Source organism: Mustela nigripes, chromosome 2, assembly GCF_022355385.1.
Source record: "Mustela nigripes isolate SB6536 chromosome 2, MUSNIG.SB6536, whole genome shotgun sequence".
NCBI lineage: Eukaryota > Metazoa > Chordata > Mammalia > Carnivora > Mustelidae > Mustela > Mustela nigripes.
The window spans coordinates 107,516,987-107,589,075 of record NC_081558.1 but is presented as its reverse complement, the minus strand read 5'-3'; the positions used below and the strand labels follow the sequence as shown (position 1 = coordinate 107,589,075).

Below are 72,089 nucleotides of genomic sequence, written 5' to 3'. Positions count from 1 at the left end.
GAGGAGCTTCAAGTGAAATTGTATATAGGTCAGATTTTTATAGTAGTTGCTCAGTAAATGGACGCTAGATGCATAAAAGTGCTCTTTAACTGTAGTTCTACATTTCACGAGGAAACATAAAGTAAAAAAATTCTATTATTTGATCATTCTATAATGCTTATTATACAATAAATATTTATTGAAGAGAAATTAGAAAATCTAGATTAGTAAACTACTTTCTCCATTAAAATAATATAAAATGCATCATAGGAAATTCTTGACTATTTAAATTTTGATATAAATTATCCTAGCTTTTTTCTAATAAAAATCACACATACAAAATTAGTCCTTACTACTTAGTAATTAGCTTTTTATCATTTAAAAATTAATTATGAGGGGCAACTGGGTGGCCCAGTGGGTTAAAGCCTCTGCCTTCGGCTTAGGTCATGATCCCAGGGTCCTGGGATCGAGCACCACATGGAACTCTCTGCTCAGCAGGGAGCCTCTTCCCCCTCTCTCTACCTGCTTGTGATCTCTGTCCATCAAATTTAAAAAAATCTTAAAAAATTAATTATGAATGTATCTTCCTATTGATAAAGATAAATATGTTAATTTGTTTATTGAGTTCTATGTTATAATAATCATTCTATCATTTCCTTCTTTCTGCCTGTCTTTTGGGAAAATGGTGACTCAGTCTCGTTATGATAAATAAAATCTTACGAAAGAATGGCTAGATAAATGACTAAGCCATCTTTGGTTTTGTTGAGACTTGTGTGTTCGAAAGAAAAACCAAATGTTATTTTCTGTTGCTCAAATAAATGTAGGTGTGGGTAGGTGAAACCTGTAATGATTCTATGTACTGAGTCAGAATTAGGACAAAGTTTCAAAGCAAATTTTATATCCTGAGAAAACCATGGGCATACAGAGTACATCCCCCTTCACCCTACATAGCTGACATTTCTTCTATATGAAGGAATGACAGTGTGGTGGAAATGGACAGAGCAATAAATGAGCCTTACAGGAAACATGGCTTCCAAATCTAGAGCTGTACTTGTACTTAAATAAGTTTGGAAAGGCTTCTTTCTCTTTTAGAAATCTCTAATGTGATATTCTATCTCTGCTATTTCATAAGTCTTTACAATTAGACTTAAAGATGTGTTTAAAAAAAACCACAGAGAGTCATGTGGAGGTCTTGCTTTGTCTGCTTGAAAGTTCCCCCTTTTAACTAGGAGAAGGGATAATTATGAAATTTTCTCCATGCTCTTTCTTAGCTATTTACTTTTGAACTTGCTAGTTAATTTATATGGGTCATTGTGACTTAGTATTTTGCAAACTTACTTTAATGAATGATTTTAGTGTCAAACATCTTGGTTAACACCACTACCAAGCTAATATCAATCATTAAGGCTCTTGGTAAAAGTTTAGGGTTGCATGGAGGTTCCTCAGAAAGTTGAAAATAGAGCTACCCTATGATCCAGCAATTGCACTACTGGGTATTTACCCTAAAGATACAAATGTAGTGACCCGAAGGGGCATGTGCATCAGAATGTTCATATCAGCAATGTCCACAATAGCTATCCTATGGAAAGAACCTAGATGTCTGTTAACAAATGCTGGATAAAGAAGATGTGGTACAATAGGATAATATGCAGCCATCAAAACAAATGAAATCTTGCCATTTGCGACGACATGGATGAGACTAGAGGATATTATGCTGAGCGAAATAAGTCAATCTGAGAAAGATAATTATCATATGGTCTCCTTGATATGAGGAAGTTGAGAGGCAAAGTGGGGGGTTTAGGGGGTAGGGAAGGAAAAAATGAAACGTGATGGGATCTGGAGGGAGACAAACCATCGGGGAAGGTATGTGCTATGGTGAGTGGTGTGTAAACCCGATGATTCACAGACCTGTACTCCCGGGGCTAATAATAAATTTATGTCAATAAAAAAATTTTTTAAAAGTTTAGGGATGCTAGATATAGCCATTCAAGCTGTACACTATTATTTGCAGGAACATAATTCACAAAGACTGTGATCTGAATGATAAACGAGATTTGTGTAATGTGGAATCTGCATAGATTTCTGTTGTGGACATACGTATTTTCATATAGGCAATCAGGTAGGTATGAATAAGCTATATATGTATCGGGGGGGTTACATTTGTCCGTAATAATTTCTTTAAAATATCCTCTGACACCATCAGTGACTCTTCTGCTATTCTACCCCTCCAAACTAGAAAATTTGTAGGTTCAGCACTACTCCAGGCTTTGAGAACAAGTGTTTCTTCATTAAGAAGAAAGCTTATAAATCATAAGCTAATAGTTCAGGCAGAAAGATTGAGTCAGACTCTTTGATGTTCTCAATTTGCCTACTAATACCTATTCTTAAAATTATAGTCTTGCCTTGTTTTTTGGTACCCGAATTACTAGCTGGTTTCCCTCTTCTAGTAGAAAGTAAATTATGAAGGTAAGCATTTTTTGCCTGCTGTTTTCAGTGATATAATTTTAGGCCATAACAGAGCCTTAAATTCAGTAGGTGCAAAGGATATAATTGTTAATTTATTAATTACTGGATAGAGCACTCTGCAATTCTGTCCAGCAGGGACAGAATTCAATTGGCAGCAGGGATTTTGCCTACTTTTGAACCCTGGTTCCGTGTCAGGCATCTGCCCTCAACCTTCTACCATTCTCCTTTGTTGTTTATGCTGCCAGCTTCCAGACTTTCTGACACTGGAGCCCATAAACCTGCAGCCCCAGAACATCCACCTGGCTGGGTTGCTGCCTATCTGCGGGCACTGGTCTTTCTTTTCTGTGTTCTACCTCCTGAGGTGTTTGCCTCAATATCTCAGAGTATTTTGTTTGGCTATGAACACCTGCTCTAGTGTGAAATGCATCCATTTCATCTCTAGGTCCCAGGCCCTACATCTCAGCCTTCCTCAATTCCCCATAGATCATACCCTGACAGTACTTACTTGAAGCCTGGTTAATGAAAGATCTTTTATTTGGACAGAATTCAGAGATTTTGTTTTTCCTTTTCAACCCAAAGAATTGAAAAGCTTTACCAAAAAAAAGGCAAGGCTCACTGTCAGCCAAATTGCTCATCACCAGACCTTTTCAGGTTGGATATCAAGCTCCTTCATGGTCTCTAAACCTGGAACAACTTACCAACATTCTCTGAACCTGTTTCCTCAAAAGCAAAGTGGCATTAAAGACTTAGCATTTATGGAAGTGCATAATATGGTCGTTGGCATGCAACAATTATCTGCAAATTAGCTTCCCTCCATTGTTTTCCTTAAAGGGAAACATAAAACCTGGGATTGGCAAAGTTCTGCTGTAGGTATCAAAGTCTACCAGATGCAGGTGGCTTTTATCTATTCAGCCTGCCAGGGCCTGCCTCCTGCCTCCTGCTCCATCCTGCCACCTCCTACTTCCTGGTTATTGGCATCAACCTTCTTACCACTGGTGTTTCCACCAGCATCTCAGATCTTACTGTGTGAGCTGATATCTGCAGGAACCTCAAAATTCAACCCTTGGGTTTGTTCTACCCTGTCATCCCTGACATTACCAGCCCAATAACTCCATTTCTCAGTGTCCTCTGCTTGGCATCCGGAGGGTTTAGGAAATCAGGGACTGGGGATTATGCTGAGTGAAATAAGTCAAGCAGAAAAAGCCAATTATCATATGGTTTCACTTACTTGTGGAGCATAAGGAATAACATGGAGGACATTAGGAGAAGGAAAGGAAAAATGAATTGGGGAAATTGGAGTGGGAGGCGAACCATGAAAGACTGTGGATTCTGAGAAACAAACTAAGGGTTTTGGAAGGGAGCGGTTGGGGAGATGAGTGAGCCTGGTGGTGGGTATTAAGGAAGGCACATTTTGCATGGAGCACTGGGTGTGATGCATAAACAATCAATCTTGGAACACTGAAAAAATAAAATAAAATTTTAAAAAATAAAATAAAATAGGACTTTCAGGACGCTGAGAGCTCCCTTCCTTTCCTCCCCATGCTTTGGAAATTAGACTAAAAGTAGTGAAATGTTTTTTCCTAAAATAATGACCTGAGTTGGGGCTAAATGGTCTGAAGTTGGGGCTAAACCCTGGGTCTTTGAGAGACTTTATACATCTTGTTCCTTGTTCCTCATCCATAACCTACCTCCATCTCTAGAATGTCACTGAGCCTATTAACTAGCAAATTCTTACTTCAGAGTTATGATAAAAGAAACAGTTTAAGAATGATTTCATTAAGCATACGGGCATTAGAACATGTTGTTATTTTAGGAGCGACTTATTTAGGAAAAAGAAATGCAGTCCCTGATTTCTAATCTGCTTGACAAGCTTAAGGAAAGAAATGCTGACTGAATTTTGTTTTTTAGTATAAACTTCTAATGGAGACTCTCCTTTTCTGAACTTTTTAGGTAGTAGATGTAAATCCTCAAATGTAGTTGTAATGCCTGGTATTTAACTACTTTACATTGCCCTAAAGCTATTATGCTCCAGATAGATTGTGGACCCCTAGAAAACAGACTCTTAATTGTCTTTGATTGTTCAATATCCAGTACAGTGCTCAGGCAACATGTTTTCTTTATGAATAAATTCTTCAGAATCAAGGAGCAAAATAGAAAATATATTACTGGTTCTTCAGAATCAATCTATGACATAGAACGTACATGACAGATAAAAATGTACCCAAACTTTAAAAACATAAGACAGGCAGAGTATTTCTTTGTTAGTCTGGTATGAGATTTGAGAAATCCTTAAACCCTTCCCCTGCAATTAAAGCCCCACCTTACTTGTTAGGAAAACCTGACTCCCCCTTTTATTTTTTTTGTAAGAAGAAACTTCTCATGGGCTGTCTCAGATACTTATCTTCCCTTATGGGTGATAAAAGTAAGAACAGGGATTTTAGGCAGCAGAATTGGAGCTTGTTATGATATATCTCCTAGAATCATGGAACTCGGGCATAAAATGGTTCTAAAGAGACCAAAAAGCAAGTAAAATACTCCAGACACCAAAAATCTAGTCTGGTCTACCATGTGAGGGGTGGGGCCATGAATCACTGGGAACAGCAATAGGAATTTCTTTCTTTATTTTCCCTCCAACACTGAACACTGACAATAGCCTTTTTTGGGGGGGGGGGGATAGTTTCCACTTTGACAGAGTTGGAGAACTTTAATGTGTACAAGGTTAAATGTATAAGTTATCAATAAGGATTATGAATTGCTTTAGCTTGGAAAAAACTGGCAGCTTATGGAAGATGCCATCTAAAGGAGTGGCAGGCTGACTGTTTACTTGCTTCTCCTCCTGACCTTTCTAACATCCCAAAGCACTCCATTCTTCATCACTCTGCAGGACTGGACGCGTTGTTGGCCATCTGTTTGGAAAACAATTCTCTTGTGGTTGAACCTAATTCATACAGCACATGGAGTTCAGCATGCAAGATCTAAGAATTCGCTCCACTTTCAGATACTGACTCATCTAGCTAGATCCAGGCACATCACTTACTGGACTTAATTTTTCAGCTGACAATCATTTATTAGACAAACAAAGAAACAAATAATAACAGTTGTTAATAAACAAGAAAGAGTATTTTTTGGTTTAAAAGCAATACATAACAGAATTTTTTAAAATTTTACATATACTATAGGATAAGTTCTAATACTATTATTTGCTCTAATTTTAAGGATCATTAATAGGAATATAAGCACAGATCAATTAGGTCTATCTTAGCATTTGGCTTATTCAAAGAGAAGATAGCAAAGTAGGATGTAGTTAAATAAATTTCAATAGCAGGTCTTTGGACTACACATATATTTATTTTTAAAGAGGGACATATGCTTCCAAAACTTTCAAAGATACCTTATGTCTTATTGTGAAGGACTGTATTTCTGTTTCTTTCCTTCCAACACCTAACCACTGTCGTTTTTATATATTCAGAAAGGTTGCTCAAACTCCAGCTAGTGAGATGCACTTTAAGATAAATGATAAGCAGTCCTACCTTTGCCTTTCACACGCAATTTGTGAAGGTCAAATAAATAGTGTTTGCTTAATAACTTACTGACAGCATTTTTGCAAATGTTAACTGACCAAAGGGATTTAGGCTGTTTCATTTTGTTTTACGGACTTGGCATTTAATTTTGCTTCAACTCCTGGGTTCTTTGGAATGTCAGAGCTATGAGTGTAGCCTCATTGTAGATCTGAGTTGGGTCTTACTAGAGAAAACCATTGGCTATTGCAGGAGCTCAGCTGAAAGACCCACATGGCAGGAGGAAGAGGGAATGTTCTAGACATAAACAGGTCTCGTAAAGGAAGAAACCAGGTGTGTGTGTGTGTGTGTGTGTGTGTGTGTGTCTCCAACAGGAAGAGCGATGAGGTTTCAGAAGGTGGGAGTAGGACATAACTAGCACAATGATACAAGATTTGTCATCATAAATAAATCTGTAATTGGTTTCTGAAAAAAAACTTATTCTGAAGTCAGTGATGTATATTTGTTTGCAAATTGTGCCTCAATCACCTAATTCCAATGTCCCTTCAGTTTCAAGATCTCTTCTGTAGGACTTATCAGTAAGTGTGTGTGTGTGTGTCCAGATTTTTGTTTGAGAATCAGAAGTCTTTATATATGAGATCAACTGAAGATTATTAGATGTATTTCTGTGGAATGTTGCATTTTATGTAGGCATAAGGATTTTATTCTGGGAACCTCAGTGATAGGAAAGATTAGAAAATTTAGTCTATTAAAGAAATATAAATTTTGCTTTAATTCAACAAGTATGAATGGGGTATGTTGATAATTACTGAAAGAATCACAAAACTGAAAAGATTTACTCTGACTTCAGAAGTTCAGAACTCAGTGGGAGAGAAGCCCAAATACATAAATATAGTTCAAGCTATAAAGTGTTGCAAAAGAAAAACAAAAATATCTACCATAAGGATACCTGATGTGGTGAGCCCTGGGTGTTATACACAACTGATAAATTATCAAAATTAATGATGTACTATAAGTTGAAATTAATTATGTCCTATAAGTATGTTTGAAATTAATGATGTAGTATAAGTTGGCTAACTGAATTTTAAAAATCTACCATGACAATATACAGTAAGAAGAGATCAGCTTTAACCAAGAGGGTTTGAAAAGCTTATCAGAGAATAAAGGAACAAATATGCTTATATTGCAGGCATAGGCAACATTTTGAGAAAAAAAGCTCAACTTTTTCTCAACTGATTTGCCAACTTCAATTATTCATGCAACCATGATTAACAACCTAATACTAGCTGTTGGTAGAGATCTAGAAGGCACGTCTCTGCCAATAAGGAGCTCCCAACCTCGTTAGGAGAAGAGACACAATTACAGTCTGTTAAAGGATGCCATTGGAAAATATAGGCTCTAAGGAGTCTAAGACAGTGTTTTCCCAAAATCTCCCAGAGATCCTGTAAGAAATTATGATGCTGGAAATCACAATCACTCTGGGTATCTGCTTTTTGATAACAACTCTTCAGGTGATTCTGATGATCAGTTTTAAAAGTCAATCACCTATGAAATAATGAAACCTACATCCAGTTGGAGGGAGACTAGTTAGTAAAGCAGTGAGCAAGGGGAAGGGAAGGGATCTCCTAGACAGAGGAAAAGGCTTTGTCCAGATTCCAGAGAGTCTTATTGGATCAAAGAAACTGCATGTATATTAGGGGGTCGTAGTTGGTGAATCTAGAGAAGAAAAGGGTCATATTGGAAAGATCTTACATGCATGATAAATAATTTGCATTTTCTCTTGATAATAATGAGAACCTTTGGTGGTAGAGGAGTGCAATTAAGTAAAGGAGGTATCAATGAATTGTTGCTAATGCATTTGATCTCCAAGGAAATTTTTTTTCACATTTGAATTTTGTGGTTGGAACATTTCATTAAAATGCAAGGTCACATGATTAGTCTCCCAACCATAAGAATTTTTACTCCTAGGCCCCATTTTTAATCATATCACTTTTAGCTAGTTTCATCCAGGTAAATCAGTTTGGCTTAGTAGAACTTGGTTGATCAATGTAGTTGATTTCTGGCAAAAATAAATAAATAAACAAACAAATAAATAAATAATTAAATAAACAAAACATTGCCCACCAATGTTTTGATCATCTATTTAAATCTCCTTACCTATGCAAGAGCATCACTTAATAGTCTGCATTTGATGTATGCCATTAACAACCATAATCTATTCAGATAACTCTGTGCATTCTAATTAGTGATCTTTGATTACAAAATAATACAATAAAATTTAACTTTTAGGCATTTGCTGTGAGAAGGTGTGTGTGCAGGTGAATCTTACAGGCATGGTCGAAAGTGACAAATGGAAACGATTTGGGTCCTATCTACCATTGTGTCACCTTGGTTAAGATACTTTCCTGGAGTCTTATTTTCTTCATCTGCAAAATGAGATGGCTAAAAAGATTATCTCCAAGATAGTCCTCTGATTTTAATCATGGGTTTCTAGTGATCTAGTAGGAAAGAGTCTGGTGCTAATGTAAGACAGAAGTCTACATTACCCAGGGGTACTAACACCTTGTTCTCTTGGGTCAGTCTGACCCAGGATCCCAGCACCATTATGTACTAGCATAAAAACAGGGATAGTCACCTGTTCCCTCACTCATAACATGTGTGTTTATAATAGCAATGGTCTCTTCTGATCATTGGGAGAATGGAAAGACATGATATTTGAAAAGCAATGAGCTCAGTCTATGTCACGTAATAAGCCCTCAATAAATGTTTGCAATGATAATAATAATTATTATCATGATATATATTATTATATTATTATTATTATTATTATAAGCCAAGAGTTAATATTCATTCAAAGCAGAGAGTACATACAAATGTGGGCCTCACAGTGTACTCATAAGAAGATAACATTTGAGACAGTCCTTAAAGACTGAAGAGGATTGCAGTGAGTAGGTCTATGAGAGAGAGGGGAGAGGCCAGAGTGGCAAGAGAAAGTCTTTCTAAAGGAGGGTAGAACTTTACGATGTTTCTACAAATGTGTACAATAGGACACAAAGTACAATAGAGCCTTCCACCTTGCATGAGTGATGTCACTTGATTTTACTGCCTCCCTGAGGGCAGATTGGTTGGAACTATTTCACTGATAAATTCAAATGAGTAAAGTGACTTGCTTCATAGTTTCAGTAGAGAGTTTTTGTAGTACCAAGATGATAATCCAAATGTTTATGAGTGCCAGGCCCTGTGATTCTACCTATGCAATCTTACATTGATCTTACATCTGAATCCCCCATTAAGATTCTATGGAGTCAGGATTTGGACTCCAGGGACCAGGTGGAGCAGAAGCCTACCGCTGAATATTTGCCAGGTGTGAGTGGGCCTTGATCTTCTCAGAAGGACTTCCATTTCCCTGACTCATCTCTGTTGGCTTTTAGAGTTTCCATTGGACACCTGCCTATGTTCCACTTTGACTGTCTGAAATCCAAACTTGGATTCTGCCACTGTCTAGTTCTATCAGTTTGGTTAAACCACTGGACAAATGGTCCTCATTTTCCTCATCTGCAAAATGGTGATATGATGCCTTTCTAATTATGTCTTAAATACAAAATGAAATAATGTAAGTGAAAATATTCATGAAATACAGTTAAATATAATAACTAAGTTGATAGAAAGTTCTTTCCATTAATTCTTTAAAAACTAGTATATAGGGGTGCCTGGATGGATCAGTGGGTTAAAACCTCTGCCTTCGACTCAGGTCATAATCCTGGGGTCCTGGGATCGAGCCCCATATTGGGCTCTCTGCTCCACAGGGAGCCGGCTTCCTCCTCTCTCTCGCTGCCTGCCTCTCTGACTACTTGTCTGTCAAATAAATAAATAAAGTCTTAAAAAAAAAAAAAAAACTAGTGTATAGAACTTTTATTCATTTGAAGCAGAGGTAAAGAAATTTACTTGAAGTTTTGTTTTGTTTTGTACCTCAGTTACATAAATTGACTATCTACAATGTTTTGTTTTGTACCTCAGTTACATAAATTGACTATCTACAATGGTGAAACTTACTGGGCAATTGTTAAAGCTCCTTCATTATCATACAAGATAAGTGTACTTTGAACTGAGCCAAATATCTGGAATTCTAGCTCAGTATTTTCTACTAAATGTCCTGACTTTTAAATGTAAAATATATTCCAAATAAACTATACTGTTACTGGGCCACTGTAGAAAGATTTATTTAGAATGTACATAGTAAATTTTTATCTTTATCTGCAAGAGAGAAAATATCTATTAAGAGCTAAATATTATTGGGTATCCTTCCCCTACCAGAATATGTTATTCTCTAATGAGTTTCCTGCATGATACCTGACACATGGAACTGATTTATTAATTTATTCATTCACTCAACATATATGTATTGGAATTCAATAAAACTAGGTAGTTTCTATTTCTAGGAAGTTTATATTCTTCAACCAACAAACAGCCCCAATATGTGAGATTTTACAATGATGTAATAATAATCACTGTAGTCAGCATTGTTGAACATTTATTTATTTTTGTTTATTTTTTAAAGATTTTATTTATTTACTTATTTGAGAGGGAGACAGAGAGAGCATGAGCAGGGGGAGGAGCAGAGGGAGAGAAACAGGCAAACTACACTGGGAGCAAAGCCTGATGTGGAACTTAAACTCACAATACTATGATCATGACCCAAGCCAAAACCCAGAGTCTGATGCTTAACCAACTGAGCCATGTGGGTACCCTACATTGAACATTTAAAGCACAGGCAAAATTAAAAAAAAAAAAAATCCCTGCTCCATTTACTTATAGGATGATTGTCACAAACTCATTCCTGAATAATTGATGTGCCCCTGTGCCTTTGTTCCCTTGAAAGCAACACAATTTTTCCAACTTCTGTGTTCAGCAAATTCTTATCATTTAAGTACCTTATTATTTAAGTACCTTAAGTACCTTATCATTAAGTACTTCCATGAAGACTTAATAATATTGCCTAGAGATGTTAATCGCTCCATCGTTTACGTACCTGAAACATTTTTCAGAAACATATATTTCAATACAAGTTCTATCTTTTCCCATTTGACTGCAAACTTCTTGAATGATGTTCTATTGATTTTTGGATATCAAGCCTAATTTTATGCCTAATGCTTTCTACTGGAGAGTTCTTTTTTGTTAAGCATCATCTGGAGGGCTCCTGGGTGGCTCAATTGGTTAAGCGACCGCCTTCAGCTCAGGTCATGATCCCTGAGTCCTGGGATTGAGTTCTGAATTGGGCTTCCAGCTCCACGGGGAGTCTGTGTGTCCCTCTGACCTTCTCCAGTCTTATGCTCTCTCTCTCTCTCTCAAATAAATAAATAAAATCCTTTAAAAAATTCTTAAAAAAATCATCTGGAGACATCAAACTAACACATAGAACATTTGATAATAACATGCTAACCTATGTGGCTATTGATACAAGTCCAGTGGCGAGGAGAGTGAGCTAACCATATCAAGTCAGACTTCACGTAGTTAGGGAAGATTAGGATTATAATAAAAGGCAAATAAATAAATAAAAAGTATCCCAGTCAGGAGAAAGAGCATAAACATGTGTTCGAGACATAAGTAACCAAAGGTTCAGAAACAATTTACATAATGACTAGAATAAGAGTTGCATTGATAAGGACTGAGCGAGCAAAGAGGGGGTAATATATAATTGTCTTTGGAGAGGTATATAATAGTCAGGGTCCCAAAGAAACAGAACTAATGGGAGATATATAGAGATAGATAGATAGATGTAAATATATATTCATCCACATATATAGAGAGAGAGATAAATAGCTAAGATGGAGACCCAGAAGAATTGGTCCAAAGTCTGCAGGTCTGAGAACCAGGAGAACGAATGGTATAGTTCCCCTCTAAGGCTGGAAGTCTCCAGATGAAGGAGGAGCAAATGTTTCAGTTCAAGTCTAAAGGGAAGAGAAAAGCTAATGTCCCAATTTAGAGGCAGTCTTATGGGAAGAATTCTGTCTTGCTGGGAGGGAGCTTAGTTTTGTTCTACTCAGGCCTTCAGAGGATTGGATAAGACCCACTCACATTAGGGAGGACAATCTACATTACTTAGTATATGGCTTTAAATAATGATCTCATCCCACACACCTCACAGAAACATCCAGAGCAATGTTTGAGCAAACATCTGGGTACCCTGTGACCCACTCCTGTTGATAACAAAGTTAACCATCATAAGATGGATAGAGAAAATATCAGGAAGGAAAAATTATGTCCCATGTCATTAATAACAGGCTTTCTATAAAAGGCATCCTGAAAAATAGACAGGTTTGGGATAAGTAGATGCGGGGGTTTCGTGGGGTTCATTCCTGAAGACATAGCAAAAGGAGTGAAGATATAAGTCAGGAAATGTCAGGGTATTTGTGGTTCCAGCAATGGTCATTTACATGGAGCACAGAGTAGGATATGGAGAGGGAATAGCAAAATGTCCCCACTATACTCTTTTGCCCCTGAGCAATCAAGTCCTTTGCATTTCTATTCTCTTTTCACTCCATAGTGCTTCTCCAGCTCAAGACTGACCGTGAAAATAATGCTGGACATATAAAGTGTAGATAGATTATGAAAATTAAAAAAAAATAACTAGGCTGATAAATTTGTTGCTAAATAAGTAGGATTTTAGGTCACGCATCAAAGAAATCAGAGAGCCAATCGAGGCATGGAGTTGTGTCTTCCTGGTGAGTGGAAGAAAACAGGTCTTACAAGCTGACTGATACAAGGCAGGGGCCCTGGAACCAGAGTTGAGCAGGATGGGATGTAGGTTATTCAGACCGGCCAGCAGGGGGAGTACAAGCTGTGTCCTGAGGACAACCGAAGGTAAAATCTAGGGGATCTTGTTAATTGGCAAGTCCAAGGGTCAGTACTGGGATTTTAAATGACAGATAAATTCCAAAGGCTCTGAATCTAGGAAGCCGCTGGAAGACAGAGCACTGGTAAGAGGGGAGGTGGGGCAAAGAGCAAGGGAAAGAGTGAAGGTAATTTCCTAAAAATATAATTAATTGACTAGGCGTTTATATTTGCTTCCCCGGGATACCTGGTTGCTGGAGATCACTCTGGTTAAAGGCTAAGGATTAGGGCAGATAGGAATTAAGTTCACAGGTAGTAATAAAAAGGGATGCCCCTTGGTCTCTCTGCTACTTGATCACTTTTGCTTTCTCGTCTAAAACCTTCACAGACTCGACAAATCGCAAGTTAATCCATGCTCTTCAATCTGGAATTGAATATGTTCCACAATGTGACCATAACCTGCCACTCCAGCTTTACTTTTTCTCTACTGCCCTAAACATATACTGAACCATGGATACACCAGAGCACTCAGTGTTTCTTCATCTTATACTTTCTCCTCCTACCTCTGGGCCCTTAATAACATTGTTTTATCACTGATGTCATTTTAGCACCAGTGTACTGAATGAAACTAGAAGTCAGTACTCCACTCTCTTGATAGGAACTTTCTCTGTGCAGTTGTCATCCCTGAATGCTGACCTAAGAGTACATTAATTGAGCCCACTGGATTGTAAGGGTGGGTCCAGCGGTAGGGACAAGGACGCAGCCTGACAGTTTATAAGAGCATTTCCTACAGCTTCTTGGCAATTTCAGTGTTTCCTTGCCCAGCATGGGTTAAGGATACACTGAACAGCCACCACTCATATGGCCTTTGTCATTTAAAAAGGCGAGCTGAAATGGACTCAGTACGTGGATACTTACGTATGTGGAGAGAAAACAAGGACGAAAGGCAAAATAGTGAAAAAACATTAGTAATGGCAAATTGAATGTGCTGGAGTGAATTGGAAAAAGTTCAGCTTGTGAGATCAAGCCTGATTCTGTTAGATTCACTTAACACCCCTTTAAAACTGAACACAAGGATATATATGCAAGGGCATAGGCCCGTCAAGAGAAAAGTTTCATGTCGGGATGGCTTTTTGAATTACGTGGTAACCTGAAAAGGAGTAAAATATGAACCTTGGATGCCAGGTTTATTCTAGCATGGTTCACCCAAAGCACCCTTGAAGCATGGATTGTACTGTACAGGGATGAAATCTTATTTTTCCAGGTGAAAAAAAAATTACAGAACAAATACTGGTGTATGCATTGAATGATTCACTGGGCCATCTCTGTCTGAGGCTTGGCTTGAGGAAAACCTCACATTCTATGTAAGGTAAGAGATAAATTAAGAGCATAAAATTTTGAGGGCATCACGCTCTCCCAAGCATTCTCCACATTGGAGAGTTCAAATATTCCATCATGAATGGATTCATGAACTCTCTACCAATGGTGATCCTTCTTCTATTTGAATATCTTCAATGTCAAGAAACTCAGCAGAACAGACCATTTCCTTTCAGTCATTTCTAATTTTTGGAAAATTTTCCCTTAATTGAACCCAATTCTACCTTTCTATGCTTTTAAATATTTTTTAGTTACATTCTCTGAAGCCTCCCAGAAAGATCACCATTTCTTTCCCACACAGCAATCGCCTTATTATTTAAAACCCACTACCATGTTTACTGTCTCCTTTATTTAGACTTAAAATGCTGTCTTCACCCTAATGTTATGCAGCCATACCTAATATGAGATACCTATGAATCTCCTCCTTACTAATTTCACTAACTGGAAACTTCTCCTCTATATGGCCTCCAGTTGACCTTAAATGGTGGTACTCAGAATGAAACACAACAAATTCCAGCATGATCTAGCTAGGATGACTACTAGAATTCCATCTAACATCACATAAGCCCATATAATAGGTTTTTCAATTGGATACATTTTAGTCTCAGTTTCAACTGAGGTCACTAGATGATAAGTACCCTATTCCACAATGAGACAAGAGACCCCAGGCAGGGGTTGCAAAAGAGATGTCTTAGAACCCGTGTCACAACTCTTAGTGGCCCAGCTATTTCAGCCCTGCCCATGCATCTCCCAACCCCCACCATCATACGAGGTGAACTTCAAGAAAGTAGATAAATTATTAGGAGATATTTTTGGAGCCTGCTGGTGGTATGTATTGAGTCCCACTTCCCCGTCACTATGAAGAAGGGTGAGACTTCCCAAGTTCACTATATGCCTAGGGAAAGGGGTTTCAACTCATCTGCTCTGATATCATAGTTCATTGGTTGCTTCTTATTTTCCAGACATGGAGATTAAGACCTTGAAAAATGTTACTTATTTCTCACAGCCATCTTAGACAGAATGCATAATTCTCATTTTATTGAGCAGGCAATTAAGTAGCTTGCCCAGGAGCTCACATGTGTTAAGTAGCTTAGCCTGAACTCGAGTTTGCCTGACTCTGAGGTCCAAGCTTTTAACTACTGATTTATTTTGCTATTGGTTATAATCAGCTTGACCCTTTCACCACAGCTACTGATTTTACTGTGTAAGGTTTTCCAGTGGGCTCTGGGAAATTAAAAATGAGTGAGAAGATTATTCACAAGTTGTGGTGTAAATCAACTATTCCTTCTAAGGACTTGTACTATTATAAAGAGCTTAGAAGGGACAGTTTGTGACACTAACCGAAACAACGGAGTTAACCTGAAAGCCACTTGCGGTCTTTCTCAACCGAAAATGCAGAGCTGCTTCCACCTAGAGGCCAACAGGAGAGCTGCAGCCTTTCCTGTCCTACAATGCACTGCTTTCATTAACCAGCAGTCCAGCCGCTAGGCTGAGGACGCCACGCCCCACCTCACCGGATGGCTCTAAAGCTTCAGCCAGGAGTAGGGTGGGTCCCAGGGAACACAGTGTATATGAGCGGATCAAAATGTCTTGGGGAGCTGTAAAGATCATAGCACCCCTTCTGCCAGCCTAGGATTGATCCTGGGGGACCCTGGAGGGTTCAGAAAGACCAACTCCAACCTTACTTCCTCTTCTGTGAAATGTGGGAGCTGGGAAGATTCAATTCAATTCAGCTGGTGTTTGTTAAGACCTACTGCATGCCAGGCAGAATTTTCAGCACTTGGGATGCGCTGGTGAACAAAACAAAGCTGTCTTCGTGAGGCTCAAATGAGATAATGCATTTGAAAATATTTTGTAAACACTGCTGTGCCACATGCACAGTGATAATTGTCCTCTGTGTTTCTACTGCATCAGGAAGCTCTGTCTGTTTCTAACTAATGTGCCCGGGATCCAAGAAGGAAAGTGCTATCCTGACTCAGGGTAGGAAAGACTTCATGGTGGAATGTGTGTGCATTTCTAAGGAAGATTTCAGTGTGCAGACACCTATGAGGATGGCAGGTATAGAAGCAGAACAAGTCGCTCAAAAACCTAAACAGACAATTCCGTGCAGCACACATTTATGGACAGATGACTCTGACTTCAGTCCTAGGCTAGGTTCTGGGGACACAGAAAACATGGACGATGAAAGACTTGGTGCCCTTCTGTGAGAAGCTCACAGAGCCAGGCTCACAGTGTGAAGTGAACAACTCCACTCAGGTGACTCTGGATTCAGACTTACGTTATAAATCCCCTTTCATATTATGGCCTCACCCTAGAAATAACATTGAGAACTGATTCGTCTTGTGTTATTCTCTAAAAGTACCGAGGTTTTTGTTTCTTTGTTTGGTTTGGTTTTGGTAAAGATTTTATTTATTTATTTGACAGAGAGATCACAAGCAGGCAGAGAGGCAGGCAGAGAGTGAGGGAAGCAGGCTCCCTGCTGAGCAGAGAGCCCGATTTGGGACTTGATCCCAAGACCCTGAGATCATGACCTGAGCCGAAGGCAGAGGCTTAACCCACCGAGCCAGCCAGGCACCCCCAAAAGTACCAAGGTTTTGGTTCTGGAACAGTTCTATAGTTGCAGGAATAGTACCACCTCCTTCAACTGTTACGGAGCCTGGACTGGATCCTGGCGGAAGAATGAAGCGGCACTTGGGGACTTTGGAGGATCGTAGGTTTATTTAACACCAGTAGGCTCAGAGGAGGTTGTTCTCCAAAGGTCTGAGTCCCAAGCACAAGCAGGGAAGGGAATTTATACCCTTCTACTTCTGCATGCGTGGTACTTTTGGCGCATGCAGGAAACCGGGTAGGAAAGAAGAACCCAGAAGGTCTGGAACTCCCTTGCTGGTTTGGTCAGCCATCTTAAGAGTACAGTTTTTCCCTATTACAACCATTAACAATGTCCAGTACAACTTGGGGAATTAAACAAATTAAGTTACATTCTGTGTCTTTTCTGTGGAAGAATCTCCCAAGATACATGTGTCCATGTGTGTGTTTACTTGTTGATCATACAACACACTCAGTGTTTTCTCCCTCTCTTCATCTTCTCCATTAAGTCCTGATACCTGGATCTCGGACCTGCTATTGGCTCAGGAGGGAAGTGATGGTACCAAAGATACAATTCCAACATCTCCCTTCCCATACCTTTGTGATCTATAGTATTTGATTCTGAAAAATAGCATGCTGGTTTTAATGCTGATTTTTCTTCTGTTCTTCTTAGTCTCTCAAAGCATGGTCATCTGTTTCAGAATCAGAATTTTATACAAGACATTTGTAATGCATGAACACCTGCCCCCCACCCCGTGCCTGATTTCCTGAATTCAAATCTTTGAGGTTGGAGCCCCCACTTCTGCATTTATAACAAGTGACTTTGGAGATTCTACGGTACACGGAAATTTTAGACCCATTGCCCTGGGTGCACTGTTACAGAAAGAGCTCATTGTGAAAAGTCCCTGGATGGAAAGCTAGCTACTAAGTCCGGGACTTTTCCTGTAATGTGTTATGTGCTTTTGGAATGGGTTTCTTCTCCCAGATCAATAGAGCGCGAACATTTTAGATTTTAGGGCACAGGGAAAGATTTGTGACTCACCAAAGTAGCATGTGTGCACTGTAGCTGCCTTACACCATAGGTAATTCCATTTTTTGAATGAGTACTTTAAAAACCAAAAATTATTTTTCCCAACTGGTAATCAAAATAAGTCAATAAAATTTAAAGTAAAATTGAAGTCATCCCTAATGCAGCTTATAAATTAATGATTACTGTCAACATATATATCCTTGTTTTCGGTGACAATTGGGTTTATAGTCCAACATACGGTTTTGCATCAACTTTTGCATTTTTTACCTTTAAATTTACATTTATATATTTGAATGCAAGTGAATTAAAATGAGAAAATAACAAGTTTTAGTCATGAAAGCTTACTAGTTTAATGCACTCAAAGGATATTGTATCAATACTGATTTTAGGCTCTTACCGTAAATAGTATAACCCAGTCACTTATATGTTGGAGAAAAAAAAAAAAAAAAGAATCCTTCCTTGAGCTGTTCCTGAAATATCTTATTAGCTGATTTTCCCAAAGTAATGACCTATTTGTAATTCTTCTCCTGTTCCTCACCAAGCCCTTCTTTTTCTATGTCCCTCTCTCTCGGATGAAGAACTATGCAAAATAGTTTTTACTATTGTCACTTGAATTTTGTGTTGTAGTTAAGAGAAGTCTCTCTGATGATGATAAAATGGTGTGTGCATGTTCTTTTAAGTATTTTTAAAAGACTACTGGTTATGGAATATTTATACCCAATAAGAACGAACGCCCACACAGGTATAGGTAAAACTGCAGTTGCCTGGGCTGTATCAAACACTTATTTTGAAATCCTTTTTCCTAACATAAACAGGATATTTTTGGACATATATTCAAACAGTGGTCCATGGGAGAAAAGTAATCCTGTAGGAATTCTTGTTCATGTTGATCTTTACCATTTAGCTACTGTTGTCAGATACTCTTCTAAATGATATAGAAACGCAGTATCATTTAATGCACACAATCATCTCATGAAGATGGCATTCATACCTCCAATATTACAGAAACCACAACCCAAGTGCCCTCAGCGTCTGAGCTTCAGAGCCAGGATCTCAGCGCAGAGCCGACTGGATGAAAATGCCCGTGCCCTCCCTCCCACCCTGTGGTGCCCCAAGATTAGGAGCTGTGGCTCCACCTGGGGCCAGGTCCTGGAACCCCTTCAAGGGGCTGTTCTTCCCAGCACTGTGGAATGCAAATTCCCTGGAGCTAACACTTGTTTAGTACAGTTGCACGGGTAACCTAAGGTAGTCAACGCATATTAAAATAGTCCTCATAATAAAATAGCACGCAGTCAACCGTGTAGCCTCCTTACAGGGGGGGAGGAGAATCGCTCACTTTCCCCGGAGGGCCTGAGAAAGATCAGCTTACAGGCGTCAGCATGGGGTGTGACCCTTCTTCCTTCTCTCCGTCTTGGCCCTGGCACGTGCCTCTGGTGACCATCATTTCACATCAGCTCACAGTCTGGGCAGAAAATGTTACCAGGTCTCCTTTTCTCCCCAACCCAAAACACACTCAGCACTTTGACTCACCTGGCTTCTGATTGGAGGCTGGGTGCTTTGGATAATGACCTCCAGGACCCCTCTGTGGGTCACAGCCTGTTCGCATTACTCTGACCACAACTTAAGACGTCTGCAGTGGGGTGTGAGGAAAAGTAAAAGCCTGGTGTTTTCACATTCCCAGGTAGCAGAAGCTCAGAAGCCTGACAACGTTCCAGCCACCTGAGTGGGCCCAGGGCTGGCAGCTGCCCATGTGTCCCTTCCAGATAGGCTGCTCGCTAAAATGAGGGATCTTCTTCAGTACGCCGCCTGCTTCTTTGCCTTTTTCTCTACTGGGTTCTTGGTTGTGGCCACCTGGACAGACTGTTGGATGGTGAATGCTGACGATTCCCTGGAGGTAAGAAGTCAGCACCTTCTTTTTCTGACCCAAGCCTGTCCGAACTTTCTCTCAGTCCCACTGTCTCAGGACACTTCAGGGCTAATGAAAGACATAATAGCCAACATGGATGGACTTTCTCGTTACTGAGTCTTACCTTATAAGCTCATTTAATCATCACAGCTAATGAGGTAGGTAGTGTTGTTATCCCATTTTATAGATGAAGTAACGGAATAATCCCTCTTTTTTTCATCAGGATGAACTCACATAAAGGTAATCACATAACCCCTGTCACTGAACCCTCCAGAAACTCACCTCTTCCACTGCTGCATATACTAAATTGAAAAACATTCCAGTGACACCCTTTCTCACAACCAAACACTTTCTAATCTTGGTGATGGCATTATGAGTAGCATGAGAGCCTCTCTTAAAAAGTGATAATGTAAGAAATTGAGTAATCAAGCTCAAGGTATATAAAACTTACCCAATTACTATGCAAGAGAAGAATGTTATTTCAAGGAGTTTGCAAGTAGGAACAAGTACTCTGAGGGAGAACAAGTCTTTCCTGTGGGTCTCAAAGTACAGCGACAGATATGGATTTATAAAACCCTCTCAAAAACAAGCTGTTCTTGGAAGCCAATTGTTAAGTAAGAAATGAGTGAGTGGTTCACATTTCAAGCATTTTATTTTTCTTACTGGAGAAGCTTGGAAAGAAGCAATTTGGAAGTTTACAATAATTTCCTGTGGCTAGAGGAATCTGAGAGAGGTAGAACTGAGCAAAATCTAATCTTCAAAACCAGCTATGATTCATTAGTAAGGCTTCAAAAAGTGTAGGTAAGAAAAAGAAACAGTATATCAGGAACTCAAAAACTATATAACAACCCAATCTGCTTTCTTATGTACATCCTGAGGGGAACAATTTGTTCTAACAAATGCTATAATGTCACCTCTATGAAGTTTAGGAAAGATACCCAAGAGCTAGTCTCTATATTTTTTCTTCTAATTTTATTTATTAGACTCTCAAGATGAAGTTAGAAATGGAAAAGTAATAATCTTTCTATTTTGATGTGTATTATTTTTGCATTTATTTATTTATTTACTTATTTATTTTGCTTTTAATTTTCTTCTGGCTTCTACGTGGCATTTCAAAACTAACGGGGTTAGTTATAAATACTTTTTTAGAGTCAGAAACTTATGTTTCTGAAAACTATGATAGAATTGAAACACTGCAAAGAATGTCTGCTATATGCGAGTCCAGTGATGTATTTTATCTGGCTGTGCATGTCAGTGGTGAATGAGAAACACAATGCCCTTTGAGCGGTGCTCAGAGAAAAGCGCAGATAAAAATGTCTTCTGCCGTTAGTCCCAGAATCTAGATGGCCAGAAGCAAGAGATTAATTTAGAAATATGCTGACCTAGAGCACATTCAAAAGTAATTTTTTACAAATATGCAAAATCTTATCTAAAAGCACTGTTAAAATATTTTCTAAAACAATTTGAAAATCTTTCTGCTCAAGTTGACAGTATTACTAACTTCACTTGATAAGAAATGGAAGTTTAGAAAGGGTCAGACCTTGCTGAGAGAGATTGAGAGTCCTGGCCTTTAAAGCACCTTCTTGCTCTGATTTCAGTATCCAACCAATTTGCCATCTGCTCTGTGTAAGAACACTGCTAGTTAAAATGAATGGAACGAGCAGCCCAGGTTATGCACCTCAAGTAAATCCTTGCTAATCTTGGAGAAGAGTTAGTATTTTTTAGCTTCTTTCTTTTTCTCATACTTGAGACGTATTACACACACATTTCTCAAAAAGCCTCGACATTAAAACAGAAACAAATGAGGCCTCTTCTCTCCAACAATCTCTTTATTTATCAATATTTTTAAAAGGACATGGCTCTGTGGTAATAATTGCTCCCCCAATTGGCTGGCATATAAAGGCATACAGTTATCCACAGATTTGGGGGTTCCAATCATCGCTGTCTCAATTCTACTGTTCTCTCTCCTTGCTTCCTTTCTTACGGATGTATCATCTTTGGTCCTTATTAACGTCTTACTTTAAGCAACTATTGGACAAAAGTGGACACACAGAAGTGATTAAAAAAAAAAAAAAACCTACCCATGGAGTATTTAAATACAAAGGAGTACTATGAATTTTGAGCTCCGTTAGCTTTGTTAATCTTCGAGAGTGATGTAGGTGTCAGAGTTGGAAAATAGATTTTACAGTTCAATTCAACATAACGAATATGAAATGGATGGCCTATAAAAAGTATTGCGCTGATCCTACCAGGGGAGGCAGAGATAAAGTGAGAGTGGGTCTTGCCTTCCAGGAGTGGACATTTAGTGTGGAAAAAAAGATAAACACGACACTATAATGAAAGGCATAGGCCAGTTCATGTTTGAGAAAGAAATGAATAATATACCATTGGAGGAAAAAAGATAGAATTATTATTTCCCATTGGGGACATTGAAGCAGGCCTCAGGGAGGAAAAGGCATTTGAGCAAAGCCTCCAAAAGATGCAAAGGATTTCAAAAGGTAGAAATGGCAGCAGGGGACTTGCAGACCAGAGGACACATTGCCAAAGTAAAGAATGAGTAAAAGATCAGGGCTCGTTAGAGGATGAAGGTGAATAACCAAGGCCACGAGGCAGAAAAAGCTCAAATATTTTTTTGTCTTACTACAGAATCCTAAAAATAGCATAAAATATTATTCTGCCTTACTCAGGCCTCCCTTGAAGAAGGAAATTCTTTGCATGAAGTAAAAACATTAGGAACAAAAGAAATGGCCCAGGACTGGCACATTTCACAACCCTAAACCAGGGACAGCAGCAGCCCGAGTCCCCAGCCTGGTCCTTCATTACTGATTTCCCTGTGTTTCTCGGAAGACCCACATGCCGGACAGAACTTGGGCTTTAAGATCATTCCAGCCTGTGTTCGCGTCTTGCCTGTGTTCCACTGAACAAGACTGGACTCCGTCTTCAGCCCAGTTTCTTTGATTAGGAAACAAAGTCAACTGCATTGTTTTAAAGTCCTTTCTCTGTCTTCACATTCTGTAATAACTTCAGGACTCCTTAACTTTGGTCTGCAATCCTGGAGATGTAGCCAGTCACTGAAGGACCGACGGTGTTTACAGCCTCCCCCCGAAACTTCTACTAGGAATCTATCGCGAACATTCTCCATTTCTCTGTCACTTCATATGCCCACCCTTCCTCTCTCCCGTGCTCCTTGTCTCCTTATTTATTTCTTCTTCCTGTCCTTCCCTTCATCCTCTTTTTTCCCCTTCTTCCTCCCTCTGTTTTCCTGTTTCCTTCCCTCTCTCTTCTATTCCGTATGCTCTTCCTCTCCTTACTTACACTTTTTCTTTCCAGTCATTTTCCTTCATCTCTGCTTCCTTCCCTTTCTCTCTCCCTTCATCCCACAAATACTGTTTGATATCTCTGTCCATCCAGTGCTGTGATGGGTACAGGTTAGGAAGGAAGATGTAAGCTAGATCTACATTAGGTTGCTCCCAGCACGCTGGCGGGGACAGGCAAGTGAGCTGACAGTTACAGTATGGTGTGACACATGCCATCATAACTCAGAACTTCGAGTGGCCAGCTCGCCCAATCTCAGATAATGGGTAAAGGCAATCCAGAAGAAGAAATACCTAAACTAGGACTTGAAGAATAGGTGGGTGAGGGAGAAGTCGTAGGGTATCCCCAGCCTAGGAAGGAGGATGGGCAGAGATCCAGATACGAGAGCAACATTTGTGACTTTGGACTGCCTCAGCACCGTAAGAATTTCCAATGTAGGGAGGAGAATATAGGAGCTTGATCCCAAAGGCTTTGTGTTCACATAAAATCAATATCTTACTCAGTAGAGAAAGGTGCTTCACTGAAAACAAACAGATGCATGTGTTTCACAAAGATCGATTGTTCTGGCTACTTGTTGGGGAATGGCTGGAATAAGTACATAATGTGTAGGGAGACTAACTAGGAGGTCTTCGCCATAGAACAGAAGGGAAGCTATGGTGGTTGGACTAGTGAGACAGCAAGCATAGGGAGGCATGTGAAAACACGGGAAACTAAAGAATTCCCATCGGCAGGATTGATAATTCCATGTGGGGAAAGGAGCTGATTCAAGGGAGAAGTCAAGGCTGAAATCCACTGAATCGTTTTTAGGCAGCTGGAGGAATAATAGGGTTACCAAGAGATTAAATAGAAGAAAACTAGTCTCTATACAAAAGTCATCAAGCAGCAACGTCCCTGGACCATCCCACTATTCTTTTTTCTTTTTTTTTTTTTTTTTTCATTTAGATTATGATACAGCACCTCAAGGGGACCCAGAATACAATGCTTTATAGTGAGGAAGTTATAGGTCCAACTTGATGTTTGAGGACCTGAGATTAAATCCCACACTGCCGGGAAATACCTGCATGCTTTTAAATTGCAGACATTTAAATTGCTATAAAGCACATTTCCTCTTCTGTAAAAGAGTAATAATATGCACATTATAAGTGTCTTGTGAGGATTAAATGAGCTTGTGAACCTAAAGCATTTACCACAGTACCTGGCAAACACAAATCAGTCGATAAACAAGAGATATATTATTGTCTATTTGCAGTTTATTGTCTTGTTTTTTGTTCTGGAGGAGGAGATGACATTTTGTATGATGTTCACTGAAGGGAGAGATATGAGATTTACGTTCTATTCCTGTTTTCACTATTGATTCTCTTGGAGAAATTTTGTTTACTTCTCTGAGCTGTGATTTGCCCATTTTATACTTATGACTGCTCCTTTTTTGTCTAACCAGGGAATAAGGCAGACAATAGAGACAAAATAGGATATGGTACCCATTGAATATATTTTAAAAAGAAAAATAAATTGTGAATTAATTATATTGTTAGTATGTTAACTCAATTAGAAGATAGGTAGTTCTTCATTATCCACATTGAAATTAAAAAAATAGTTTCTTCCAAAGTTACTGGCCTTTCAATTATCAGAGGGAGAGAATGTTTACACAAGATTTATCCATTTTCAGTTACTCTTGTGTTAATTATTTACTGAGAAATTGCTATATACCCAACATTATTATGATTAAAATTTTATTACCTCAAATGAAACTTTCTTATATTTGTATTTACTTTATCCCCATAACCAGGTTTTCTTTCCTCAGGGGTTTCTGATTACAGGAATAATGCCACAGTTGTTTTAGACATAAAACAAATATTAAAATTATTATACATGGCATATACTTTGATTTTTTTATGTAGTAGTTTTACTTTTCAACTCATTGTGAACTCCTTCAGCAGACACTGGTGTCTACGCATGTTCTCTTGTTCATCTCACGACCTCCTACTGCACCAACTTCCAAATCATGGGAACTTGTGATTCCTGTGAATTAATTGGGCACATATGAAGATGCTTGGCATATTTGTGAAAAGAATAAATAAATGAAGGAAATGTAATGTCAAGTGATCTTTGGAAATCACACACTGAGCCATAAATGAGAAACATCTCTGTAGGGAGACCACCACCTTTTCCTAGGCAAGATTTTTTTTTTTTTAACCTTACTACAATTTAAACTTTTTCAAGACAGGGGCTTGGTTCCTCTTTTTTATAAGATAGGAATAAAAATCAAATTCCCTGGGATGTATAATAAGATTGGTGAAGAGTGTATTCTGGCCCAGAGAATAAAACTTTCCTGCCTGGTGTTTCAAATAAAGACAGAAATGAAGAAAAGGAGAGAGAAAAAAGTAAATGAATATTTTATTATCATTACTCAACGTACATTGTGATCTGTCAGGACTGACGTAGCCATCATCTCAAAGTTGTGAAGGCATGCTCTCATAAACATTCTAAAATGATTAAACATGTGACTTAAACAAATTAAACAATAATTGTTAAAATTGAAATATTTAGTAGTTCAAATATGTAAATTAGGTCATATAATCCGGAAGGCCACAAAAATTATATTTTGCCTACTAAGTATGCATTATCTCATTCTTGCCTTTTACACCTTTGGCTAGTCCTCCACCAATAAGTAGGCAGAACTAAACCAAATGTAGGTTAACAGATAAATCCATGGCACCTAAATGGAGAAGAAAAGAAAAGTAACATTTTATGCTTATTTTCTAAAAAGATTTCATTTATTTTTTTGACAGAGAGGGGGAGTGCAAGCACAGGGAGCGGGAGAGGGAGAAGCAGGCCTCCTGCAGAGCAGGGAGCCTGATGCAGGGCTCTATCTCAGGACTCTGGGATCATGACTCAAGCCGAAGGCCGATGCTTAATGACTGAGCCACCCAGGCACCCCTATTATGCTTATTTTAATCTTGTTTCCTTAACATTATGAATACCTGTTTTGAGTTCTTTAAAACCCAATATAGTAAGAAAAATAATATAAAATATTCAAACAAAAGTTCAGAACCATAGTATAAAAAATTCAAAAGACTTTCATGCTCAGATTGAAATTGTTTCCAGTCTTAGTAGTAACACCTGCTACTTACTGTAGTATTAAAACTTTTGCATCTTAATAAATATATTTAATTAAATACTAGAAACAGGTAAGTTGCATCTTCAGTGTTCAAGTACATTAGCAGAAGAATGCCACAGTGATGTGAAAAGTATAAATTCCTCTAGTATGTGGATGCAAGATAGTTTTTAAAATAATATATTTTCATGACTTATTCTACTGTTCATACTTCCTCTTCTATGTGTTATATTTACACACGCATCCCACTGGATACGCTTTTATAATCTAACATATTAACAAAGAAAAATCTTATTTGATAGTGGTCAGCCCACAATAAATATTTACTAAGCCTATCATGTGTATGTGTGTGTGTGTGTGTGTGTATGTATGTTTGTACATATATATATTTTTTTCTCCCACGAAGCTGGTGAAAAATATATGCCAGTAAATAAAAATACTTTTAAGTTTCTCTAATTTTCAAATGATAGAGAAAATACTTGGAAGCAAGACAAACACATCCAGAACTACAGGAAACATAAGAAAGTAGGCAAAATTGTGTGTTGCTGCTCGTAAATATTTCTGGAGTGATAAAGAAAGAAAAAATTGGCAAAGAGTAGGATAGAGAAGCCTTAATGGAAGGCTGCTAAAGAGAAAAGAATAAGAAATCCCAGGATTAAGGAGCCAATTTAGGATACCATAAATTCAACAGGGAAGAGGCATTGTCGATATAGGTTCCTAAAGCTTTCTCTGAGCGGTACCCGGCTTATCCTGGGTCCTGTGGTAAACACTTCCCAGAGCGAGTTATGGAGATAGGGTCCAGGCTGACAGCAAGTCAGCATAAACTCTGTTGATAAGTACTAGTTCTTTGACTCTCAGATTCAGCTGTTTTGTCTACTCAGTCAAGCCAAAAGCACAGATTAAGCATCGACAATGCATATGGTGTACCAGGCAGAGTTCAAATGTCAGTAATGTGTGTGGATTTGGAAAATTGACTGACTTTTCTTTTCTCAATAGACATCTATTCAGCATGTCTTATGTTTCCAGCAGGCGGGTCTGTATGCTCCCTGCAACAAGGAGCCACACCTGTCTTGGTCCCTGCTGTATCTCCAGCATTTCGTTAATCTGTTCACTGATACATGACAGACTCAATGAATAAGGTCTGAAAGATGACAACAGACAGACACAGGAGATGGATGTACATAAATGCACATAAAAATAATAATGCCGTATTGTAAATACTACAGAAGGTGGACAAATTATGGCATGGTCTAAGAAGAAATTGACTCCTGCTGGAGAAACTGGGAGAACTTCATGGAAGAAGGAATGTCTTTGAAGTGGGACTTGAAGGATAGGTAGAAATTTGAAAATTTGAAGGCGAAGGGAGATGTTCTCCTTATTATACGCCAGGAGCAGGAAAGTTACATGCTGCTGGGACCTGGGTAGCCAACATCCAGGTTTGTGAGCACAAATCCCACCTAACGGCAGCAGCCACTCAGTTGGTGCTAATTGTTGTTATGTGGGACTGAGGAGTCCGGGTGGCCAGAAGGACCAAGTTTCCAACAGAAGCCAGAAATCTGGACTGTTCCATAAGATCTCTGTGTTTTACTATTGCAAGTAATTAATACTAAGAGATTTATACTGGCCTCATGTTTGTACTTTTATTGTTATATCTTAGATAAATTGAGTTCTCCCCATTGAGGAGATAATCTGCTCTTCACTCCAAGATTAATAGATATTCACTGAAAAAATGTAGAAATTCCTCTTGTACCATTATCTATATTTATTAATGTATAAATTGCATGTTAAAAGAGTAGGCTTAAAATTGGAATCTTCTATTTTGAATGACCCTGTAAGATAAGAATTATTAGCTAACATTTTGCATGTTTGCCCTTTAAGAAAGGTTAACCATAATATTTTAAGCCTCAGTCTGCTTTTTAAACAGCATCTTGTCTTAAAACTTTTAAGAAGTTAGATTTACTTGCCTTTTAGGAAATTCTTAATAAGCCGTTGTGAAACACAGGGATAAGTAAGTGAAGATTATATATTACAGACAAGGGGGGGCTTTCCTAAATATGATTAATAATATAAAATCTTTTAACCTTGTCTTTTGTGCACAAAGGCACCTTTAAGGGTGTCTCCAGTAAGTGCTATATTAACACAGAAGTTTAGTTAATTACAGCCCCTATTCTCACGTACCTTAACTGAGTGTGAATACCAAGCAATTGCACAGTGTGCCCCTGAGCATTAATACCTAATGAAATTGGATTCCTTGTTTCCTCTAATGAGCTCATTGCTTTTCTAAATATGGTCATTGCAGGTAAATGATCAATAGCCTTGGAAATGACACTACTGCTGGATTATTTTGCCAAGAGACACTTTTCTAGTGTAAAATGAGAATTGTCACATATCTATCACAGGTTCCTTTCTAAATAAGCTTACTTATAATGATAAATACCACGTTGGATTGGTCGGCTTGTTTTCATGGCTGTTAGACAGCGGGAACTGTGGATAGTCCGATTGTAGAGCAGTGATTTTGAATCCACATAACCTAGCTCAGGTTGGAATCAACTGGATGCAGTATGTTCCTGTTAATCGAGACACTGAAGGGCAATAAGCTACGAGAAGGCCTGTTTTCTCGTATGGTCTAGCAGTTCTCTACCAAGCATCTCTAGTGTATTTGTTTCTTAGGGCTGCCATAACAATTTACCACAACTTGGTGGGTTCACACAAGAGAAATTTATTCTCTTCAAGTTCTGGAGGCCACTTTGAAATCAAGGTGTTGACAGGGTTGTACTCCTTCTGAAGACTCTAGGGGAGAATCCATCCCTTATGACTTCCAGCTGCTGGAAGCTGTTGGCATTCCTTGATTTATGGCAACATCACTTCAATTTCTGCTTCTGTGGTCACATTGCCTCCTGCTCTGTGTGTCCCTCATCAAGACACTTGTCATTCAATTTGGGGCCCATTCTTGTACTTCATTACATATGTAATATCCCTCTTTCCAAAAAAGGTCACATCCACAGGTTCTGGGACTTAGGATGTGGTCATCTTTTGGGGGGCCCTCGTTCAACCCATTATGTCAACCTTTCTTCTTTTCTATCACTGTTAGTGAGTAATGTTGCACACAGTCACTACTCAGGTTGTTATAATGTTTAAGTACTTTACTAAGATCATTTATGAGCAAATCATCTATATTATGTATATGTTATTAATTCTTATAGCTATCTTAACACCATCTCCTTTATACACATAAGAAGACCGAGGCTCAAAAAAAGTAAGAAAGATCTTACCCAAGGATCCAACACACCTTGTTAGTATCAACTTAGATTTAAAGTCTATATGTTTTTTACCCATAGCTTAACTTGCATGCATATCTAACTTGAGATGCTCACATCCTTCTTTAGAAATTGATATGTTAAACTTCACAAGGTGGACCTTCTTTGTTAAATTTGTAGTCCCTGTGTTTCCTTAGGCATATAATATTCCTAAACTCCAAAATAGCCCTTCAGATTTAACCTTAGGAACAGTAAGCCAAAGTGAGGTTTTGTAGAATAGCCATAGGATGATATTAAAGTTTGGGCTTAACACTTCACTCAAAGCTATCTTCCAATTTCCAATGCCTGCCGGAAAGGGATTTGGCATTTTTTAAAAAATGGGTTTTTAAGTATACCGCAGGGTTTAAGAGCAAACACACAGACCTCTGTATTTGAGTCCTATCTCCTCCACTTATTAACTATATTTTCTTGGGGTTATCACTAACCTTTCCTGTGCCTCATTCTCCTTATTTGTGAAATAGCTGGAAATAATTGATATCTCACAGGATCCTTTGACAAATAAATGAAATCGTAAGATACGTAAGTAGTAACTGCTTCATAGTATAGACTCGATGTAAATTTTTAAATTACCAATTAAGAGTATTTTCCATGGAAAGTGATAATAGAAGCACAACACTGAAATTTGTGGTGGTATGGCAAGCAGTGCGGTTTTATTTGGTTCACAACACAGCTCATGGCTTCAAGGCAGAACATGGAGCAGAGAGGTTCAAAGCACAAATACTCCTGATAAGGTTTGCTTTTGCAGATCAAAGTGTTTTATGTTCCCTTCTTCCTTCTTCGCACCAGTTATGATCTCCCTGCTTTTGCATTTCTTTTCCCACTCTATGGTTTATTCTTTCTTTAAGGAAAAATTTATGTTTTGTTTTCCGAGATAATTCTTGGTTAACTTGTACTAAACTATTCCCAGAATTCCCAGGTAATGTGAATCTGTAATTGAATCAAGACAAACAATCATATTAGCTCTGTTCCATATGCATGAGCTGTGTCAGGAATATTTGAAACTATTTTCCTTTGGCATGTTTACCATTTTAAGAAATCTATTGTGAAAAAGAAAAAAAGAAGAAACCTATTGTGACTTGCAGCCAACAGATAAAGTAAGGAAAGGCTGGGGGCACTGATATCTTTTAGCTCTAGGTGGACACTTAGAGTCATCTGCAGAGTTTCTAAGTGAAAGTGGCTTATGGCTGTCAGACGGCATGAAATCAAGGCTCAATTGCTCACATCCATCTCATAGTTTAAACGTTTGTAGTGCATCAGTGGAACAAAGAGGAAGCAGTTGTGGCTCTTCATATTTGATTTATTGTTTTCTTAAGTTGTAACTTTCTTTGGCAATTATTGTCAAATTATGAACTTTGTATATCATAACACCTTTCTTCATGGAACTCAGGGTTTATGGTGAGCAAAATTTAATGTACATTCTTAACAGACTGAGGCTGCCAACAGTTAGCAACCATTGTTTGATTGATTGATTGATTGATTTTTATGTATTTATTTATTTTTTTTGATGAACATGTGTCAGCACAAGAAAGCCAAGAATTGTCTCCCTTTTAAACTACGACTCCATGATGGAACCAGTCATAGACACTTGCATCTATCTAATTGTGATTTTATCTACATTGAGCACCACTCCTCCTGCCCCCCACCTCTGACCCCCCACCCCCATCAGGAAGTGAATTCATTTCCTGGTGGGGAAAGCCTTTAGCTGTTAGTGCTTAATAGAAAATACTCTAAAATACATTGTGCTTGTTGTAAATGAAATTCAGATCACAATTGCAACCACTGTACTGTACTATCAAATGCACAACAGCTAAGGCCTTCCTTTGATGGAGGGGAGCTGAAGGGTGTCTGCGTGAGCTGTTTTGCATGGTGTCTTCTCCAACATTTAGGTGAGCACAAAATGCCGAGGCCTCTGGTGGGAGTGTGTCACTAATGCCTTTGATGGGATCCGCACCTGTGACGAGTATGATTCTATACTTGCTGAACACCCCTGTAAGTATGCCTTAGACAAACCCCTTGCCAGGGAGAGGGTATCAAACACACTGAACTTGGGTTTCCATTGCGTATTTTTGGTTTTTTTACAGTCTATAGTAAAGTTCTAACTTCAGAAGTTTTGATTAAAACATTTATTTTATTTCAGAAATGTGAATTGAAACATTTTGAGCCTATTTTATCTTTTTCCATGTATTTATACATTCCTTTAGGCTAAAAATATTAACTTTTTCATCTCTGCTGCCCCAAAGGGCCTGGCAGAGCATCTTACACACAATAGACTTAAAGTATACACTTTTAAAATTGAAATGGATTCTTCAGGGTGCTGTGATTTGAGGATTAGAATCCACAGATTAGATGAAAAGTGTTTCAGAGATGTCTTTTAGGTGTGACTTAAGTCAAATAGGAAGTTTACAGTAATTCAACAGGAAATTTGCTGAGAAAGAGAGAAGGTGGAAGAAGTGGGCAGAGACAAAGAGGCAGAACAACAGACAGAAATAGATAGGTAAAGAGAAACACACAGGCAGGATCAGGGAATAAAAACATCAGTATACCTGATGATGCACAGTTAGCAGGTAGGGTAAAGTCCTCTCCTTCATCCTCCTGACCCTTAGCTTTAAATTTTGATCAGGTGTTAGCAAGACCCACGTTTCTATGAAATAAAGATTTCAGGGGCGCCTGGGTGGTTCAGTCGGTTAAAGGGCTGCCTTCTGCTCAGGTCATGATCCCAGGATTATGGGATCGAACCCGCACTGAGCTTTCTGCTCAGTGGGGAATCTGCTTTTCCCTCTCCCTCTGCCTGCCGCTCTGCCTACTTGTGCTTTCTCTCTCCATCTCTCTGTCAAATAAATATATAAAATCTTTAAAAAAAAAAAAAAAAAAGAAGAAAGAAAGAAAGAGACTTCATAGATTAAGAGGTGTTACCATTGATTCTCAAAGTTTTTCTCCATAGCATTTATTTACTTATTTAGAACATCCAGTCATGCCAAGAAATACCAGAGCTTTTGTTAATGCTAATTGGTTTCCGTCTCTTTCAAAGCAGAGGATGGGGTATAGCAGGGAATGGCAACTTCCTTTTCAAGTTAAATGAAAAGCAAACCCTTGGAATGTGACTTTTCCCCTGGATGGCTATTTCAGTCCAGGGATAAGCACTTAAAAGGAGCAGTGGTCAAAAATATCTTCTTCTGCTATTTAGGATTTGAGTGTTCTTTAACCGAATTCCTAAGGCCCATATTTCATTTTTTTTTTAAGACCTGTTAATTCTTTCTTTTTTCCTCCTTGAGCTAACCTAATTCTACCTACAAAGAATCATGATTTGATCCATAAGAATGCAAGTTTATGTGGACACTAGACTATTCCAGAAATGTAGTGCTATGGTGAAAGCGATTTAAAAAAAAAAGGTAAAATATTTAAAATTTTGAAATACATTATGTACATTTATGCAAGAATAACAGAAAATATTCATAAGAGTACTGCACAGAGAAAACTGCTGTTTATATTTTAATATTTCTTCTTTTAATCATTTGTCTATACCATCTCACCTTTTTAAATATATTCTTACCTATTAATTTCAAATAATATCTTAAATATTCATCACTTTGATTTTAAAAATTCTATCCTATGCTTAGACACAAGATGAAAATGTATTCTAAGAAAATAACATAACTATACCTTCTAAGTTAGGATATTACCTGAGATATTTTATTTTTAGTCTTTGATATCTTTTATAGAATCATAATTAGATAACCTTTTCCATTTTCCTGTAGACCAAGGGTATACAGACTCAGACAATTTTTTTTCAGGACTCCTGTTGAGTACGCCCTCCCCAAATCAGAATATTTAACATTCTCATTTAACCAGCAAGATCTCAGACAATTCCCAGAAAGAAATTCCTGGCTGGTTAGTATTAGCTATCTGCCTGCAGAACTGCCCTCTTAGAACATGGGCTGACACCATGGGCATAAGCTGGGGCGTTCCACAGAGCATCAGAAATCGTACTTTGGAGGCCCCTGGGTGGTGCAGTCAATTAACAGACGGACTCTTGGTTTTGGCTCAGGTCTTGATCTCAGGGTCTTGGGATCGAGCCTCACGTCAGGCTCTGAGCCCAGCAAGGAATCTGCTAAACTTGTTCTTTCCCTTTCTCTCTGCTCTTCCCCATTCTTTCCCTCCCTCCTTCTCTCTCTCTCTCTCTCTCTCTCTAATAAATAAATACAAAAATCTTTGAAAAGAAAGAATGAAAGGAAGAAAGAAAGAAAAAAAAAAAAGAGAGAGAAAGAAATCATACTCTGTGTGGGATTGAGTGTTAGAGAGGGGAAAACCAGGGCCATGATTTTAGAGCATCCAATCCAGATGGCAATGCTGGCCTTGTTGGACCCAGATTCTAAAAGGAGACTTAAAAATATTTAAGGAAGGCCATCCAAAGTGTGGGACTGCTTGGCTTGGGGTGCTGAATAGGAGACTCACTTGTATATATTATTCAAGATTGTTGAAATATAAAAACTGATACTACCTCGTTAGTTACATCTTTTTCACTTTCCTGAATTTTGAGAAAAATAGACTTTTGATTTGACCTAAATTAGAAATTTAAGTTTAATGTTTTTTTTTTTTTTTAATAATGCCACCTTTTAAGATCTTAAATATTCACCTATTAATCAGGTAGAAGTTGGGGCTCCTGGGTGGTTCAGTCAATTAATCGACTGACTTTTGATCTCAGCTCAGGTCTTGGTCTCAAGAGGTGAGTTCAAGCCCCATGATGGGTTCAACGCTGGTGTGGAGCCTACTTAAAAAAAAAAAAAAAAAATCAAGTAAAATCAAGTAGATGCTGATTTTTTGCATTAATTTCCTTTCTTAGATGGATCATAAAAATATTTTTTTGTTTTAAATAAATTGGCCATATTTTATAAGCAACATATTACTAAATAAGCCCTAAATTTATCTCACCATTGAGCAAAAATTATTTAAAATTCCAGGAAACTGCAATCACTATGAAAATGAAACATAATTATTGTACCATCAAAAGAATAAATTGTATCACTTCTCTAAGAGCTAAAATAGCAGTAGCTTTGACATTGTGTAATTAACCCTCCGTTTGTGATAAAATTTTCCTATTTTTATTTTTAAAATTTTTTTTAAAGATTTTGTTTATTTGAGAGAGAGCATGAGAGAGAGAGAGAGAGATCAGAAGCAGCAGGAAGAGGTAGAGGGAAAAGCAGACTCCCCGCTGAGCAGGGAGACCAATGTGGGACTCAATCCCAGGGTGCTGGGATCATGATCTGAGCTGAATGCTGATGCTTAACTGACTGATCCACCCAGGTGCCCCAAATTCTCCTATTTTAAATCTAGCATAACTATGATTCACAGCTCAACAGTTTTCACAGTTGAGGATGCTTCCATTGCAGATGATGACTACTACTAGTCCATTCTATTTACCTAATATCCTCTTCCCTGGACCTTCTGCCATATATTCTCAAGTGGCTATAGTTTTCAGTTTTGCTCAGTTGACAGTGCAACGTTGACGGCTTCATGTGGAATGTTGGCCAAGAAGGATCACCACCTGAAAATGAAATGAAAAAGAATAAGATCTGGCTTCTAGATATAGTGTTCTACTAAATAACAGAAGCTCCTTCTCCTTCTAAAAACCCACTAATGGCTCTCACCAACCTGAATTGACAAGTTAGTTACATGTTGAAGTATTTTATTCTGCTCCCTATACCGTATTTTAGCCAGTTATTGAGTACATTTTTAAATAAAACTTCAAACAAATGCAGTGATCATTAATTTCTTAAATATTTACTGGGGTAACTTCTGCAGAATAGATACTCTACTTTCAATCCAGCATTCACCTGTAATATTTGTCAACAAGACTCATTCCAAAACAGGAAATAAGCAAGGAAATAGTTATTTAGTCTACATTATATGCCAGGCATTTTTCTAGGGGGCCAGCAGGACTAAGTAATAATCAGTGCTTAAACAAATAATAATATCAATAATCTCATTATATTTTTGCATTTTATGATAGCATTCCATGTTCATGCAGATTTAAAGTCTAATTCTTTCAGTGGGCATGTATCAATGTATGTGATTATCTGTTTTGGATGCACCTGTGTGCCTTAACATGTTTCCTTCCTCTGACCACAATGTAATCACCTGTCCTGATCTTCCAGTGAAGCTGGTGGTAACTCGAGCATTGATGATTACAGCAGATATCCTAGCTGGCTTTGGATTTATCACCCTGCTTCTTGGTCTTGACTGTGTGAAATTTCTCCCTGATGAGCCATACATCAAAGTCCGCATCTGCTTTGTTTCCGGAACCATATTGCTAATAGCAGGTACTCTCTGCACTAGTGGTGGGGGTAGGAATGCTTGTCATTGATCTTGAAATGAAGGAGAAGGGTGCTTGTCGTCAAGCAGTTCGTTTGAGGAACATATATGATCTGCTTTTCTAGATTACAGGTAAAAAGAGCACATCCACCAACCCTACTTCCTTTAGCTGTAGAATTAGATAATTAATTTTTGTTAATGTCCCAAAGCAAAGTTTATTGAAGTCCTTAAACTTTAGTCCTTAACCATTTAAAAAGTTAAAATGGTGAAAAAAAAGTTACATAATGCTTAAAATAATTTATTTTTTATTATTATTTCTGAAATTAAATTCTAAAGTAAGTCTCAAACCATCCCCTCCATACCTGTACTCACTCCCACCAATTTTTTTTTTTGTTGTGAACTAAATTGTGCCAAGTCCTATGTTAGACTTTTCTCATGTGCCAGGCCATTTGATCATAAATGTAACAATAAAGCAGATTATATCTCCACTTAAGAAGCAGATGAATAAATGGAGTCCTGAAGGCTAATAAATCAAGCATGACTAATAAACAGTCAAGAAGCACTTTACATGGTGTTTATTGATGGAAGAGCAACAGTGGTATTTTACTGTCATTAAATTCAGTTTAGTCTTCCTCTGTCACAACATGATGTCTTCTTAGGATCTTAATGCAAGTTGAGAGAAAATACACTGGTGAAATCAAAGTGCAAGAAGATTGAAAACCACTGGGCACAACCCTCAGAGAGATAACCATCATTTTTTTTTTTTAAGGTAGCAGCCAAAAGCTAGCAAAGCAAATAAATGTATGTGGGAATCTCACCAGGCAGTACAAGTTGAATGGATAGGGATTTGGGAACTAAAAATGCTTGGAGAGGCACCTGGCTGGCTCAGTCAATAGAGCATGCGATCTTGATCTTAGAATGGTGAGTTGGAGCCCCATGTGGGTGGCAGAGTTTACTTAAAAAAAAAGAAAGAAAGAAAGAAAGAAAGAAAGATAAATACTTAGAGATATACATGTGTGATGTGTGAGTTTAGCAACTGGTCTCCTTTTCTTGATTTGCAAAATAAGGTGAAGCCTCAGTCATCATACCTACTCTGAACTGCTGTCTTGAAGATCCAGTGTGGATGGAATAAGCACATAGCAGAGAGCCTAACCCAGCACACAGTCAAAACTGTGTGAAGTTTTTCACACACACATTGAGTCAAGGCTGATGATCCTTAGGTTGTATTAAAAAGCCACAAGAACTTAGTAAGTTTTCCTTTTAAAAAACTTTTTTTTAAAGATTTTTATTTATTTATTTGACAGACAGAGATCACAAGTAGGCAGAGAGGCAGGCAGAGAGAGAGAGAGGAGGAAGCAGGCTCTCCGCGGAGCAGACAGCCCGATGCGGGGCTCGATCCCAGGACCCTGGGATCATGACCTGAGCCGAAGGCAGAGGTTTTAACCCACTGAGCCACCCAGGCGCCCAAGTTTTCCTTTTTAAGACATTTATTCCCAGGTCTAGTCTAGTGATAACATGGAGCCTTTGTATGTAAAAATGTGTTTTACTCAACAAATGAAAAAAAAAGATCATTTAATGCTATATAATTTTACTCCAGAATACTTTTTGAAATATCACTAGATATACCATTTTTTATTAAAAAAATAAATGAATAAATGAAAGCAAAGACCAAAACAAAAAAACAATGAATTGATGGGGAAAATCCCTACAGGAATGGCTAAAGGAATGACAAAATTAAATTTTTATAGATGGCCAAAGACTTGGAAGCATGTAGTATGCCATATATATTGTATATAAAATACTAATTTTATGTCTAAACTACTAATGCCATACACATGATATGTTACATATAAGTATTTATGGCATACTATTTTCATATGAAATTAAATATATACATATTTCATATATACATATCTCTTTGTGTGTATATGTATAATTTTTCATAATCTGTAAATTTCATAAAGGAATTTCCATATTAAACTTCTAGATTATAATATTATAGAAAATATGTGGTAATTTAAACTGTTATCTGAAGGTTACATGTTCATGATCTGGTCCTTCTTAAACTTCTTGCGTTAAATTACTGGGAAAAGAATGCAATGAAATGGTGAACACTTTTCACATAGCTTTTTGTCCCGTAGTTCCTCACCTTTTTCCCTTGCATCTAATCAGTGATGTACAATATATACCCTTAAAGTGAAAGGACTCTTGTGACATCATTTCAAGCCAGTCCAATTGTCAGATAGACAATTTTGGGTATTAAATTTTGTTTAAAAGGAACAAAATTTCTTTGTGTAGGGGTGGTAGAAAAGAATTTATTTTAAAATAAAAGCAGTTTTTACTGAAGTTATTTGTTTTTGACCCCAACACACTAAAATTATTGACTTCTAAAACATAGTTTCCTTATGGGTGCTGATTATGTAGTTGACATAGCTTTAATTGTGGGTCTATGTGGTTGGGCAGAGGAGAAATAGAATAGTCTTAAAGATATATACTTTTAATTAAAAATCAATAGACAATGAATATAGGCTATATATTATTTGTCTTTGATTTTGCGTTATTTCTTTTTTTCCATATTTTATTTTATATAACACTTAAGAAAACGTTGGAAAGAAGGAATTAAAGAAAACCACAATGATCATTTTAACTTTACACAGAGGAAGACTGCATTGTTTAAATCTTTGTATTTCTCTTTATGTATAAACTAATATATAGTTGAGAAGAAATGCAAAATAGAAAGCAAAAGGAAGAAATAGAAGAGGTATCCAAACTTTGAGCTGAATCCTTCACATGAATCCTTCACATCATTATTATCTCTCTAAATTATGCCATGCATTTTGGGTAGCAGTCAGATCTCCTTGAATTTAAATTTGGGAAGGCCTGCATTATTCTTAGCAACTTTTCTTTCTTTCAGGTGCCCCAGGAATCATTGGTTCTGTGTGGTATGCTGTTGATGTTTATGTGGAACGTTCTTCTCTGGTTTTGCACAATATATTTCTTGGCATCCAGTATAAATTTGGTTGGTCTTGTTGGCTCGGAATGGCTGGGTCTCTGGGTTGCTTTTTGGCTGGTGCCGTGCTGACATGCTGCTTATACCTCTTCAAAGGTAAGAACAAAATAAAATAACACATTTACATGCCTCCTGTATCAGTCTTACCAGCCAAATGGAAACAGATCTTACCAGCACAAAATAATGAAGTGGTGAACACTTTTCACATAGCCTTTTGCATACTTGATCCCTACTTATTATAAATGATACATGATCCCTACTTATTATAAATGATACTTTAACAATTTCTGTTGTTTAAGGGCAACTTATTTGCAATATTCATGGCTTATTACCTGGTTAGTGGCATAATGGGTGAAAACAAACAAACCCACAGTTATAGCTATATCCGATATCTAAATATAAAATGATGATTTCAGTGTGTCCATAATCCCAAATATCTAACTTCATCTTATCTATTCTATATATATCCAGAGTTAGACTGAGAGCCACGTCAAATAACTGTTGTTAAAAAATGTAAAGTGTTTCTAACGGGTCTCTAAAAATATCACTTTAAAAGTAAGAAAAGTCCATCTCCTCATCAGAAAAAAAGAAAGAGAAAGAAAAGAAAGAGAAAGAGACAGAAAGAAAGAAAGGGGAAAAAAAAAGAAAGAGAGAGAAAGAGAAAGGGGGGGGGGAATTACCCAAGTTTTAAATTTAAAAACAAAACAAAACAAAACAAAAAAACTTTCCAGATGAAAATCTTCAAATTTCTTCTTGGGTTCTTCGTAGATGATTCTGTCTGAGAATATTTGTATTCTTTCCTCTTTATGAGAAGAATGGGTAAAATGACATTTTCTCCCCCAGATTTACTGAGTCTTATTTATATCACGACATTTATCTCTTTCCAACAGATGTTGGACCTGAAAGGCACTATCCGTATTCCATGAGGAAAGCCTATTCAACAGCAGCTGTTTCAATGGCCAAGTCATATGCAGCCCCTCGGACAGAGACTGCCAAAATGTATGCAGTGGACACGAGGGTCTAGAGTGCCACATGTCTATCTGCATGTATGTTACTGAAATAATCAATCAGGATGTTTGGGTTAATCCAGGAACACTTACTTAAACCTCAATATGTTCAACTAAATTAATTGCTCAGCTTAATCAAGCAGTTTGATTCTCCTATCCTGCTCCTTTTCTGTTACTCTCATATTCTCTCTCCCCCTTTCTACCCTCCTCTTTCACAGGCCCTCATACACTTCCCCTGTATTTCCAGGTAAGGTTGCTAGGATATACAAATGTTTGTTTGTGATTTCTATATTGCTATTAAAGATTGTGACATGGTGATATTCAAGTAAAATGACACTCTAAGACTAGAAAGCAACTTTCTAAAGAGGCCAGAGATTCCAATCTTTGAAGGGATTGACAGCCTCTTAGCAAATTTCCTGGCTTTTGGTTCATTCTTTGTGTTCTCATCTGAGTGAGTTATTTGATAACTTGGAAGAAGATGATCCTTTGAAATGTACACTAGTATATCAAACCCTACCATTACTCTGACTGTTAAAATAGAAAAATAAATCAACAGCTTCATATACCAGCCACTGGTGGAATTTAAAGATAAGAAGTTTCCCTTCCAAGCCTGGCATGTCAAATGTAAGTGCTTAATTAATACTAGAGCAGTGACGATTTATTTCTCATTAACGACATAAGAGATCTGTGTATTATTTTATCACACTATAACTTTGCCTATATATTGCCAAACTATTAGACCACAGCAGCGATAGGTAAACCAGAGAGTTCATTCGTTGATTAATTAGACATCCAAAAATGTTTCATGAATACATTATAATAGAATTCACTGATTCAGGTGTCCTCACACCACTGGATCCTCAGCACCCAGGAAAATATCTGACATGTGATAAAATTTAACATAGTTGTTGATTGGAAGAAATAAAGACTCACAGCTCTTTAGTGAAAATAAGATCAATTTTTCTCCTAAATTGTGTACTTATTTGAAAAAATAGAACTATATATTTAATTATACACTTAAAGAAATCAGTGAATGATTGCTAATGGGATTTTATTCATATTCTAATGTAATCATCTTAATTTTTTAAATGGTAGGTTTTTTAAAAAGTTACATAGTTTAATCTCAGGTTTTCTGATTTCTTATAAATTGCATGAATAGCATTAATACTTTTGCTGTACCTTAAAAGGCTATCCACTGAACTAGAAATTAGTTCTTTGGAAAAATGAAGATTTAGTTGTGAATTTCTGAAGGCCCCCCAAAAAGAAGTGTTTTAAATTTAAAAAGCTAAAATTCATGTGAAAATGAGATGATGAAAACCTAATACATCTATTTATGTTGTTGTGAATGGTGTTCATGACTTCTTTTTACCAGTATTCTCAGGAGAAATTCTAAGCGAATCTTAGAACTGAAAGCAACTGATTAACTTTTATTTCATAGATATAACTAACCATGTAACTGACACTTAAGAAATTATTTGTAGATCATGTTTACTTGTTATATTGGTGTTATTTTATGCAGCTTAAAACTTATTTTTTGTTGTTCTCTTTTTCACAACTTTGGCTTTTAAAATTTTTACTTCTACTTTTATTTAATGAGGTATTTTCTATCATGTTTTATATAGTCTAATAAGTCTTTTGAAATTCTTCTTGGGAAAGGCAGGATAAAATTAATTAAATGACTCATCAGATTTTAGAAATATAAATTTTTCCACCCTGAAAGACTTCATTTGTATGAGGAAATATTTCAGAGGATTCTGGTGATAACTGACAATTATGAATGATTTGAAATTTTTCTCAATAAAAATGTTTTGTATATCCTGGGACTTATATATATATATATATTTTTTTTTAATTTCTTTGGGAATTAGCCTTTTGTTATTATAGATGTTGTATATGTGCATTGTAGAAAGTTGTAGAACAAAAATAATCAAAAATGTATCTTCCATATTTTACAATATGGCCCTGTGTTCTCTCCACCGAGAGCATCACTCTTCCTAAAACCTCACTGAGTATCTGCATATCCTTCCAGACATTCTACATTTATACACATATATGCAAAGACAATCCCACATATGCATGTATTTCTTTTTAAGAGATAATTTCATATATGTTGCCTTGTAAGCTACTTTTTTTTCCTGTGTAATACTTCTGCTTTTTTATAGCAATACATTTTCATATTATCTAATTCCCTAGACCTATTGAAATTTCCCCAAGTTTTAAAAAATTCATAAGACAACTGGTTTGTCCAAACCAGAATCTGCATTTCCTTTGGTTGGTATGCCCCTTAAATCTCTTTGATTCAAGCCACATGCTTTTTCACTGACTCTGAAAAAAACAAAACAAAACAAAACAATGGAACCAGTTTTCTTTAATTTTGTCCTATCTTTTGGATTCTGTTTTGATGACAGATTGTTTCTCTATGCCTTCTATTTCTAATAAGTTGAAATTTAAATCTGGAGACTTGATGTAATCAAGTTCAAAAGTTTCTAGAAGACACTAAAAGTGTTGTGATAGCGTATCTGGAGATTTAATGTCTGATTTAGCCTCAGTTATGCTAAAATGACTCACTGGGTTAGGATGATGGCTATCTAATCCATCCGCTCTTCAGTTGTATATATTAGTGACAGAAGCAAGGGATTATTATGAGTTCTTCTGGAAAGTGTAGGAATATTCCATTCTCCATCAACCATAATAATAATTTTAAAATAACACCTTTAATAATTGATAATCCTTATCTGAATCAATAATTGGTTAGGATTTGTAGAAAGGCGATTTTCTAATTTTATTTTATTTACAACTGTAGTAGAAATTCGTTTATAAAATAAGCCTCCTCTCCCCATCTGAGTCTGTGTAGTTACCATAACCAATCATGTTTCTCCTTTTGCTTAAATGTCTTCCTATTGTCTCTAGGATAAAGGGACAAAAATTTTAACATGATTTTGGGCAGCCAGTTCATATCAGCCTTGGTTTTGGCTCGGGTGATGGCTTCCATGTCCTGAGAGCAAGGCCTGTGTGGTTCTGGGCTCAGCGCTCCTCTCCCTCCGCCCTTCCCCTCTGTTCTCTCTCAATCTCAAATAAATCAACAAATCTTTAAAATAGTTCACAAAACTGCAAGCTCCAAAGGAGCAAAACATTTTTTGCTTTGTGTACTGCTCTATTCCCAGCACCCTGCCCCGGGCCTGAAGCATCGCAGGCCCTCGGTACCTCTGTTTGAATAAATGAGTGAATGATGATCATGGTGTGGCCTGCAAAAGCTAAGCAGCCTTTGCATGCAACTGACTTGTTGATTGGATTATTCTTACTTCATTCATGCATATGTTTGTGCAGTTTGATTAAAAGACCATCTGTGTGTTTTCAAGCATCCTCCAGCATAGAGGGGACCGAGACACAAACAACTAAAGTTAGTGTGCAATAAAATAATTGCTATAGTGTGGGTATGTAGGCAATGGCATAAGAAAGCAATTACTTCCTCCAGAGAGTAAGGGGAGGCTTTGCAGAGGAGGGACATACTCAAAGGAGACAACTTGGGAGAAAGAATTTTATACAAAGAACAACATGCACAGAGAAAGAAGCAAGAGAAAGCAACGAATGTGCTAAAAATTACAAGTATTTTCATGTTCCTAGAGCTTAACCGGGAGAAGGAGGTATTTTGTTGTTGTTGTACGATTTTATTTATTATTTATTTGAGAGAGAGAGAGAGAGTGAGCGAGCAGGAGCACAAGTAGGGGGAACTGCAGAGGGAAAGCGAGAAGCAGGCTCCCCGTTGAGCCAGGAGCCAGAGCTGGGGCTCCATCCCATCACCTGAGCTGAAAGCAGACACTCAGCCAACTGAGCCACTGAGGCACATCGGAGAAGTAGGTTTTGATATTCACGAGTTATTTTATTTATTTTTTTATTTTTTAAAATATTTTATTTATTTATTTGACAGAGAGAGATCACAAGTAGGCAAAGAGGCAGGCAGAGAGAGGAAAGCAGGCTCTCTGCTCAGCAGGGCTCCATTCCAGGACCCTGAGATCATGACCTGAGCTGAAGGCAGAGGCTTAACCCACTGAGCCACCCAGGTGCCCCCACAAATTATTTTAAAATGAAAAATATGAGGAGATGGCATTTTCCCTCTTTCCAAGGTAGTAAAATTCAATAGAAGATATTTGTTAAAAACTCACAATGCCATCGTTAGAAATACAACCCAAGTCCCCGGGGTGCTAGTTTTATTTGGCATGGCAACCATCTTAGTGTTCCTAATGCAGACAGCTTCTTTGTGGAATCCTTTATGCAGCAAAGTATTAAGCTAGTTTTCACCATCACAGACATAATTCTGATTCTCAGTTAATCTTCCGGTGACTTCCTCTCCTTTACACTTTAATCTTCTTTCATATCAGTTGCTTTACTTTTTTGGTTTTGAAGAGAACAGTTCGAATCTTATTTTAAGGGGATGAACTGAGAATTAGGTAGAAAAATAGTTCTTGGAGTAGGTTCTGCAGTTTTTGAGCTCAGAAGTAATTGTTCCCAAGTAAATAATGTTAGCCCCTGATATGCAGTAATCAATTGAAAATAATATAATGCACAGTCCAATATTGGTTAACCTCTTTCCATTCAAAAAAAAAAGCTTGCAATTTGTCACTTAAAGATTTATTGAAATAATTTTATTTGTTTAAAATAAAAAGGGATAAGGAAAAAGACACACAAAAACCCCATGATTATTCCAGCACCTAGAAGAAAGTTAACATAGAGAAAATTATATATGCATAATGTTTTTCAGAAATTAACAGTACTGAAAATGAATGTTCCTCTTACCCACCTCCATGGACTTCCCTTACAGTCTCTCTCCCAGGAGATGTACTTCTCCCATATTTCTTGTATCCTTTCAAAGAAACAGAAATTAAAATTTATGGCATACAGAGATCCTTTGACAATGTATATACGGCATTCTGTTACTCGATATTTTCCTTTTAAAAATAAAATCAATACTTAAATATATTTATTGATATTTTTCCATACCACCTCATCCATTTTAATGGCTTCATAGTTCATTGTTTATATGAACCATTGTCTATCTAATTTGTCCCTTTAAACATCTTCAGTTTTGCTATTACAAGCAATGTGACAATGAATACTGTCTTAAAAACCCCTTTGTCCTCTTATAGGATTATAACAAATGTATTACTAACTATGTCTAAAAGTAGAAAAACTGAATCTATGTGAATATATTAAACTTTTGATACCTATAGCCAAGTTGGCCTCCAAAAAAAAGTATCGATTTACACTTCACCAGCAGAATATAAAAGTGCTTGTTTTCCCACACTGTTGGTAATGCAGGATGTTAGCAATCTTTAATACTGTTACTGAAATTATAGTTAGAAAATGATATCATATTTCTGCTTTGATTTGCATTTATTTAACTAAATTGAGCACAGCTGATCAACTTTTTTAATAATCACTAATTGAATATTTCTGCAGATGGAAATTTTAAGGTTTTTTTGGTTTAGTCCCATGTGGGGTAATCCAAATTTCAAAAGATATATTGAGGAGCTTCTCAAAGTGGATCAAACCTACTAACAAGGGTATTTGACATTTTCAGTGGTACATTAAATCTTTCTATTTTATAGCCTTCTATTTATTTTTATATGGATTTGAAAAAGCCCGTTTTCCACTTATGATAAAGTTTCCACTTAACAAACATTTAAGTTTGAAACTGAGTTGATTTAAAATACATTAAATAAAAATAAGTAAAAGCACTTTTCAGGCGATCAAAAATAAGAAAGTTCATATTTAAGAGACTGAATTTTGGTATAGGATGTTTTAGTCAATATATTCTTAAAATAGAATATACTCTAAGCAAAAGGTAAAATAGCTCATTAAATGTTATTGCTCATGCAAAGAAAAGCCACAAACTAGGATTAGAGTTAGCAAATGAAAAATGGACATATGCTCTGTCAAATAACAAAATCCAACCAAATAAATTTGAAGACCTAATTGGCTTTATTGAACAATTCATGAATCGGGATGCACCCTATCCATCAGGTAGAGAGGCAATCTGGGGAGCTATACAAAATAGAAGGTTTTTATTAATGGGGGGTGAGGTGGGTCAAGGAAGTTACTAGCAAAAGGAAAAGATTGTCCCAGAGGAGGCTACCTGCAAGTTGTCTCATCATGCTAATTATCTCCTCTTTCTTTGGGGAGATAAAGAGGACTCAGGTGACAGCCTTACTGGTGTTGAAAAAAAGTTCCTGACTGACCTGTCAAGGCTACATTTCTGGGGAGGTTGAAACTGTAAGAAGATTCAGTATTAAGCCCCAGTTTGGGAACTCTGTCTAAGTAACACCATTTTGGGCTGGCAGTTTTTCAGTATATAGGATATTTCTAGAGCCCAAAGAGTAAGAAAATAATATTTATTCACTTTGGTTATTTGAAACACATCTCAGAAATCACATTATGTCACTCATAAATAATTCATTATATATGCATAACATAAACTTTTTAAACATTGTAACAACAATGCTATTATCAATCAACAACAGTAACAATTAACTCCTCAGTATCAATTTTTCCAATGTCTGTTTTGTTGCAACTGTCTGAAAAATATTTTTTAAATTGGACCCCAAATTCCAAATCAAATATTGTCCACACTTTGCTGTTGATATGATTCAAATCAAATACTGTGATTTCTGTACTGTCCACTTGAACCAAGGTTTAGGAGAAATTTGAAAAATGTAAAGTACTATCAGGTTTCCTCTGCAAAAACTTGACTGGTTCTGATGAGGGACAGAAGGCAGGCTGAAGACAAAGCAAAAGCTGACACCCTGCAACTTTCTCCCACCCTCACTGCTGGGTGGGACATGTGGGATGCTCTTTAGGAATCTCCCAACTATCTTAATGTTAGTACCTTGCTAGAGGAAAAACTTTGTCAATGACAAGGCTTCAAGGCATCAGGTATCTTATAGGTCCTCTATAGTATATGAAAATTCTGTTGAAACCTCCCTTTTTCCTTACCTCCCCCAACCCCATCATAGGTAACCTGCCACCCCTCACAACCCCAGGGCAGCAGCTCTTTCTGCCCATGGGTCCCGTCCCCATGCTTTAATAAGCCACCACTTTGCACCAAAGATATCTCAAGAATTCTTTCTTTGTCATTGGTTCCGGACTCCACCCGAACCTTACCTATACTCTAAAACTTCATCAGTTGCAAAAAACCAACAGCTTAAATGTTTGTTGTTAATACTCAGCAGAGGAAAAAAGAAAATCAGAGTCAAAAAGGAAATTGGATGTTTTAAAGAAGGAAAGAGGATGCTTTTTTGATACAGTCTTCACTTCCTACAGATAAAGGAACATGAAGCCCAGTCGACTGGGCTCTTGAATTGTCTTCCTGACTTTGCCAGAGGAGGGGTTGCATGTGGAAGGAAAACTCTGAGGGTTGCTGAAATCATCAAACTTTTCTGCTGTTTTATTTATTTTTTTATTATTATGTTATTCTAGGTAAAGCTAAGCCTACATCACCCAGAAACTAGGGGAAGGAGCTGAGATATGCTCTAGTTGTAAAACACAGTTTCTCTCTTACTAAATTAAAACAAACATTATACCATGCCTTTTTTTTTTTTTTAGAGTGATTGATGGGAAATATGGATTAGAAGAGGACATCAGAAGGGGCTCTATTTTATTAGAGAAGGGAAAGGCTTTGAGGTAGTAAATAAAAATTTTAAAAGCTAATTGGTTAATATAGCAGAAGCTGAAGCAGTCAGCCAACCATGTCAGAAACAAAGATGAAGGGCACCTGGGTGGCTCAGTGGGTTAAGCCTCTGCCTTCAGCTCAGGTCATGATCTCAGGGTCCTGGAATGGAGCCCTACATAAGGCTCTCTGCTCAGCAGGGAGCCTGCTTCCTGCTCTCTCTCTCTCTCTCTCTCTCTGCTTCTCTGCCTACTTGTGATCTCTGTCAAATAAATAAATAAAATCTTCAAAAAAAAATAAAAAAGAAGAAACAATGATAAGGGATACTCAGGAAAAAAAATATGTTTTTGGAGAATGAAAATCAGGAGCTAGAATTATAGTGGAGACAATCACATGGGGTTAAATTCCATTAATGGCTGTTCTGAGTATATGTCAGTTCTTGTTACTTCCTTTATGGAATCCTTTACTTATGCTAATAAAATCAGAGTAAAAGAAAATGTATTTTTAAAGTAAACAAACTCTCTTCTAAAGCCTTATATAGTTGGGTTCTGAACTGAAACAAATATGTATACGCCCAACAATAGGGTGAAAGCCCTGGGTTTCTCCACCCTTTTTGGTGACCATCTCTTATTATTTGAGTGTGTCCCATGGGTGGCTGTCCCTCACATTTAGCAGCTTATCAGAACATTCCCCAGTAATGCTTTAGAATCGTTAAAAGATTGGGATCCCATCCCTTCATCCAGCTCTCCTCATATAGCTCTGATCTTTGTTTTGTTTTGGCCAAGTCACAGGCGACAAATACTCTCCACGATATCAGGTAAGTATGTAGTCGTTCACTGATTATTTAAAATGTGTCCTTAGACTTTCTTAGTTTGTGTCTCTTGATATTCTTCAAGAAAAAATAATAGCTAAATCTAGAAAGCAATTAGTTAGTGGTAGCTAAGACTCTTTTAACATTATAAATTTACCCAGATTTAGATATATAAAAGAAAAAATAATCTGAATTGACACTTCAGTTATCATATGCAACCGGAAAAACAAAAACTACTTATTAAATAGAAAAGCAAACATAACTGTATTAATTGCTAGGGGGAAAAAAAATTTCTCTTAATTTTGCTTGTGGCATCCCACAAAATAGATTTTTCCAAAACGGAAGCCTTCCCCAATTAAATAATAAAAATAAGAAACCTGTGTTTATTGATAATTTCAGTGCTTCTGAACAATACCATTTTTCATCTTATTAATATAGAAATCTGCCATCTTGATTGATATATGTTATTTGCTTCAGGAATTAGATAGGTAGAGACTGACATAATTTTAGAAGAAAAGAATAACTCTTGTCTAAACGCACAACTTTAAATTACATTTTTATCACCAAAGGATTCCGTTTTGTAAAGGGATATCACTTTTATTTCATTTTCCTAGAAATGCACTTAGTAGAAATAATAAAGCAATTAACTACACTCTTTCCCAGGATCTAGTATTCAATATGAAAGGCAGAAATAGCCTGGATAGGATTATTTTGCACAAAATCACAAAGCAAAATGAATTTAAAAGTGAAAGATTCCTTTGGGATGTATATATTTGTCTTTTTTGTTGTTGTTCTGATTAAAAAGAAACCATTCTTTATCAAAAGTGGGGTTTCACAGACAACATATTTTCATCGTCTCATTTCCTCTCACACGGTCCTGACATATTTCACATTTTGCCCTAGATATAATATTCTGCTGGAGTTTCATTTCATTGTCCACATGAATGCTATTCAGTTCTATCCCAACTCTATTTCATCTTCGTGAAAGATATTGAATTTTAAAGTTGTCTTTTATAAAAGTTGTGCTCCCAACACAAATGAAACAAATCTGGAACTACAAAACTGAAAATGAAAGGGGAACTTGTGGTCAGGTACAAAAGAAATAGGCTAGACCTGTGGGGTTGGTGATGTAGATTCTCCATACCACGTGGACATCCTGTACGGGCATTAGCCTGCCTTTGTGGGCAACTCAAACTCAGAGATCCCCTCCTCAGAAGTGAGAGTGTATATCAGATTTTCTAGACCTTCCCATGGCAAGTATCTCACCTGATGCTCAGCTTCATTGTGAGCAATATGAGGTAAGGTAATAGATTTCCTCTTTGTAAGCTTGAACATCATTATCATTCCATTCTGCTTGGGTTTGTCAAAAATCTGGTATCAGTAGTAACTCAGCTTTATGGTTTCATTAGCCATTAAATCAAATCTAGCATTGGGTTACAATCATAAGTAGGCTTTCATGCCCTCTGCTGGATGCTCAAAGAAAAAGCTACACCTTTACACAATTAGAAAAGCCTCATTTAAAAAATGAACGCTCTTTAACATAAGAAGAAAAAACTCTAGTCTTACTAGAATTAAAACCTGAAACACCAGGTTAAATAAAAGTTTAACAATGTATAGGTGAACTAAGATGCAAGTAAAGATATTCAGAGATGAGATGACAGAAAATGTACAGGTTTATCATTTTAAATTTCCGTTTTAAATGTTATGATAGTCATATAATCCAAATTACTTTTATTATTTTCAGTAGTTTTCCATGGACCATAAGGAACATCTGCTAGAACTTCTAAGTCTCTGTCTGGAGATCTGAGCAAAGTAATGGAAACTCTAATATTATAAACCATACCAATAAGTTTGGTGGAGAAATATATCCAGAATGTTACATGATAATTAACATATAATGGTCATTTAATGGATATTTTTTAGAGTTAAATGAAAATGTAATCTGGGTTATCTGATAAGACATCTTGTCAAAAAAGTTTTTATGGAAACAAACTTTTTCTATCAGCCCTACTTACCTGCCAACACCTCCCACACTTTCTCCCCCCCCCCCCCCGCCAAAACCAACCAACCAACCACATGCCAAGCATGCAATTTGGTTAGGCATGCCCTGACACATAAATGCAAGTCACAAAAATAAATTCCAATCACTTCAACCGTGTTTTCACTAACGTCTTTGGCAAACTCCAGCTGCTGAATCGTTAGCCCTGTTTCCAGATGTGCTTGTACTTTTCTAGGTGTCAATTATATCCACTGCTCGTTCTGTAATGGGAATGAATTTTAACATACATAGCTCATAGGATATCAACAAAAACTCTGTAGCATGACTTATTTGAGGTACACTTACTTATAACCCACATTCTCTGATGTTTGTAGCCACTTTTTAAAAAAGATTTATTTATTTTAGAGAGAGAGAAAGAAAGTGCATGCCCATGCACACATGTCGACAGGGGAGAGGCAGAAGGAGAGGAAGAGAATCTCAAGCAGACTCCCTGCTGAGCACAGAGCCAGACCCTGGCTCTATCTCCCAACGTGGAGCGCATGACCTGAGCCAAAATCAAGAGTCTGACATTCAACCAGCTGAGCCAGCCAGGTGCCGCTTGTAGCCACTTTTGAAGTTAAATGATCATTGTGGGGGAAAATATCTAGAATAGGAACTGAAAGATGAAAATGCCTCCTCTCTAGCTTTGTCCCTCATGCTAGTAAACAATGAATGCTGGGCAAGTCAGTAATTTTTCCAGAACCCACGTTTTCTAATCTGTTAAATGAAGGCAGTGATGGATCATGATAGATAAATAGATAGATAGATAGGGTTATAGAAAGAGGGATTGAGAGAGAATTAAAGTAATACATGCATTTAGTTTTAAAACTCAAATTGTATCATAGGCTCAGATAAAAGCCAATACTTCTCAGCTCTAACCCAACCCCACATAGCATTATCTCCAACTTCTTGAGGCAATAATTTTCAACTGTTTTAGTGTTTTGTTTCAGATACTTAGGACCCAATTTCCAAATGACATACTGAATAATTTTTTTAAAAATTTTCTTTTAATTGAATTGATTTATTTTTAAAAAAGTATTTTATTTATTCACTTGATAGAGAAAGAGAGAGACAGACAGAGAGAGCAAGAGCAGGGGGAGAGGCAGAGGGAGAGGGGGAAGCAGGCCCACAACTGAGCTGGGAGCCAGACGTGGGGCTCATGATTCCAGAACCTGGAGATCATGACCTGAGCCCAAGGCAGACACCCAACCATCTGAGCCACCTAAGCATCCCTTTCTTTTAATTTTAAATATTATTCACTGACTTCCCACAATCTGATTAGGATTTAGTTTTCTTATTAAATCCTGCCACCTTTCCTTAGACACACTTCCCCCTCTGTTTAGCTTATTGATATAACTAATGCCCAATGTAAAACTCAATACTTACCATTAACATTATTCATAGTTTAACCATTTCAGGGTTGGGGGGTTAATCCTGCTTCTGTTTTTCATAGATATAGAATCGTCTTTTCAGTTCCTTCACTTTCCACTTAACAATTGTTAATTTATCACCACATTTTTTATTATTATGTATTTTTATTATGTATTTTTTTTTCTTAATATCCCTCTTATCATTCTACAGCTGTTTGTTGTCATGTCCTGACTGGAACTGGCTCTTAATATGTTCTTAATACTAATTAATTTGCTTAATACTATCTTCCTAGGTGCTCCTGGCTGGCTCGGTGGGTTGAAGCCTTTGCCTTCGGCTCAGGTCATGATCCCAGGGTCCTGGGATCGAGCCCCAAGACGGGCTTTCTGCTCGGTGGGGAGCCTGCTTCCCCCTCTCTCTCTGCCTGCCTCTCTGCCTACTTGTGATCTCTGTCAAATAAATGAATAAAATCTTTTAAAAAAATACTATCTTCCTGTAGATCATGTTCATCATCATTTCCAGAGTTCTCTTCACCTCTCCTACCTCTAATTCTTGGGGAGTCTCTGCATTTCTACAGCATGGATTTGCTTGATTATTTTTAGTTTTGTCCCTGAAGACACTAAAGCCAAGTGGAGAAACTTAAAGCCCCAATGAATTATGATTTATCCATCTGCCTCCATTTCAGATATCTCTCTGTATACCAAAATCTCACTGTTAATGTTCTTTGTCATCTTCTTGCCAATTTTTTTGTTCTTGTGAATTAAAAACATTTTTCCTCTTTTATTGTAATTTTACTACATTTCAGAAGGGAGCAGATATGTTCAATCTACCATGTGTAACTCGAAGTTAGGGGTAGCTAGGTCACAAAATTATCATGAGAATAAAATCTGGAAGCACCTTGTATACACCCTAAACCTTGCCTACCTACCTGAGATTATTAGAGTGTATTAACACAAGTTCTCTGGGCTTCTTTCATCAGTAGATACTAATGAGATTATTTTAGTAGCAATAAGCCATCTTACCCTCATTCACTGTTATAAAGTCTTATCCCTATCAAATCTCATCCATTTACCTTTGGGACTTTCCCAAACTGGGTAAGATGGCTTACAAAATTTGCTAGAATACATACTAAATACCAGACTCCTTTAGACCCTGGGATATAAATTAGTGAATAACACAAAGATCTATCCCCTCATAGATTTACATTCTAGCAAGGGAAGTCCACCAGATTATAAATAGAATTCAATTTTGTAGTAGAGTAGGTGGTTAGTGCTATGAAAAAAAGTGTATCTGAGACAAAGAGGTGGAAGTGCCAGGATGGGGAGAAGTTGCAATTTTTAAAGTAGAATAATCAGCATGGGTCTCATGAAGAAGGTGACATTGGTACAAAGAATTAAAGGAAGTAAAAGAGTGAAACAATGTTGATATTTGGAGGAAGAGTGTTGCAGACAAAAGAAACAGCAAGTGGGGCCCCTGGGTGGCTCAGTGGGTAAAAGCCTCTGTCTTCAGCTCAGGTCATGATCCCAGGGTCCTGGGATGGAGCCCCACATCGGGCTCTCTGCTCAGCGGGGAGCCTGCTTCCCCCTCTCACTCTGACTTCCTCTCTGCCTACTTGTTGTCTATGTCTGTCAAAAAAAAAAAAAAAAAAAAAAAAAAAAGAAGAAGAAGAAGAAGAAAAGAAAAGAAAGGGGAAAAAAGAAACAGCAAGTACTATGGCCCAAACAGACAGATGCAGGAAGGTTAACACCTGATAGGTCTGATAACAGTGTTCCTGGGACAAATAAGTAAGGGCGAAAGTCATGGCAAAGGAGATCCTACAGGGGCCTGGGACAAGGACTTCAGCATTTCCTCTGAGTGAGGTGGAATGTCACTGGAGTTTAGGTAAGGGACATGATTCTCCTTATGTTTTGAAAATATTGCTGTAGCTACTGTGTTGGAAAGAAAATATATAGAAGGACAAAGCTGCAAGCAAAAGGACCAGTCGAGATACTATTACAGTCATCAGGCAATAACTGGTTGTGAGTGGCTCCTACCAGAAATGTAGTAAGAACTGTTTAGAATCTAGGCTTATTCTGAAGTTAAGAGCTGAGCCAAGCCACTTTCTGACAACAGGGATACAGGAAGAAACACAAAGAGAGGACTCAAGAATGACTCCAAGTTCTTTGGTCTAAGCAACTCAAAAGTTGCTGTTACTGTCACTGGAAATGAGGAAAGTTTGGAAAAACAAGTTTGCGAAAAGATTAGGAGATAAATTTGGTCAAACTTTCTTAAGAGGTATTTTAAATAAACAAGTGGAGCTGTCAGTTGTTTTGTTTGACAGATTTGTCAGCTGAACACCACTGGCTGTTCTAGCATGGATTTCATTTTCTGGCCCCCCATTGCTCATGGTCACTGCAAAAATGCTGAAACTGTCCCATCGCTACTTCTGGAGTCAGTGTTCTCAACAAGAACATTGATATCTAAGCCAAAGTTTCTTATCATAGTTCCCCAAGAAATGCCGAGTCTCCAGGTACCAGAGAAAGACTGTGGGCTCTAGAGCCTACATTTACCATCCAAACAGGAGCCTCCTCCTTCTCCACACTGTGTTATTACACATGCTGCACAGCTTTGGGGTCTCCTTCAGCCTCCATCTACACTTTTTCTCTCCTCAGGCTGAGACAGGCACCTTTTCGAACGGGGACTTTTAATCTCCTTCATTCACCCTTCATCCTTCAACTCTGAGTGCCCCTTGTTCCTACTCTCATCTTGTACCCTAATTCAAATATTCTCTTTCTGGTTTGGGTCTGGACATGTCTGAATCTCCGCTTGGACCATCGTTTAATTATGATAACTCTTATTAACTCCATACGAAGGGAGGGGTCGGATGAAAACAGAGAATAAGGCAGAGAGAGCTGTGATGTGTACTGGAGTGGAATCGTACTTAATGGAGACTACTCCATGCGTTAATGGGAGTGTTGATAGAGAGACAATCACTTGGTTGTATAGCATGAAACAGAACACAGCAATGATACATGAAAAGTCCAGTAATTCACTACTGAAACATCTCCCTGACCGAAATTTTTTCTCTACATTCATTCTCTTGTCTTTTTGCAGACTATATTAAATGTCCTTTTTCAGGCTATATTCATTGATTTCTGAAAATTCACACTAAATAAAACAATTGTTCCTACATTTTAAAAAATGTTTCTAATGTTGTCAGTTGATGATCTGGAGCTATCGGCTTGATTTCAGAATTTCTTCATATGGAGGTGGGGGGTCTAAAGTGCCAAAACATGGAGCAGGACACATTTCAGGGTTTGGAGTTTGAAGGTGAATTCCAACAGTTGGTGTCACAGCCACTTCTGTCCCTAGAAAGAGAAAAATGGGGACTTGTAATCTTTCTAGTCAGCATAAAACAGAAGTACATGAACTGCCTAATAAAATCTGGCATTTCTTGGATCACTGGAGCAACAGAAAATTATTTGTGCCCTTGAGAAAAAATTTACAACCATCGTGCTCTCTCTAAAGTGATAGTTTAGTCACTATAGCAAGGAAATTTGCTCTCATGAACAGATGATATCATCACCGACTAACCCATCAAGAAGCATTTACAATTTAGAGGCCGAAAGTAGGGAGAATGCCCTTTTTGGTAGATTGGAAGACAAGATTCCTGTAAATATTAACAGTATTTTAGCTAATGTTTCCATCATGGGAAAGGCAAATTTCAATAGAAATATTTAAGCATAATGTCTGAACTTCATCATTTCATATTTATGCTCTGCAAACTAAACAAATATAATTAATTAAACATTTCTCTATGAGAAATAGTAAAAATGTTAACTTGTGAAAAGTTTGCATCTAAAATACACACGCACAATAATAGAAAAACCTGATCAAATTTTTAAAAATGCCTCGAAATAAAAATTTTTACTTTAAGATTATGCACACTATAAGGTACTAAATATCAAAAACAAGCATTTTCTTCCTCAAACAGATCACTTGGAGAAATGATGTACTTATTCCCATAGCTCTTTTGGAAATCTCCTGTTAGTATTTCCTTGAAAGACTGCTACTGCTTTTGAGTTACAAGAACCAACAGTAACATTTCATAGCCACAATCCATATATTTTCCCCTACCTTGGTCTTTGTTTTGAAATGGTTTGATTTTTTTCTTTTCTTTCAAAGATTTTATTTATTATTTCTCTGACAGAGATCACAAGTAGGCAGAGAGGCAGGCAGAGAGAGGGGGAAGCCGGTTCCCTGCCGAGCAAAGAGGCCAACGCGGGGCTCCATCCCAGGGATCATGACCTGAGCTGAAGGCAGAAGCCCTAATCTACTGAGCAACCCAGGTGCCCCGATTGCTTCTTTTCAAAACAATTACTACCATAAATTCTAGTAACAACTCTAAATTCACCTTTAAAGAGGAGTGCCTGGTGTCTCAGTGGGTTAAGCCTCTGACTCTCGGTTTCAGCTCAGGTCATGATCTCAGGGTCCCCTGAAGGGGCTCCACACTCAGTGCGGAGTCTGCTTGAGATTTTCTTCTTTTCCTCTTGCCCCTCTCCCTGCTCACATGCTCTCTCTCTGTCTCTTTCATCAATCAATCAATCAATCAATCAGTCAGTCTTTTAAAAAAATACACCTTTAAAGAGAAAAAAAAAGGCCTTTGAACTAGAACTAGTTCTGTGACTGCTTTTGTATATTAAATGTAATTGGAACATAACTATGCCATTCATTTACACAATGTCCCTTTTTGCACTACAATGGCAGAGAAGAGGAGCTCCCTCATCTTTGGAGTATAGAATGACAGTGAACCTGTCTTAGCATTGTAGGGAAGAGTAAATGAGCCTAAAGATGTCAGGTGTTAGCACAGAGCATGGCACATGGTAAGTGCTCAATAAATGTGATCTATTACTACTATTATACTCTGAAACGAAAGTAGGGGAATGAAATGCTCCCTCTTTCCTTACCTAAAACGAGTCACAGAGTATTTACCTAAAGAACATAAAGTTCAGAGAGGTAACATTTCAGAAACAATCCTAAAATAAGACAGGATCTGGGAGAGGAGAGGGAGAGAGGAGCTGGCATGTGAAGCCTGCTTCTTCTCTGTCCTTGTCTACTCCTCCTTCCCTTCCCCAATCCAGAGCCCTTACATTTCATCATTGATGAAAGATTAGTATTTCTATTTACCTGGAGGTACAAAAAAGGGAAGATTATCTCTGAAATTGTGGAAAAAATGGGGTTAGGAAGATTGGATCTCTGAAAGGCAGCATTATCCAGGAGATCAGCCCCTAAGATGAGTGGCCTCAGGAGGGGTGTCTCCGTGGGAACTCACCTCGCTGGCTTCTCAGGAATGGCATGGGACCTGTTTGCTGCCTTGCTGGGACTAACAGGGCCCAAGTCTGATCTACATAGGATGGAGATGGAGTCAATGTAGATGTTACAGTAATTTATTATTTTTAATGAGGAATATGGACAGATAATGGTGGGGATCTTTTCTTTATGCTCTCAAATTCTCTCTTTCCTAATGAATACTAGATTGTTTTTTCTGCCTCAAGCCTTTTGTCCTCTCACCTACCAGACCCCAAACTTTTTTCTTTTCGTTACCCTTAAATGTTTTATTTTCTCATAAATAAGGGCTTTTACTCAGCTTCACAACCTTATTTTCAATGAAAACCTGTTTTCAGTAAATTCACAAACAAACAAACAAAACGTTTTGTTTATGGTCAACGTTACAACTCCTTTGCCATTACTTATTTTTTCAAATACAGATTTAACACATAAACAAAACTATGAAACTAAAAAACTCAAAACTTTTTTCAAGTCACTTGTATTGTCTCCCTATTCACCCTGTCTCACAGAACCAGATCCTTTAAAGTGAGAGCATTGATTCGGATTTGCGGTATAGATGGGTGTGGAGAATTTTTATGATGTTCTCTTCTTTTCCCACCTCTACGAAAAATCTGCATACAGTCCTTTAAAACATCACTTTCTGTGGCCCAGTGTGTGTTCTCTCCATTTATTAATTTGAGGGGGGAAATACCCTTCAAATCTCCCATTTTCTGTGGACTTCTCAGATAAAAGGGATTCCAAAAGCATCATTAAAATAGTTAAGGTAAGGTAAGGCCATAAGAAAATGTTAAAACAAGAAATACTTGCCCCTAACACAGGTGCTGAGTTATTCTAGAACTGTTAGGGTCTGATGGCTGAGGGAAAGGGCAAGAGGCTCCAGAGACCACTTCACAGATCACCCCACAGAGGAAGGTGTAGGGCATTGAACAGGTCCTTTCTGGGGGTGCAACAGTGATGCTAAGGGAAAACTGGATCCATGAGAGGAGCTGGGAGGTGGGAGGGATGCTGGGTGATAACGGAAGAAGAGAAACTATCTGGGGGCTGGGTCCAGGAAGAGGAGGTGGGACTGAGGCAGAAAAAAGTAACATGACCTTAGGGCTTGCATAGAACAAATCATTATTCATTTCATTCCTCAAAATATCTCCAACCTCCAACTGTAGATTCCTTCTCCTCTCCTCTTCATACTTCCCCTTTCCCTCCACTTTCCTGGCTTCCTTCTGGTCTCCCTTCTTCTTTCTCTAGCAGTTCTCACTCTTTCTTCTTACCTTCCATGGGGGTATTGGAGGGATTCTTTCCCCCTTTTTGGTGCAGGAGGAACTTCATTGTGACATGCTATGGACATAGAAACATAGATCCCATGAGAGAAGAGGAAAGACTGAGGAATCTGAGTACTAGATCAGCAGAGGACTGTGAAAAGGCCTGCCTACTGGCACACAAGATGCAATGGGAGCCTGGGTATTTGTGTGAGATTCCCAAGGACCTTTCCCAGACAGAAATATCATTGTGCATTGGGAGCGTTGGGCTGGCACACTGTTTATGAGGATCCCAAGCCAAGTGTTTGCCTTTGTCTCTTGAATATTTCTAATCAAGATAATTAACAATCTCAGCCATAATACTGCTGTCTGGTATTGTTAGTGGGAGAAATTTCCCATTTTATATATTTTAACAGCAGTAAATTTTAGTCCATCCCAACTTTCCATATTCCATCAAAATTCTCCTCTTGGCTTGTCACGTGAGGACAGCTTCCATGGGATCCTGAGAGTCAAACCTGGGACCCACCGGTCAAAGAGCAGAGCTATTTCAACTAATATATTCAGCAGATAGTGGCAATAGCATGAGATAATTTTTGAAGAAATAAAGTAAAGGTCTAGGAAGAACCCCAAGGTTAATAAAGAAAATCTAGTCTAGCCATTAAAATGCTTTAAATGAACCATTTCCTACATTCTGTATTCAGGGGGGAATGTCCTATATTCCCCTTCTTCTCAAAGGGTGGCAGGGAGTCCAGAAACCTTATTTCATATTCTAATGTCACTAGTGTCTTTTAAGTGAGTTCTCATTTTCCTCTCCCTTCTGAACTGTGACAATGAGGAAGATCCTGAGGTACCACCCCACAACCATCAGTGTGGATATGTGAATCTGGTAGAGACTGGACTCAACTCAAAGCTACGAGCGCATACTTTGTGCTCGTAGAGTAGCCAAACTCTAAAGAGACTTTGTCTCTTACCTCCTCTGTAGCCATAAAAAGGTCTTGTCGTGATTCCTTCATTTTCCTTTTGGAGAAAACCTCCTTTTACAGAAATATGAGGCAAGAAGAATCATTTGTCAGGAGAAATGAAAGTATAATGGGGATCCAGTGGGGGAAAGAAATCCAGTCAGGGTTTGGGTTTCAGACTGCCTTAAAATATTGACTCCCTGGAATTTACTTTCAGAAATTGCTAGTCAGGAAGATGTCATTAAAGATCACAGAGAAGGGGGCGCCTGGGTGGCTCAGTGGGTTAAACCTCTGCCTTTGGCTTAGGTCATGATCTCAGGGTCCTGAGATGGAGCCCCACATCGGGCTCTCTGCTCAGCAGGGAGCCTGCTTCCTCCTCTCTCTCTCTGCCTACCTCTCTGCCTACTTGTGATCTCTGTCTGTCAAAAAATAAATAAAATCTTTAAGAAAAAAAAAGAAAAGAAAAACTTATATGTAGCTAAGATCTATACATTTAGAAAAAAAAAAAAAAAAGAGAGAGAGAGAGATCACAGAGAATACCACTTCCTCAATTACTCCATTGTATTTTGCTTGGGAGGGGGAAGAACAGGAATGCCAGGAAACACAACTCTGGGAGACTCCTCCACATCTAAAACCATGCAAATGGCTGTTCACTGCCTGTAATGCTCTTCCGAGCATCCCTGAGAAAGGGGGGGAGATGGGTAGTGGGTGGGATAACCTAACACCCAACTCGGCAAGGGAAAAAAAAAAAAAAAAAAAGGAATGGGCAACTGAGCCTCTGGCCCTAGAATGGAAAGTAGCAAACAACAAAAATGAGTTTTGTAATATAACTTGAGCTGGAGGAGAGCTTTACAGTGTCTTGAGCAACATAAGATTCAGAGAGATAGCACTGGCATCAGGAAGGATCCAATGGAAGGAGAAAGGGACTGGGGATTCCAGAGAGCAAAACCTACCTTTGAGGACTCACCTAGTGGAAATGCCTGGAGGTTAGAGGAAAGAGTGAAGTGACCTGCCCCAATTTTCACTGGCTCCTTACCCTTAATAGTTGACAATTTGAAGTGTATTAGTTGACTTGCAGTAAAGATCTATGTGGTATATTCATCCAGCAAAGGGAGAAAAGTATATAACATCTTCTGAGAGGAATAATAGTCACTTTCCCAGGTTGGTATTTAGCAATTAGAAATAATATCTGAGAAGCCCCTAATTTAGTGCCTAATACTTGGTAGATGTGAAATAAATTGTGACTATATTTTTTTAAATAATTCCTTCCCAAGTATATTCTTTTCCTGGCCACAATGACTTCAGGGTGACATAGAGAATGCGATTCTAATGCCGTGCATTTGGTATGATTACATGCAGATTACTGCTGTAATCTATCAGGCTTGACACCTTCTCTCCCAATCATACTTGTTCAGGCACATTCAGGCAAATCAAGATCATATGCGAAAATCATCAAGCAGGAAATATAAAAACATCAGAAAAATGGGGATATAACTGTGGCACATACACTGCCTTAAAAATGATAACACGACAACTGGGTAGCTTGCTTACAATTAAGTAGAGAAGTTTTTAATAATTCAAGACAGTCTAGTAAAAGAGTCTTCTTCAGAGTACATAAAGGGCTAAGAAGACCAGAGTGAATTGTCCTTAAAAATTCAAGTCAAGTTGGAGGTATCATAATTACATTTATTTGTTAAATGCCTCAAGCTAAATAAATAAAAATAGACCAATGTGACCATGTTGACCCCTTTGACTAATACAATTTATTAGAGTGTCGGTGGCCCTATTTCCTCCTACACTCAATAGAAAGTGTTTGATTTTAGGCGAAAGATGATTTTTTCATTGGGGACTCTAATTATCTTTCTGCAAATAACCATTTCTCAAATTGATATGTGTTTCTTTTGTTAAATAATGACTTTTTAGAATAGCCAATAGTTCATATAATCACTAAATCTTGTGTACCAAGTTTTGATATTAAAACATTTAGGTTTATTTTTACTCCACCTTTTATTTAGCTGTTAGTTTTCCCAGGGCTTTCCCTGTTCTATCCATTGAAAATCTTATGCTGGCCCAAGTTCCTGAAGCGCAGCTGTTAATCTCTACGAAGCCCTCTTGAGGCCTCTATGTATGGTGTACAAGACAGCACCTCAGAGGGAGTTTCATGACAGATGGTTTGGTTGAGAACAATGCTTAACACAAAGAAATAATCTATGACCTGTGATCTCTCAGAAACCAGTAAGTGATAATTGTATTACCTACAGCTAAAGCTGCAGTTACAAATAACTCTAAAGTCTGGCTTCCCTATATTGCTTGTTCTCTCATGCAGACTGGAAAATAATAGGATGGGAGTCATTTTGGAGATGGGAGTTGGAAGCAGGCAGGATCAGGGTGCTGCCCCTGTTTCTGAGGAGAAAGGACATGAGCATTGACACCCACCTGCCCAATTCCAAATATTTCAGGCTATCCAGGCTATCCACTGGTAGCAAACAATCTGGAAAGTGTGGTTCAACGTTATTGCAGGTAAGTGAGGCATGGAGAACTTAGTAAATGACACTATAACAACACCAGGGCAGGACAGTTTGATATCAAAGGCTCGAAGAGGTTATTGTGTACCTTACACCTTACCCCTTACTTGGAGTGACCAGTCCTGTGTATCTCTTCTCTTTTGCATGTTGACTGAGCAAAAGGTTGAGGTTCTATTGCCATACTCAACTATGGGTCATTTCCCTAATTCACATTTTTTTTTTTCTTTTGAGGTCTCCTTTCTTCTGAAATTTTCTTACTTAGACTCTCTCCCCATGGCATGCTGGGGTCTCCAATAAACCATGTCTTGTTCTCAGTTCACATATTTGCTTTTCAAGAGGTTAGTTCTTCAATTCACCACAAACAATTAGGTTTCAAACAGGAAGTTTAGAAGTGTACAGACAGCTCACCATAAACGGGGTCCAAGTCTCCAACAGCAAAAACAGCCATGGTGCGACTTGGGGATTCCATTCGGGGTCTCCTCAGCCAGCACTGGAGGCAGAAGAACATGACTCCACAGAGAAGAGTCATCAGGAAAATCAGCAGCAAGAACCTGATGCCAAGAAGGAGCAGAGAAGGAGTGAGGTGGAGCATGCAGGGAGCTTAGGAACTCCTGCTGCTTCCTGGAAAGGGGACAAGAGGTCCAGGAGACAGGGTGCAAGAAATCTGTGAGGCCAAACACTTTAAGCAATCCCCCACCACCACTCATATACTGTCATTAAACTTGGAACATTTATGGTGCTCAGAGTGGGTCAATCTTGCCAGGGGATGATGATCATTTCCTCTGGAAATTGAAGGTTATTCCAAGAAACAGTGTCTTTGTCCCTTAATTCATTCATCCATTATTCCTATCTTTCAGCCATCCATCCATGCATTCAACTAGTAGTTAAGCAAATGAGGCGGTTTTAGATGTTGGGTGGGGTTGGGGATTTAAAGTAGACGTAGAGGAGACAGGATCTAACCAATTAATTGAGAGAACTTATACTGTTTGGTTTAAAAAATACAGAAGTCATGATGCTGAAGGTGTATAACTACTGTCTAACAGTTTCTGAAGGACAGCTTGTAAAAGGTAGAAGTCTTATTTTGAAGGTTATTAAGAATTTTGAAATCAGTACTGGAGTCATTTAGGGAGATTTCAAAAGGAAAAATAATTATTTCATTGTTAAATTTCTTTAATTTAGGAATAAACTATTCCCAAAACAGTTTAAATTCCCTGTCACAGGAAGTACATTAGTAAACACTAACCAAAAATCAGAATGTGATGTTTCCACATATATTTCATGACCTTTAAAATTTCCTTAACTCTATGTTTTTATGTGCCATTTCTATTATTTAGGAAACAGAGTATATATACATCACCAAAGGTATTATAACAAATTGGGGATATCCTTACCAGATATACCAGTCCCTTGTGTATCGATCTTTATAGTTTATGCACCTGGTGGTAAAAGAAGAAGAGTTAATGCCGGACCTCTGGATGGCCAAAACCTATTCTCTTGGACCATAATATTTGTTCTGACTGTACCTATTTTCCCAGAACAATCATGTACTCACTGTGTGCCAAATGAGCACAATGAACCAAATGGTTGCAGTATGCCCAGTTCATCCGGGACACTGAGAATACAGGTGAGTGTGCAACTGTCACACATAGGCACTTTCACGGTCATAAGGTTTGATTCTAGTTATGACGACAGTTGTGTATTGGGAAGATGGAGACTAACTTCAGGGGTAACATGTCATAAATATTAGGTATGAAATTTCTTTAAAATGCAGATTCACCAGGGAAGGTTTATAATTTCTGTTAATCTTTAACATCTTGGTAGAGAATAGCCAGGCTGCAGACTTGGTTAGAGGAAGAAATTGGGAAAAGGGGAAATGACTGAAAGTGGCCACACGTGCCATTTACCAAAGAGTGTGACGTTGATTCTTTCAGTCAGGATGGTCAAACCAATTGAGTGTCTAGGCACAATGCAATCAATCCTGGGATAAGTTTTAAAATGTTTCCTCACATGAAAACAAAGTTCATGGTGTGATTTTCGGGAGGCTTAGCTAACTTAAACCACTTCTGTGCTATTTATCGCAGAGTCCGTCGCTATGCCAGACACCGGGAATGTAGGTGTGCCGATGGACTTTTTTCATACTTTGGTAAATGGGCATTGTCGAAGTATTCTGGGATTAAGCGGTGGAAACCTGTTCATCACAGCCCGGTAAGTCTGTGAGTTGGAGCTGTACTTAATCATGGCTATTTCAGTTTTTGTTAAAATAACACTCAGTTCTTTTCAGCTTGAAAGCACTCATAACTGTCAGCTAATTTATTGCTCCCAGCCTCTCCAAGGAGGCAGTGTGTCATGTTTATCATCGTTCTAGTCGGAAGTGACTTTTTAACATATGTGAAGTGTCAACGTAAAAATTTTACCCCAAACATTTAAGAGGAAAGTTAATCACCCAGGGCATATGCTTTTCGTTTTTTGTGTTGTAGGCTGTGTGTGTGTGTGTGTGTGTGTGTGTGTGTGTGTGTATTCACATAAAGACACAGGTGCAAACGGCTGGGGAAATATGGCAGTTGAAGTATAATTTTAGAAAGCATCCTAAGACAAGCAATCATCGATAAAGGATTTTAAAAATAATTAATGAGACACCTTTATAAAGGAATGTTATCCAGTCATCAAGAAGATTCATACTTATCATCAAAAGCCTTGTGAAGTAAAATAACAAAGAGGGCTCAGTTCTACTTTGTATATTCTATTACATAAATGCGATGTTTTCACTAATTAGGTATTTTGTAGTAGTATACTTCTATACACTGAGTTACTAACAATGCTTTCTTCTCTTCAGTTGGGTATCATGAGATGCTTTATCTTTCCCACATTTCCATATTTTTTAAATGTATATCACTTTTATAGTCATAAAAAATTTAAGTATTATATTAAAAAAATATAAATCTTAATCATACAGTATCCCACTGTAGACACAGGGACATTCTCTAGGTGTTTTAGCCCAACAAAAGAGTAGAAGTTTCCTATTTGGGAAATTGAAATGTAAGCACATAATCAGGAGTGTGGATTGCTTCATCTCCCTCCATTAAAAATCTTTGCTTACTCTCTCAACATTTAAGAATAGACTTCATTCTTATCAAAATGTCAATTTTAAAGATTAATTACCTCAATTTGTTTCTCAGTTCTTTAAATTTTAAGCCACTCAGTATTTTTTTTTTTTTTTTTGCCAGTGATAACAATTATCCAAATTGAATTACTTCTCTTTCTGATCTTGTGCAATCACTGCGGGAGTTTCTGATATGCAATAAATACAATGGTCAAGACGGAGTTAGCTGAACAAATGCAAAGTGATCATGGGATGTCCAAACTGTAGGCACCTTTGGGAGTGTTTAGTTCACTCAGCAATTTACATACTCTACAACTGAAACCCAGAGTAGAGAAGTTGTGGAGATCACTAGCTGGTCAAAGAATTCAAACCTAATTACAAGTCTTCTGACTCTGTGTGCTTCCCTCCTTTCCCCACCATTATTTCCATGTCTTTCGCAAGATCAATTTTTAAAGATTTGTTTTTTAGTTCTTTTTTTTTTTCTTTTAAGTAGACTCCACACCCAACGTGGGGCTTGAATTCAGAACCCTGAGATCAGGAGACGCATGCTCTACCAACTGAGCCAGCCAGTCAGATGCTCCTTAAACAGATTTTTTTTTTTAATTCTTAAAAAAGTTTTAGAACAATAACAATATTCTAATTGTACAAATTTTAAATGGAAGATATTCAGTGTAGGGAAAATTACATTTTTTAAAGTGAAGTAATTACTGAGAGATTTATATATTATTGGTCAAATTGTGATGATGCCAAAAACAAAAAACATTCAGGAGAAAAGAGAACCAGCTATGAAGCTTAAGGAAGACATTTCTGATCATCAGTGTTCTCTCGAAGCGGTTGCTGAAGGATTTTTTTTTTTCTGACCTTAGTGTAAAACTACTGCCCCCGAATATTATGGAGATGATTTTTCCTCTATAGAGATGATTAGCCTAGTTGACCTTTATTATTCTTCTCAGCGCTGAGATTCTGTGGACCTAAGTCTAACTACAAATTCCTCAATTTGAAAAATTCGAGAAGAAAACTACAGAATTGCTCCGGTGGCTCCTTCTCTGGATTTACCCAGAACTTCCTGTGCCAGGCATTCTTCTAAACTAGTTATATAATTTCAGAGGGGATTAATTCACTTTCAGATTCGTGATGCTATGAGGTAAGGTCACAATATTATAATCCTTATTGTACAATTGGGAAAATTCGGGCATGAAGTAACTTGCCCAAGATAACAAAGCTGCAAGTGGCCGAGTTGGGGTTCACACCCAAATGGTCTGGCTGTGGAGAATGAGTCTTACTACCATGCAGCCCCACCACTGGGAAGAGGAAAAGCCAGCTCTGACTTCGAATTATTATGGGGGGTACTGCCTGAATGTATTCAATATTCTGTGTTCCAAAATGCTTTAAAAATATTAGAAATACAAAAATAATAGAAATGAGAGCATGGAGGGTATCACACAAAGAGAATATGCTAAGAGTGAGATCAGTTTTTAAATTGAATATAGTAAACCCCATATGAAGAATTTAACCCAACTCGGGATCTGGCTTAAGCTTTCTAGAGGTTAATAGGATGAGAGAGAGACTTGGTTATATAGTATCCTCTAAAATTAACAAAATCATGCAGCATTACTCACCAGATGCACAACTATTCCTGGAGTAGACACTAGAGAAGAATTCAAACTATTGGGCTTTATGAAGAGAATTCTGTTGGCAACGGGGACAACATTTTTCCTATGCTCTTAGAATAAACGGAATAACAAATATCATGGATCTTTTCTTTTTTAAATCATCCCTTAACGTAGGCAAAAGTGCATTTAGCTATAACAATCTGGGAGAGAGATGGGTGCTGTATCATATCACCTGGAGATTGGTGGCTTGACCTCATTAATCCAAGGTAAATTGTATAGTATCTAGAAGAATAGATGAACCATATATCCTCAGGTATTTCACCCAGTGTATAATTTCATTTAACATTGGACATACAATACGGCTTTATGGTGCAAATTTGTAATATATATATAGTGATATAGTAGTACATATAATATTCATGTATGTATGGTACATATACATACTTCGTAGTGTAAAATTCTGGTTCAGGAGTCGGTCCTGGGTCCAAATCCAAACTCTGCTTTTTACTTGCTTACTCTCAAGCAAAACGTTTAACTTCCTCGAGTCAGGTAAGTTGGTGAGATATCCAGAATCTATTAATGCAATTAATTGGCAAAATCTTGTGGATGTATGATCATATTTATGATTTGTAAGTTACTCTACTTATGAATGTATATGTGTATCAGTGTATCAGTGTACTTGCTTATTTTGGGGAGGGAAAAGGATTAGGCTGTAATGGAGAGGCTCTATCTAGTTTTTTTCATATACTAAATTACCTATAATATTTAAATGTTATACAAAGACAGCCTAGCAATGCACTGTTCATACTAATGAAAAGCCATTATAAAAATAAATTGAGTAGTTCAGATCAGAAAAAATAGTTTGGGTTTGAAAAAAAAAATTAAGAAAACTAATTCTCTCTCAAATACCTTGTAGTGGCAAAAGATTTGGCATCTATCTTCGGTACAAATACTTACCTAATATCACCTCTCTGCAATACCAGCTACTTTCTTGCCCTCTCTTTTTATTTTCTGCTAGGCAGAAAATAAATTTATAATGCTAGGCATTATATTTGAGGTGGTCTCTTCTTTTCACTCAAAAGCAGTGGTATTAATGACAAACACAGTAGACACTTGTATGCAAAGTGAGGTAGCTAAACAAAGAATCGTACTTCAGAACTAGCTGAAGCCCTGTAATACTTTGCTACTGTCTTTGGGTCTCAGTTTCTTCCCCTAAAAGGGAGACCAGTAGCCTCAGTGACTGGAAAGTCTGCTTATCAAGGTCATCTGTAGTGTATTTTCCTGTTCTACTGATCAAAGAATGAGATTCAACATTTATGATCATATTGATTGAATAATGAGATTCAACATTTATGACCTTTTCCAGTTATAAATTTCTGTATTCTATTATGCTGGGTCAAAGATAGGAGATGACTGGGCAAGATGAGACAGCTAGGAGGTCCAGAGTTAGGTAAGTACATCAGGCATGAAAAATTCCATCATGTTATAAACACCAGAAGACAGAAAAAGGGGAGTCCAAAATCAACACAAAGAAAGAGCAATGGAGAGCCAGCCATGCCAGAGCTGGAAGAAGAGCACAGACATAAAGCACAGATGATCAATAATGAGATGATCCACCAAAGCAGGTGAATGGTTCCAGGGCCAAGGAAGGCATTCCACACAGCATGGCCTCTTCATCTGGAGGCAGCGCCCAGGCCATGAGACTTTGGCCTTGAGGGTGACAGGTAGTAATAATTGAAAAGAGCCACCTGGTCATCAGGGCTGCACCGAGAAGGCTGTGCTTGGCAGACATGCTTTTCTGACACTTGCATTAAGTCACAGTGCATTACAGCTCTTATTAATCATCATCAGCATTATTAATGGCACCTTCTCCCCAAGTCCGGAATAGAATTCTGGGAACCATTAAGTTGACGGTCCCAAAAGTGAGAAAATTGAGTCAGTTATTCACATAACGCATATCAAATGCATTTTAAATATAAGCAACTTTGTCAGTTGGCTTATATTTAAAACTGAATACCCAGAAAATGGTGGCCCACCAACACTGTGACTTCCAAGTGGGGCTGCAGATGAAGATGACATCTTTGTGAGCCTGAAGAACCCTTGCTACCACTCTGGTGGAGAATACAGTAAGCAAAAATACCTAGAAATCAATGAGGCTCCTTATATTTGCCAAAGTTAATCATAATGAAAGTGCCTCTTTTCCTGCTTTTAGAAAAATTGGGCCATTTGCATTTAAAAACAATTTGCTCTTACTTTTCTTCCATGATTACAATCATCATTTGAGACTCATTTGGGGCTTCTCAAATGACGTGAGCCTTTTTTTATTCTTTGAATTTTTGAAAATGCTAAATAAAAACATGAAGTTTCTTGCTATTTACTTACATTTCATTTTCTTCACATGGTGGGTCCGAGAGCACCAACTGAAACACATGTTTAGAACAATAAAATCCAAACATCTCATCAGTCTAATCCTTTAATACAAACAGCGCTTAGAGACAATGTGGGTTTATATCATTCCGTTTGTTTTTTTAATTAAAAGCTCCATAGCAGAGTCCATTATTGGTGCACAGAATTTTAATTGAAAAAAAAATCTCCCGGTAGATTCTCTAGCTCAGCGGTGACAGGAAATACATATTATGAGCCAGATTCCTATCCAACAGTAGACGGATGTGAAAATGCCTTTTGTTCTTTCTATAGGCAGATATTGTTTGCTCTAAAGACCTTCCTTGCACCTTGAATTTTTTTGTTTTCACATTTTAGCTGGAGGAAGAAAGTTCATTATTTGCAGAGTATTATTTTCACACAAAGAAATCAAGTTCCCTACGTGAAAACAGAAGTCCATCCCATTAGCATTAATGGGTGTTAAATACATGCATGAAGGAGTGACTTTAACTAGCTCCAAGGGGGGAAGGTCCATTTAAAATTACAGGACAGTCCTGTTGAGATTTACATGTCTGTCTTCACCAAAGAAGGGAGAAAAGATAATAAACTTGATTGCTTTGTTTTAAATGACCCAAACCATCAGCATTTCAACGTAATTATCCTAGTTCTTCGTGTTGAGCCTTACCAGTTAAAATAACATATCACAGAGGAAAGAAAGAAAGTACTCTGTTCTAGAGGTTTGGTTTGCAGGTTTGTTTTTCCCTTAACTGAGACGCTTTCCGGGGACAATGAGAAAATCTTTACATGTCATTCGTATGTGGCTCTTAAACTTGGGTTAATGAGATCAGTGAAGTATTTATTATCCTAGCGTATGCTATGCAAATATGAATACAAGTAAGAAGTTACAAAATTTAAAATGATAAGCCCAGGGATTTTTGTGAAATATATCTCTTTTCCCTCCTTTAATCCCAAATGCATCTTCTTCAGCACCTTATATTTTACTCCACCAAGTTTATCTAGGCAAAGAGATTTGTCGAGTTGCAGATGGAGCCACGAATTGGCCATCAGAGAGCATGGTAATGAACAATTTATAAGCCCAGAAAATGAGTTGCACTCTCTTTTGCTCGAATGCTGCAAATAGATTTGCATACTAACAGAGAGGAAAATGAACATTCAAATTTTGTCCATAAAGAAAGTTTATTTATGAGTAGACGAAATCATTAGGGATCCAGCTTAACAGATAAATAAAGTCCGCATTTCACTTTCAAGTCACTCCCTAGTCTCCTGTGCTGCGCCCCCCCTAGCGAGGAGTCCATAGTCATCCATTATTTTTACCTCACTGCTGATGGTGTTAGCTGATGGACTTCGTGATTATCAGGAAATGACGAGCAGGACTGAAATCTTTCAGATACATTGCATTCAAGTAACACAGATACAGAGATGCAGGTATTAGTCTGAATGAGATGCTCAAAAAAGCAGAGGAACCAAAATAAACTCTAAGATGGGTCTGTCTGTGTTGCTCAGCACTGAGAGATGGGGAAGGCAACAGTAAACATGTCTTCAATTAATCCTGCCACAGCATTTGGACATATCAGCAGCAATTTTTATTAAAAAAAAAAATGCACAGCCTAGCAAAGTTAAGCAAAGATTACATTGTGTCATATTACTTCAATGGCAGTAGAACTAATAAAGAAGAAATAAGACTAATGACATGGACCATTTCGTCTTCTGTATTTCTGACCAATAAATATAAGCTGGTGGTAACACCATCTTAGAGGAAATCTTTTAAATGTGAGAGTAGTTAAGTTACCCAACAATCAAATCTAGAACAAATCAGGTTCTTAGAGTACCCCTGAAAATCTTTTCCCAGAAAGAGAGATGGTTACCTGGAAGAGTGGCAAACACGAGGTTCCTGCTTTTGAGATCACTGAAGTAAAACTAAAAGGTCTGGGTCCCAACATACTTAAGGAACGAGCTGCTCAAAGCCAGTGGTTGGGCTTCTGTATGCATCTCCCTCTTTCCCTGGAACTCGTTAGCCTCTAAGTTATGCTTCCCACCGGAGCGCTCATTAAGGATGCCCCTTGTGACTTTTAATGTGCACACTGGGGGGCAGGCGTGTTGGGTGCATGCTCACAGGTACTCAGAGTTCAAGGAATTTCAGTGTAAGGTCAGAGCCCTGGTACTGTTTGTCAAGCCCTCAGAAGTCAGGGTTATACATGCTGACCTGCAAAACACTAGCTGGCTGCTTAACTAACCTAGGGCATTCAAGAGCATGTTTTATTCTAGGTCATTTCTGGGATTTATACAGGATCTGGCACTGGGAATGTTTAATTTTCTTCCCTTTGTTGGTCCTTTTACCTCTTCTTTTCCTACACATCATTTTCAGTCCCAGGTGTAACTCAACATTGGGCATAAAGCTTTCCTTGTCTCATGATGATCGCGCCCTACTTTTAAACAGTGCATATTTCAATGTTGGATGAAACAACTCAAACACGACAGGCCAAATAAACAAACAAACAAAAAAATAAATAAAAGCTTGCAAAATGTCTAGGGAGTTTCTAAAAAAGGATAATTAAGAGGCACAAATTTAATTTGTATTAAAACATTAGAAAAGTATAGAAGTTTACAAAAACTGGTATGGATGCATATAAACAGTAAGATAAATATAACAGAATAGAATTCAGAAACAGATTGAAATAAACAAAGATTTCAGTTTTCATTTCAAGCTAGTGAGGAATAGACATTATTCAAGGAATGATGAAGAACTGAGTGGTTAGGTGGAAAGAATGGAGCAAATGGCTTGTAAGGTGCTTAACCATACTCATAATAAGATACATATTGCTTGCAATTATAATCAGAATGGCAAGTTGATAAAAAGGATAATAGAGCAAAGAGAGAGAGCTACGGGGAGGTAAGTCCTCTCTTACATGGTTGGGAAAACTGTACAGCCTCTTGGGAAGACAATTAGACAATACCTATTAACCTAAAAACTGAATATATCTGTTGCTCAGGAATTCTTCCAGGAATAAATCCTACAGATACTATTACAAGTAGCACAAATTATTACATGCAATGATGTTCACACGGCATTGTTGGTAATAAAATATCAGAAAGAGCACATGTCCATCAAAATGGGGCTTCTTACATAAATACAAAAGGATTATATCTGTTCAACAAAATACTAAGCAGCTGTTCAAAAAGGCATAACAGCAGGTCTGGCTGGCTCAATTGATAGAGCCTGCAACTCTTGATCTCAGGGTTGGGAGTTCAAGCCCCATACTGG

General features: G+C 37.7%; 2 protein-coding genes across 4 annotated transcripts; one reads left to right on the top strand and one right to left on the bottom strand.

The window, feature by feature from the left end:
* The first annotated feature begins 19,288 nt into the window (after positions 1-19,288).
* CLDN16 (claudin 16) lies at positions 19,289-41,581 on the top strand. Its single transcript, XM_059391285.1, is given in 7 exon segments — positions 19,289-19,495; positions 19,498-19,545; positions 19,547-19,681; positions 31,327-31,429; positions 35,593-35,757; positions 38,664-38,855; positions 39,650-41,581. Coding segments are annotated over 7 exon segments (921 nt in total). The 5' UTR covers positions 19,289-19,351; the 3' UTR covers positions 39,784-41,581.
* A 2,806-nt stretch (positions 41,582-44,387) lies between these two features.
* On the bottom strand, positions 44,388-70,874 carry TMEM207 (transmembrane protein 207). Of its 3 annotated transcripts, XR_009402457.1 has the most exons (7): positions 70,693-70,874; positions 68,807-68,844; positions 63,103-63,147; positions 62,120-62,262; positions 54,817-54,993; positions 44,565-44,627; positions 44,388-44,475 (listed from the first exon to the last, which is right to left on the bottom strand). XR_009402457.1 is itself a non-coding variant. In XM_059391286.1 (6 exons), the coding sequence occupies exons 1-6, from the start codon at positions 70,765-70,767 to the stop codon at positions 44,396-44,398; spliced, it is 444 nt and encodes a 147-aa protein (XP_059247269.1). In that variant the 5' UTR covers positions 70,768-70,874; the 3' UTR covers positions 44,388-44,395. The 3 variants fall into 3 exon arrangements, 2 of the variants coding, with proteins under 2 accessions (XP_059247269.1, XP_059247270.1); XM_059391286.1 differs by lacking the exon at positions 54,817-54,993; XM_059391287.1 differs by lacking the exons at positions 44,388-44,475; positions 44,565-44,627 and having other exon boundaries at positions 54,447-54,993.
* Between the last annotated feature and the right edge of the window lie 1,215 nt (positions 70,875-72,089).

Bases quoted from the DNA above. Each gene is read 5' to 3' on its own strand.
- TMEM207 (XM_059391286.1), bottom strand. From the start codon at position 70,767: ATGTTGGGACCCAGACCTTTTAGTTTTACTTCAGTGATCTCAAAAGCA. The intron at 63,148-68,806 runs GTAAGTAAATAG...TTTTACCACCAG, and splicing joins CCATGTGAAGAAAATGAAAT to GTGCATAAACTATAAAGATC. The intron at 44,628-62,119 runs GTGAGCTGTCTG...TTTCTTTGAAAG, and splicing joins AGACTTGGACCCCGTTTATG to GATACAAGAAATATGGGAGA.